The following is a 60,948-nucleotide window of genomic DNA, read 5'->3' on the forward strand; positions in this document are numbered from 1 at the left end:
AGTATCCCGTTTGTATATTGTTCATATTGTTATATGTAAGGAAATAATTGTATTTATATTTCTTTAATGTTTCGTAAGTTTTCATTGATACTAACATTAATTATTTGTGTAATAGTTTATATATGATAATTAAAAAAAATAGAAATGACATTTAAAAAAAGATTTGATGTTTTAAAAAAAATATTATTGAGTAAGTAAAGTGCTAAAGAATTGTGAGGAAAAACGGAACGGAACTTTAAATGTCGTTTCTTTGGATACAAAGCAACCTCAAGTTTATTTATTTCTAATCCTTAAAATAATAAAATAATATTAAAAATTTAGCTTATATATATATAAGCTATATGTATATATGATATTATGTTATTTTTGGTTTGGTTTTGCTAATATGCTGGGAAATGCTGCTAACATTCTGATCATTTTTATGATCTACATTATTAATTGAAAATTTCGATCTATATCTAAATAAATTAGTCCTTAATGTAAAGCAATATATGTTGAAAACAAATATTCCTTAAATAAAAATCGTGTTCAAATAAACAATACTATATTAATAGAAAGGACGCACCGACCTCACAAATAATTTTTCCTGCTATATTATACCTAAGACCTCGCCGTTGTTGGGTCATTAGAAGCGTCGATTAGTTTCGTAGACGCCTATTATAATTAGTCGATTTAGATAAAACCAATATAAACATAACTCGGCTCACTATTGGTGTAGTTAAAGGTAATTAACTTTTAACTACACCAATAGTGAGCCGACCCTAGATCGCCCAGCGTTAGAACACCTACATATTAATCGAATATTGATGTGCGAGCACCACTGAATTTTTAATTGTCAGATTTGTGTTTGTATTAATGCTTGGCAGTAAAGGATGGCATGGAAAGAAAACCTTTGATAAATGTTACATATGTATCCACCAATCCGCGTTGAAGCAGCGTGATGGAATAAACTCCTAACCTTCTTTTCAAATGGAATTGAAGCAGTGGGACATTTATAGGCTGTTACTTTGCTTTTTAATTTTTATACCAATATTTCAAGAATGAGATAAGACCGGTCACTATGTTCAAAAAACTATTCGTTTTACTTACGCATAATAGAATAGCGAGATGGCCTAGTAGTTAGAACGCGTGAATCTTAATTGATGAGCGTGGGTTCAAACCCGGGCACTGACTTTTCATGTGCTTAATTTGTGTTTATAATTCATATCGTGCTTGACGGTGAAGAAAAATATCGTGAGGAAACCTGCATGTGTCTAATTTCATTGAAATTCTGCCACATGTGTATTCTACCGAACCGCATTGGAGCAGCGTGGTGGAATAAGCTCCAAACCTTCTCCTCAAAAGGGACTCCTCTCCCCCAGCAGCAGCCCAGCCCAGCAGTGGGACATTAACAGGCTGTTACTGTAATAAAATTGTTTAATTTGCTTGGGTTGCTACTAACGGATCATAAGACTAGTATTGTTGTGTTCCAATTTGAAGGATGAGTGAGCCCATGTAAAACAGAAACAAGGGACAAGACATATTTGTTCCTAAGGTTGTTGGCGCATTCACGATATATGTCACTTACATAAGTGAATAATAATTATTACACTGCCACTGTCTATGGACAGTAGTGACAAATATCAGATAAACTATTTGCCAATCTGCCTTTCCATTCCAAAAAAATAAATGATTTTATTAAATACGAAAACAATGCGATGAACTCAAACAGTCGAATGAATACAACGTTATGAACGCGATTCGAATGTGATATTAATTCTACCCAGTCATGCTTATCAAGCATGAAATATTTATTATTTTTGCATAAGAATAGTTATTTATACTTTCATTGTTTATTAAAATATCGTATCGTGAACTGGTTTTATCTGCTGTGTGTTGTTTTTTTAATAATGGAATGAATGCAATATTTAATTCTGATAAATAATTACATTTTTTTTTATTTTATACTCTATCGAAATTATTTATAAATAGAATGGATAACATATATATATCGTCAGTTTAGGGTGTATAGTTCTTATATCATCCTCAGGGAGTGGATCCTGAAACTCGGTTTAAATACCACAACTTAAAACTAGAAACTAGTGGGTGGTACCTATCCAGACGAGCTTACACAAAGCCCTACCACCAGTAAATTCATAACCATAGACTATTTTGTTTTATTTTTTCTATTGTGCAAAAGTAATATTTATTACTATTGTACTATTAAGGAAATTCTTGTTTTACAGTGATTTTTCTGTTATCAAGTTAATGGAAATGTAAACACTGACTATTAATGAATAAAAATATAATGATATTTTGTTTTTCCTTTAAACTCGATTACAAGCTTTGTTTGATGACACATCAAATAACATAATATATTATTCTCCGTTGCCTAATAAGGGAAAATATACGTAATTTTACAATTCATCAACAACGTAAATAAAAGCAGCACTCACACTCATACACTCTTGACTTATAATGTTATATTTTATTTATTTATTACGTAGAATAATCTCGCTGACATAATTTTAGTAACAAATATTTCTACATATACAGTCTATCATAATGGACAGATTTTCAGTATATATTAGCGCAAAATTGATAACATATGAGAAAAAGTGAAGTAATGATATTATGACTGCAGTATGCATTTCTATATAAAGTAAGGATTTATTTATAAGATATGTATATACGATTTTATATAGATGGTATTGCTCGATGAGAAACAATGTAATATATTTTCTCCCAAATTAAATAATTGTTCGATTGAAATTATTGGACATTGGAGTTATAACGCAGAAACTTTTTAGATATAACAATATATTGAATCAATCAGTTGGGACGTTGTTTCGTATAAGGACACCTAGGGGACAAATCTACTAAGAAATTGACATTTTATCATATACATTATACAATCGAATCGAAGCGTGATCGTTGCCATTTATCCGTTTTCCTATTCTTTAATTTAATTATCGACTATTGGCATAAAAGTTACCAATTAAATTTGCTTTTTACACAACGATATATATTAACATCATATCGAATCGATTCCGATCCGAATAAATATAGAATAGTCAAAGTTGGATTGGAATTGAATCGGGAACGTATCGCAATCGTTATAGATTAGTAGAATCGTCCCCTGGTTTCCAAACAAAAATCAAACTTTCACGTACATAATATTAGAAAAGATGTTGGGAAACTGCCGGTATAAGGAAATGTTCTGGTTGTTGTTCTATAGAAGATAAAAAAGGTAATATAAATACATCAACGTTATAGTAACAAACAATCAATTAAATCGAAATTTAAGCTAACTGAATTATATACTTTAAGCATCAAAAAGTATTTCTCATAACAAAATAATGTTTTATTCGCTTTACTGTATATCGGCACTAAATCATTGCATTCGCTTTAGATTGGGATTTTTACTTCCGTACTCTATAAAAACAAACAAACATGTGTAAAATTGGAGAAAGTACGTGCTATGTTGATCATTTCTTCGATAATTGTTGACGCGTGCAATTCAGAGCGCAGTGGGTCGTCCGTTATTCACAAAGGGCACTGCCTACACTGGTTCTACTTGTAGACTGCGTCTAGAATGTTCGATTTACTTATTACGATGAAATACCTGTAATAATATAGCTTTTATAAAGGAAATTGCGAAGAGAACCAAATATTATTAAGTTCTTTTTTTAAATATATTATTATAACAACATGAAATCTTCTTTTATTTTACTATTTCTTGGCCTTGCGACTGACACTAATTAATACTGATAGATTTTATCTTGTTAAAGATCTAACTACACTTGGCCGGTTCCATAGCGGGAACATAAACATTGTCGGTTTAAGAGGGTAATTGCTATGGAATGTGCGTAGGGTGCATAATAAAAAGGCTCACCAACGGTCAGTAATTACAGTGCCTTAAAATAACCGTCATGTCATCGTGGATTCTGATATTATTAAACAGATACGACAGTTAACGATATAACGTTACTAAAAAGAGAACCTAAATAATAACTGCATTAATATGAAAATAATAGTAATATTTTTATGGGCTATCAACAAACTAATAATATATCTGAGTAACCAAAGGAAGCATCATTTAAGATGTAATAGAAATAACAATCTATGAATTATCTAAGTACTAGAGAGCAGAACGACAGTTAGAGCTTTGACCGGTCGTGCGTCATGCGCGGACGCACGGAAATAGCGCGCTCTGTGATACCCTGGCAAACCACACATCGACCTCTGCAGGAGACACGCTGCTAAATCTGTTAAGTGGGCATACGTAAATCACGTTTATGCGCTATGTAACAATTTCATTTCGATACATAGATCGACTAAAATTTATTAGATATCTGTTTATATAAATTAAAGCATATTTGGGTGTTAACAATTACCAATATACGAATTGATTTATAACTGATCTATATAAAAAATAATTAATTATCTAAATGTATCAAATACATAATGCTTATGATATAAAGAGTTGAGTGTAATATTTATAAGTAAAAATATTACCTACATTTAATTTTATATCCATGCGAACTAAATATTATTCTACGATATATTATACTGCATATACATCTAATTTGTCGATTTCCACTGTCTATTACAGAGTCGTTGATCCAATGGCTGTTTGCCAAATCTTTATGGTTCCCGGAGGTGGATTTCTCGCATCTTCGCCATTTCGTAAAATCTAATGTTACTTTTACATACGTAAATGCCAATTTGAGAATAAACTCACGACTTAGTGACAAACGTGTGTTTCATGACATCATTTCTTTGGAAATATAGCGTCTAATCGCTCTTCAAACCACGTCTACGCTCTCAGAATAATGCCAAAAAAAATTGACAGTGAAATGAATTTATTAAAGCTCTGTTGTTGTCACACTATTTTCCTTATTATCTAAGCATAAAATGAATTGAATATTTTAATATATTTACTGATATAATGTTTGGTTTAAAAAGAAAAAACAATTAAAAAGTCCCACTGGCAAGTCCTTATCTCCTCTTAAGGAAAAGTTTTTTAGATTTTATTCCACCACGCTACTTCCCATACAGGATACATATATAATATTTCGGAGTTTATTTCGACACATAGGCTTCCTCAAAATGCTAATGTAATACGCCATATAACATCATTCACTAAATCATTCATTCAATTCACTAACATATCAATATAGAATAGAATAATCAAAAACAAATCTGAATATCTTTACTTGGTTTCGAAAAAAATAATAAGGAAATAAAGAAATGGTAAACATTTTTTGTTTAAAATGAAATCTATGAAAACCAACCAATAAATCCTCCCAAATGACGTGGATCTGGAAAAATTCAAAATAATTTTCCTCTGATTTCGAGCGTAAAAACAATTTATTAATAGATATAGGATATTTCCGGTAAAAACAGGAAAAGTACATCGTAATCGTTTCGTTTGGCGTTGCTATTTACAATTTCTCCAAAATATATCTGTAATGTATTTAACTGAAATACTGTAGAAATAACTAATTTCTTGATTTTACAAATATTCCATTAATAATTAATCATTACGATTAAAATTATTACCATAATAAAATAAAATTACGTTATCAACATTCGCTGGCATTTGGCGTTATTTGAGGTTGGCGCAGTGAGTAAACTGCATGGATGGGATTCCACGGACTTTTACTTTCAGCAGCTATAAAAAATAAGTGTTCCTCGAGATCATGATTTCTACAGTAGCTATTATTAGCGTTAATATCTGGACCTACCAGTCTCTTCAGAAAAAATCATTTTTCATTTGAAAGCTCTATTCTTAGAGGCTTTAATACGCAAGTGAAACCGCGCGGTAGTACTAATATTTTAATTTTCATTCAAACGAATAAATTTCTTCCGTTGATATGTGATTGCCAAAAGTCTGTCGAGAAGCGAGATGACGATGCGTATATAACACGTGAATCTATATCAAGAGTCTGATGATAAAACTAGGTTAAAATCAATTGGCCTTTTTTTATTTAATCGACTTGTACAAGGCTAGACTGATGAAAGTAGTGCCATCATAATTTTATCATTAGTTATTCAGTTTAGGTACTGAAATGACTGAACACATATTAACTACCTCAGTGGTAGTGTACCAACGGGTAATGTGTACACTCCCGTCCCTCGGAAAGAACATGAAGCCGTTATTCCTGCGAATGAACCCTTTCCGGCGGTATAAGATGGGAAGGCATTCCTATCAGAGTATGAAAAAGTGAAGAAATACAGAGAAAAATTATTTTGATAATTATGTAATGATTATGAATTGACCCATATAGAGTTAAACTTAGAATCACATTCTATAAATTAACAACATAAAAATTTATTATATCATAATTTGTTCAATACGTAAAATTTACATTATAATTTAATTATAAGTTTATATTTTTTATAAATTTAGATTATATTTTTACATGGTAATATTTGCTTTTTATTTTTATCTATCAACCATACATATAACTCAAATGGTTTGACGCAAACGAAACATTTTGGGCACTCGGCCAAGCTCCTGGAAGCTCATACATGGTAACACGTTTTATAAAGAAGCGACTAATTTGAAATCATTACTGTTTAAAAATAACTGAAGGTTTTATATAAAAGTAAATAAAGTAACAGCCAGTAAAAAAGGAGGAGGATTGGAGGTTGTTTCAGCACGCTGTTATAGTGCGGTTTGGTGGACACATGTGACCGAAAATCATCTAACACAAACGGATTTCTTCAATATCTCTTCTTTCACAGCCGAGCACGAGATGAATTATAAAAGAAATAAAGAAAACATAAAAATTCAGTTGTACTTGCTCGAGATTCAAACTGTAATCATTGTTTAAGAGCCACGTGTTCGAGCCACAACTTTTTCTTTCGTATATATATTTTTGGTTGGATATAAAGACGGTTTACACTTATTACTATGTCAAAATTTTTCAGACACAGAAAAGAAAATAATAAAATAATGAAAAAGCTCAAAGATGCAAAACTAAGTTTCGATTTAAGCACTACACGTTCTAGAAGTATTAGAGAAATTTTATATCAAATTGCATCATTTTAAAAGCTATTACAATTAATCGCATTGAAACTAAATGATAATGAATGATTTCCAATCAATCAATCAATCAATCAACAGCCAATCGTTGTCCACTGCTGAACATAGGCCTCTCCCAAGGTGCGCCAAAGCTCCCTGTCCTCCGCCTTCCACATCCAGTTGGTGCCCGCCACCTTCTTAAGGTCGTCGGTCCACCTGGCTGGAGGGCGCCCTACGCTGCGCTTGCCGATTCGCGGTCTCCACTCTAGGACTCGTCTGCTCCAACGGCCATCGGTCCTACGACATACGTGACCAGCCCACTGCCACTTCAGCCTGCTAATTTTGCAAGCTATGTCGGTGACTCCGGTTCTTTTCCGGATAATCTCATTTCTGATCTTATCCTTCAAAGATACTCCGAGCATAGCTCGCTCCATAGCACGCTGAGCGACTTTGAATTTGTGGACTAGTCCCGCAGTTAGTGTCCACGTTTCGGCACCGTATGTCATGGCAGGTAAAGCTTGCCGGTAACTGGGGGCCTTTTTTTGGGCGCATCTGCCATTTAGGGAGGGGTTTGCCCATACTCGCCGCGCTGGGCAGGCGTGTTGGCGAGCGCAGTAGGGGGTAAGATGTTTATGGGAGGGGGGACGCTGCTGCCCATCCCCCCTTTTCCCCGTCCCTCAGTCGCCTCTTACGACACCCACGGGATGAGATTGGGGGAGTACTATTCTAAGCCGGTACTCCACGGCACGATTTCCAATAACAATGGCGAATTTCGATTATAATATTTTCATTAAATTATTCCTAACCTTCAAACATGAATATCGTAAATAGGATAATGTCGTTCTAGAATTGTACATATTTTATCATTATATAACTGCCATAATATATACTAGATCGCTACTTCACTTTATCGCTTAAAAAAAAACATTAGTACTACTTCAGTTACTATGTATTAAATAAATCTGAAAACTAATGCACTTCAAGCTATATTTAAACCGAAAGAAATAAGACAAAAAACACGATTATCGTCACAAGTATGGAACGTAATAATATTGAAATACTAAGAAATTTTATTTACCTCGTTCAATTACTTAACTAGATAGCCTTGTAATTCTACTAGTACATCGACATCTATTACTCTATTTACTTTACAAATTACTTTATAAATAACTAAGATCAGTCAATGAATATTGGTTTCATTTAAAATTTAAGTAACTTCTTGCAAAGACACCTCATGACTTTAGAATAATAATATCCAGACAGAGTACCAGCTACTTTATATCTACGCCTGCAGCCCACGTAATATCGTAGTGTGCATGAGTGTAATCTTTATCTCCTTACTCATATAATCAGATGAACCAACGCTACCGGAGATCTCAGATAACGGACCAACGGGCTTAGGAGCGATTACGGGCACTGTAACACTGCCGACCTCATAGTCTTATAATTAGACACTAAATCAACGAAAACGAAAATTATATACCAATATGAACTTCGACTTATATTAGTGCCATATAATAATTGGAGTGCTCAATATTTATTATTACGATGTTTGACATTGAGTGTCATACGGTGGTGGTAGGGCTTTGCGCAAGCTCGTCTGGGTAGGTACCACCCACTCATCAGATATTCTACATCAAAACAGCAGTACTTGGTATTGTTGTGTTCCAGTTTGAAGGATTAGTGATTGATTTGCAGGCACAAGAGACATAACATCTTTGTCCACAAGGTTAGTGGCGCATTGGCAAAGTAAGCGATGGTTAACATTTCTTACAATGCTAATGTATAGACATTAGTATTGTAAGAAGGGTGAGGGCGTTGGTGACAACTTATCATAAAAAAAGTGTCGATTAATTTGTCAAGCACACACACACACTTGTCAAGCACATCAATATGTGTACTTAAATTTCTTATCGAACTGGGTTTATTAATGGGATACAAATTACTCCCAATGACACTTAGCTCCAGGAAGGCATCACATTACCTACATCACCGACCCCATATAAAAGGCAAGTCCCGATACGGATATGACGCAGTTACGTCGCAAAAAATTAATTCACTATATACATCTTTAAAACGTTTGTTGAAAACAAATATTCGGATTTTTTTTCCAAATAGCTGTGTCACGGAAACGCTCAGAATTTCTTCTTAAGCTCGCAAGATTTCTTACGATGTTTTCCTTCACCGCCCACGAGTTCAATTTCAAAATTAAATAATCCACGTGTTTCACTATTCATTTTCACAAGCACAGCTTAAATAGTTCGAAATACTAGAAGTATTCTAGATGTACATGGGAGATGATCATTACTGTTTGTAAATATTTTACGTCGCACCCTCAACTCTGGCGAACTCATTTATATAGAAGTAGTGGCCTTCCACCTAAATAATGACCTTTGTAATAACGACTTGGTCGTAAATTTACAATTTACGTATCACAAGTACAGCAATACCAATAATTATTACTATGAATAATATCGTGTGAGACTAGATATCCTAGACCCTCCAGGAGACATGTGTACATTCAACAACAACAGCTATGTAATGATATATGATTAAAGTATTATGGAAATCTAAGGAAAAAACATCGAGTGAACGCCTCGTTGCACAAACATAGGTGTACACCTGAAGCACGTAAGGCACGTAAAGCCGTTGGTCCCGCGCCTGTACTCTTTCCGTTCGTGTCAAATTGCCGTCCCATCGGAATATGAGAGCTAGGAAATAGTGCACCTGTGTTAGCGCACATACTTGTGCACTATAATACGTCCTGCACAGTTGGCTAATCTGTCTATTAAAAATGAATCATTTAATTTTATTTTTACAGTACCTATTTTCGTATTGCAAAACTAACTAGTCACGAACGTTTTTCCTGTATATATAATACATTTTTGAAGAAAACTTATTTACAATATAAACTAACATTTCCTATCTATTTTATTAATTTACGCACAATTTATGTTTATTGTAAAAAAAAAATTACGATATGCGTAAAAATATAAACATTGCAAAAATTGAGCAAAGGCAGACTGCGCGCATGAACACGTAGATAAAAATCAAAATAGATTTGGCTAGGCGCCGCGTGCGCAGCTCTAAACAATGTCGGAAACTAGGTCGACAATCTGTTTACACTGGTAAAAATGCGAACGAGCACTTAGATACTTTACTAAAACACTTTTTGCTTGACAAAACCCTGTAATGCGTATCTGAACTAAACATTATAGATTTAGCAGAAATCGAAAATTAGTAAACATATTAAAATCATCAATTTCATTGATCACAAAATGCTTTAAATAAAAAGTTACACATTTTTTCCATACATTAAATGAATGTTGAAAAATTTAATCAGATATGCTATGCTAAAACTACTAACAATGATTGAAACGTATAATAGAATCACGTTAAACTATTTTATATACATACATTACTAAAAATATTAGTGGACCACAACCACATTCCCACCTAACTAACAACTAGCAAGTAGCGAGAGCTATTTACGGCAAATAATGGCGCTAAGAGACCAAATATAGATATGTCATCAGATACAATCTAAACTTTGTAGGAGCATACCTTAAATATCACATTCAATCTAAATACCACATAACATAACTAAAATAGGAGCATTGGCAAAAACAAAATTGAATTAATTACTAATGGATAAAGCATGACTTGAATGTTAAAATGTATTTACAATATTGTAATTTATTGGTCCACAATAGTGTTATTATATTTTGATCTTAATTATACATTATTTTTTAATTGACGACATCATTTATTTTTAAGCTGTGTACAGTCATTTTTACAATATATAAAATTAAAAAAAGAGAAAAAAAAACACAAATGCCAAATTACAATGCCACAGGACAATCTTTTAGACGTGTTTTTTCTATGAATTTGTAATGCGTATTTTTTGTTTTTTTAATCTATTATATTATAAAATGTAATAATAAATTATAATTATAATAATACATTATAAATGACTGTCCACAATTACAAAGATATAGCTAACAAATATTAACAATTGAAACTTAACATTACAAAGTCGTTCTCTTTAATAAAGCGTCCTTCATTACTGAAAATAATTGTGTAATGTGTGATATCGTTATACCCATTGTTATCGTGATATGTTAAAAAGTAATAACCGACTTACGTTGATATGCTATTATGATGCGTGTGTTTAAATGTTGTAATTAGTGTAGTTAAATGGTGCATATCACCTTCTGATATTTCAAGGTTCAGTTTTCAGTTTATTCTTACGGAATAACGCCACAGTATTTGCAGAAAGTAATAAACGTATTCAATAATACATAATCATCTATTTCCTTGACGTATAAAATTGACTAAAGCTGTAAACGATTAACGAATTCCTTAAAATTTTACATAAATATTTATTTTAAGTGTTTCTATTTATAATACAGTTTAACATTAACTATTATTTTTCGTCTTCCTCGTTATAAATCTGATGATACGAGGAATTTAATCGCCACGTGGTACATGCGTCGTGGCGTACATCGAAAATTATCACCAGCGCCCATTTCCGCGTAAATTAGGACACCACGTGGTCTAAATATTTCAGCAACTAGATCTAGTTACATTTGTATTGTTTTTTACATAGAACGATTTGAGCATTAAACACACTTATCAGATATTGTCTCGTAAACGTAACATATTTGGCAACGTTCATCCCTCAGATAAAATTGCCTTACATCATTGAATTTAATATTAACAAATCCCATTTTATTGTTATATTATTATACATTTTATTAACGCTTGGCACATTTTAAGTGGTTCCTAGTGCGATTCTGTACTTTAATATTCGCAACCAATATTAAAATATCTCTAAAATCTTTGAATCAAAAATGTTCCCGAATACTTATTTTAGAATTTGCACGTTACAAAAGTTATTGCGAAAAGTGTCGGAAGGATACACCAGAGTAGATTGACGTAGAATTTAAAACGTATTTTGCAAGTTCTACTAAAGTTTCATCATCAGTATGAATAAGTTGTTGTGACTTGAATTAACTGGATTAGACTATATGACGTAACAGCGCTCAAACATCCGCAACAACAATCATAGTAAATGTCATGTTTCCATAACCATAAATTAAACAAATGTTCGCAATTTAAAATCAAATAAATTCGATATTGAACACAAAGCTTTTACGATCAAGAATTGCTGGTGAATCAACTAAAATAAGACGTTTCATAGTGACACTTCTGACGCAATTTGCCCAGCAGTGGGACATGTAAGGTGTTTTATATGATAATATAAATGTGAGAAAAATAAAAGATTTTATTCATAGCCTAATCCATTAGTAAATGTAAATCACAGCTAGCTATTTGTTATATTCATGCCTACGTAGCGTCAGCCGGAAGGCGCCGCTCTCAATGTCAGTACGACTGGACATTATTTGAGTAAATTAAATAATATATACTATATTATAGACGTCAAATTGAATTTTGTAGTAATAATAATAATAACAATAATAATATCCTAGGACATTATTCACACACGGCCATATGATCCCAAACTAAGCAAAGCTTGTACTATGGAAACCAGAAAACTGATATACTACACATGCTATTTTTCTCTTATAAATACATACTTATATAATAATCACACCCAAACTTAGGACAAACAGATATGTTCATGCACACAAATGTCTGTCCTGTATGGGAATCGAAACCGCAACCTTCGGCGTGAAAGGCAAGTATCTACCAACCACGCCAACCGGCCCGTCAAGTGAAATATATTTACAAATGGTGCCACTGCACTTGCCACGAACGTATTTTGTACCGTGTGAATTTCTTTATCGAATAAATTTAAAATCCAATTAAATATTTAAATGCTAGAATATTGATTCGGTAGACTGTCGACATTTTTACCTCGTATATTTTTATTGCTCTAATAATTCAAACGTAATTACATACAATCAATGGAATAAAATAACATTTAATAAATCAAACTTTACTATGAAATAGTAACATAAAACGCTTTTATCATTGTCAATTTTTATAAGATTGTTGAGTCATTTGCACGGAAATTTGAAGTAAAAATTCCGAGATCATGAAGCACGTAATGATCCACTGTCTGACTGTAATTTCTAGCATTAGTTCACATTCCGTGGGAGTATGAATTTAACGCGTGCTATTTGATCGTTGACGTGACTCATATTATTGTCCCCACGCGAAAATACAACAAACGATATTGTTTAGCTATTTTTCATCATTTATCCCGAAGACTTAAAAATTTACATTCTTATAATAAAAAATCGAACGAACCTTTAAAGTAATTAATTCGTGTTAAATTCGGATTACGTAAATACTCTTTGGATTGAAAAACAAAAACCAGAAGTAGGAAAAGTGTATTGTCATGCTCTTGCATTGTAATTGGTCGCCTAACCGCTAGAGTATTAATATTAGCACGGCTGTTATTTATAATTATTAACAATACTTATATATATCACAGCTAGAACGGTTATGAGCATATCCTGCTTATCAGCGGTAACGCTGATATTAAACGCTGATATTAAATAGAAATGTCGTTGATATTTGACAGATTTAAACCGGCGATTTTTGCTTAAAATTCAAATGATCTGCAAATACAGTGCATCCTAAGCAAAATAAAGAAATGTAACTGGACAATACAAATTGGATAAAAACATTACATCACGAATATACTAAATATATTAAAAACAACTACATTTCAAGCAAATGAATTCAACTGGTCCTAATATTAAACAAATTCATATTATAGCGCACACTTGTGTACGCGAACACAGGTGCACTCTGAATTCATTCTCCCATAAACCGATAAGAAAGCAAACCATTTCGACAGATCCGATGGATTTACGTGCTTACCGAGGCACAGAAGAGTAGAGCATAGCTAACTTTGAAACTTCGAGCCATAATTTATTGGCATTAACTTTCACTGACCTGACTCGAGTTTTGGTCCTAGGACTTCGGGATCAGCAGATTTATAAGCTAGCTAGATTAACGAAACAGTTAATATCTGTATCTCTGACATTTTTGATATTACCGTCAATATATTCATTTAAACGTATTTGAATTTCGAATAACAGTCCCGAATGGCCGATTAACGTTGTGTATGTGTTAATCGTACGATGAGAGGCGTGCCGGAAACCATTCGGACAAACTACGCATTACGTATTAATTAATACAATTAACCAGTTTGCTAATAAAAACGTTGTTTTGATCGAGAATATAGTTCGACATAATATTTTGTTCCGAGTATTCATGACTGTGTTGTTTTCATATACTTAATGGGCTATATCTGTTTTTTTTTTATTATTTGGCGCATATATTTATAACGATAATGTAAAAGTGGAAACAGTTTACTCAAGGTTGTCTAGCATATATCTAGTTTACATAATAGTGTCGTGAATTCATGAATGCTAGCAGATTTTTAACCCGAGTGCCTTTAAAAGAAGTAATGTTTTCAGGGCTCATGTATATATGTATGTGAGTTTTTTTATTCCACCATAACTGTTAAATGCTTTAACAGATTTGGATGTATATCCACGGATATCCTTAAAATCATCATCATCATCCCGAGTGACTAATTCATTAATTCATTAATGAATATAATAATCAAAATTGTTTATTTGTTAATCATAATATGTGATTTTGTTATTTCACAATATGAAATTGTATGTAAAACCGGAGACTAAACCCAGTAATTCTCTGTTTCACACTTATATACTCAACATCAATATATAATTATAATATAATATTTATATAATTTAGACATCCTGTATGGAAATCAACGCAACATGTGTCCAAGTTTTTTGTCATCTTCATAATCTTGTATTGAATAATATGCCTTATTATTAATTATGACATAGACAATATTTTAATTTATATATGCATATATCTATCTATTCTATAATTAAATTATAATTAATATATATATTTTTTAAAAATATTTTTATACATGCAATAACAAATTTTTTTCTGAATATATAACGTTGACTTCCTATTTGATAAATAAATAAATAGTATATTTATATCGCAGAAAAAAAGCTAAATTATATATATATTATATATATAAGAAAAAAATTAATATTATATATATAAGAAAAAAAGGCTAATTGCCTTAAAAGTGATTAATATCGGCTACTATCTATAAGTATGACATGACACTATGCAAAAATTAAATAATAATAATAATTTTGTTCAATCGGACAAGGTTTCGGATATTCCGGATAATCTATGGTATGGGTAACGATAACAGAGCTCCATAACATCCCTCGTTTATATTATACTACAGCATCGTATGTAACGACGATATCTGACGAAACCATTTTAAATTTCCCATGATACTGCATGGAAATTAAACTATTAAACTCATTGAAAATAATACACGAAACGCACGAACAAACACGTCTGTTAAGATTTGATTGTTTAAATTGAAATGTGAAAGTGAGCCGAGATGGTCCAGAAGAAAACATTAGGTCTTGTAGAGTCGTGTTGCAAATTAAGGCTTCACATTATTTGAGTTTTAGTATTCAGAATTTTTATATATTTTTTATAAACAATTAGTTATAAAAAAAAAATTATAATCCAAAAAATGATAGTATAATAAAACCAAAGATAGCATTAAAAATATATATATTTACGTTTATATAGAATGCTCTCGAATGTAACCATACAAGATTTATTATGAGAATACTTGCCAATACCTACCGAGGTTCGACGCGTCACAGCGTTATGGGGTCAAGGAACAAGGTAGATTTAGAACGGTCCATGCCTGAATATTTTACGGGCAATTCTTATTTTAAAGTACTTGACATTTCTTTTAATTTATAAAAACATACCGAATTTAATATATTGCTTACTATTAGCAGAGATGAGATCTTTATTTAATTTGGGTGTTGTATTTTGACGTTCTCCTGACCGATTTTGGCCACGGCGGCCAATCTCAAGACAGATTAGCTAACTGCGTAGGACATATTATAGATAACAAGTGCTTGCGCAAACACAGGTGCACTCTCTATGCCCTTACTCTCATAATCCGATGGGATGGTAATCCGTCACGACCGGAAAGAGTTCAGGCGCAGGACCAACGGCTTTACGTGCTTTCCGAGGCACGGGAGAGTACATGCTTTTAACTTCAAGACTCCGGGCTGTTACTAAAAATCTTTGACAGAAAAACTCACTAACTTTTTATGGGATTTGAACCCAGGACTTTGGGATCTGAGGCATTATATCTAACCACAAGCCCAACGAAGCAGTCATTGTATTTTATCTCGTGCTCAGTAATGAAGTCTAACTCGCTGTCTCTATTTTTTTCTCAGTTTCATAATTCAATGGGACGGTAGTTAATTATTGATTGACGAAATATGTGGAGTAACAAGGACGAAAAAGTTAAATTTAAAAATGTATCATTTAATAATATTTAAAGTATTTACTTGAAATTAAAATATAGTATTTTTTTTTATAGAATAGGAAGGTGGACGAGCATATATGCCACCTGATGGTAAGTGGTCACCAAACGCCCTTAGCCATTGGCATTGTAAGAAATGTCAACCATCGCTTATAGCCAATGCGCCACCAACCTTGGGAACTAAGATTTTATGTCCCTTGTGCCTGTAATTACACTGGCTCACTCACCCTTCAAACCGGAACACAACAATATCAAGTATTGCTATTTTGCGGTAGAATATCTGATGAGTGGGTGGTACCTACCCAGACGAGCTTGCACAAAGCCCTACCACCAGTAAAAGTATGTTATAAAGACGTTAACGAGGAAATAGAATCGAAGCAAATATAAAAGCAAAGGTTACCGAAAAATTATGTAAATATTTTTAACTGTGGTAACATGATAAAAGACTTAAACTAGTAACATTTCTAAAAATTGTATAAACTTTTTTTTAATGTCACATTACATTTCAGTTTCTCGTTAAACTTATATTGAATAACCTTTCTAGTAACCGAACCGTAGAATCTGAAATCGAAATCTAGACGCATAAATATCACTAAAACTTTCATATAAATAACAGGAATAATAAAAAAACAATCGCACTTTAAAATCAGTATTAAAATTGATACAAAATGTAATGTGGGTCAATGCTATACCTATCGATTTCGAATATCGATTATAAATGTTGAATGCGATTGTAATACTTAATTTTGCGATACAAATACACGAACAATTTGTCAATGATATTGTATGAATTTATGTAGATAATTAAATAGTTAACTTCATTACAAACAACGGAGATACATATATAACGCATGATAAAAAAAACAACGTAATAAAAAGATAATTCATATAAACTATGTTTAGTTTATATACAAACTATAGTACATAAACCCAGCTTAAGCTATTATATCAAAAAATATACTATATATACAAGTATAAGCATTAAAACTCGACGTCTGTCTCCTACACTTTCACAGTAAAATTTAGTATAAAATAAGATTGAAGGAAGACCAGGAAAAGCAAGGAAGCACGTCTCCTCGCTCCTCCTTAAAACGAAGGCGAAAACTAGTAACTCATAAACCAGAGTGCAGTCTTTTACTAGCTATAATGTATGAGACATGCTGGTTCACGACGAGTAAACTGCAATAAATGTACATAAAGCAAAAATAAAATAACTCAATAAATATTCAGGAAACAGAAATAATGTTCATATTATTAATCCGCTGAGACAAAAATAGATACAACACCGAACTCAACATTAAAACTCTATAGGCCAAGGTTAGAAAAGATAAACGAATTTAAAATACATAAACATTATTGTTTAAAGATCAATTAATTCATTAATATATGACCTGTTAATGGCAATATTAACTCTCGTAGTTAATATTATTTGACAACCTTTTAACTTGCTTCAGGGCAAATTGCACATTAGGATAGTAACATTTTAAATTTAAAAAAAATATGCTAACAAATATAGAGAGAACTTAAACTGATAATTCTGGAAGAATTCAAATATATTCAAACAGCAGCCAGTATCAATATAATTTTTTTGTTATTTTGACATATAAATATCAATCTGTCAAATATCTACTATTGGACGAAGGCTTGTTACAAGTCAAAGTCAATTCAAATTCAAAACCTTTATTCAATTTAGAAGGTTACCCTTACTCGTTGATTGTCAAAAATCTACCACAGATTCGAAAATAAACACCTTAGACCTAAGGAGAATTGGAATAAGATTTTTTTTCAAACACGCGGTTCGGAGCTTTTTCCACTGCCATCCACTATGTATTGGATATTTAGCATAATTTCATCATCATAAACAACTAAGCACGTGTTGAGTATAACGAACACAAATTGAAAACCTTAAATTTCAGCGATGCTTGCCCTTCACATAATATAAGGGTGTTAATATTATTACATTTTATTTATATATATAAAATTGAAGTGTCTATCTGTAATAACAAATAACTACCTCGTCTTATGTTAATATAGCTTTTTACAAGTTGCCAAAACTAAAACAATCACTTTTTTGTAGGCTACTGCTGCAACCTAATAATTTAAATATTTTATATAATTCTAAAGGCATTATATAAAAATGATTAAGATTTTGTTGGATTTTCATCACAATTGAATTCCACGCTGGCGAAGCTGCGGATTTTGCTAGGTACTTAATATAATAAACACCGTTAATAATATTCAATATATATTATACTGTTTACTAATTTCAGCTTACGTACTTCTCTTACGTTAACAATAGCAAGCTTGTAAGAAGATTGCATCAGAATCCATATAGATAGACGATAGGTCACTCGCAATATACATTAATATGTCACAGTTATCTTAATAATTATCGGATTTGATAAAGGTGCTTCGTTTACTAATGATTGTGAATTGTACAATAAGTATTAATATTAACCAGACGATTGTTCCATTTTTTTTTAACGGCTCTGGATACAAGTCATTTACGGAGTTTTTTTACTATATTTTTATATTAACATTTTCAAATAAAATGGCGGTGCATATTAATTAGACATAAAATATAATAATAATAATTTATTATTATATAGCTACACCTTATGGTACCGTTACTTTTTAATTAATATATGGCGATCCTATTACGATTAGTATTAACATAATAAGTCGAGATGACACGATGGTTAAAACACGTGAGCAGCTCAATTTCAAGTGCTTAATTTTTTATTTTAAATTCATCTCGTACTCAGAGGTAAAGAAAAACATCCTGTGTATCCGTTAAATCTCATTGGAGTAGCGTGGTAGAATAAGCTCCTTCTCCTCAAAACGCCTTAGCCCAGCTGTGGGACATTTACAGGCTGTTTTACTTCGCATTCTCATCGTGATGTAAAACCAAATCTTCTTTTATTGAAATTTAAATTCCATTTTATAGCTTCTTTCGAACCCATCATTATACCATCGACAGAACTTCTTTAACAGATTACGTATCGTATAACACGACAATATCAATAGCACTTTTTTTATAAGAAGCCTATCGTCTTAGAAAGACTTTTTATTTTGTAGTCATAACATCTGTTTGCATGTCGCGGGAGCCGTTTGAATTTTAAACTAAGGGAATAGGTTAGTGCCCTAGTTACAAAGGTCGCTAGCTACCAATGCAGGTAGGTAACTAGTTACAGTCACGAGAGACCTTTGTCGTTTACTGAACGTTAAAGATGTGACTTTGCTTACAGTATAATTGTTAAATAATAATAAAAACATTCGCAGGAATTAAATACTACATTAATTGCTTAGTTATAATTAAGTCTAATATATTTATGTTATGCGATCGTAATCTGTCGATAAATTATGAATAGCGTTTATTATTTTTAATTATAAGCAAACTTATCTTACACTAACTCATACCTAACTTACTCTCTTGCTCCAAACTTTCTCTTTGAAAATGAGGGGAGGCCGAGCTGTAGGACACTTAAAAGTGGACTGCAAGTATATCCGAGTTATTTGTACTCAGCTGTAGTGAGATCTTGAGCTTTAATATCACCGAAGTTTACATTGAATCTTAATCTATACACGTCACTAGCTAATAGTTCCGTATCTTAGTTAAGATGAAAAATATATTTTATATAGGATTTGCGTAATATACGATCTTCGTGAGCGTCTACGTCGAAACTGTGACAAATTTCAAGTCAATCGGGCGGATAGTATAGAAGATCGTGAAGAATAAATCTACAACTCTCTCTCTCTATATATATATATATATATAGTTGTCCTATATATATATGTCGCGGATTAGTCAGTGCGCACGTCCGGCGCTGGCGCTGTCCTGAGAGCAAGAGACCAAGAGACCAAGGGGGTCGCTAGACAAACGATCACACGCGCTACTGACATACTCCTTTATATTTTATATTTACATCAGTCGGCTACATAACAAAATAGGCACCCGTCTTATAATTTTTACACTTGAAGTCTGACAACCGACCAACCTACATGACATACATCACGTTGTGTGGTGTTGCTATTCTAATAAGTGACGTATATATATATAAGCCTATCTATATATATATATACATATATATATATATATATATATATATATATATATATATATATAGGCTTTCACGAATTAATCTTGGCAATGATTTTGACTGAAAACTGAAGAATCTATTAAGAGCACTGCTTACAAATATTCATTGTCTTTTATGTATAGTTATGGCATCTGTTATTTTATTATTATTTCATCAATTTTTAACTAGCTGAAAGGCTTCAAATATGTTCATTGAGATAAAATAATGGTATATATAACTTTACGCTAAGGGGCGACCCTAAGGGGCGGAACAACCATAAACGTCATCCAATATGGCAAATTGCAATAAATTGGAATGTATAATGCAATCATAACATGCAATAGCTGTAATGGCCCAATTTTTAAACACTTGAAAGATTTTGTGCTGCCTCCCGATGCATTAAGCTATTATAGTCATTACCACTCCTAACATAGCTTAATTAGAGGGGTAAAAAATGGTTAATAATACCTTAAAAACGGGCATTACTAACATTCTTAAAAAAAAAAACAATTCAATTGCCTAGATAGTGGATATGAACTCGCGATTTTCAGTTAAAATTCACGTGATCTATCCACTCCGCCATCTCGGCTCTTTAATGATAATATTGACAAAACACATAACTGGCGCCAATAGTCTAACAACGAGTTCCGTTGATGAAATCCATACGCCTATTTTCAAAGCAATAAGTGCAAAATAATGTTATTTTAAGTTGAACGATAAATATTAATTAGGTAGGTAACACAGCAATGTACAATGTTTATATGCTTCGAGTGTTTATTTAATATATTTTTGTTTTGCAAATCGCCTTTGGTAGGTACTTAAACATCAACTACTAACATATTTCTCAACCAAAATAATTAATAGCATACTTAATATTTTTATGTCTGTCAACGTGTTAAATTATATCAATTAAATAAGTAATTTATGAACATACCTTGATAATATTCCTTAATATCATTTGTGTCAACAATTCTAATACATTGTAATAATAATATTCAATCGATCAAACGCTGTGTCAAATCAATTTAAAAATTATAAGATTTTACTGTAAAAAAATTTACATTAACATCCTGAAGTTCCGAATTTCCAATTGAGGGCCCGAGTTCGAAAAACCCAAAGTACTTAAAACACTTGGTCTAAAGTCTCTCTCCTCGTCGTGTCGGATTTCCGTCCCAGAACTGAGCAAGAGAATAGAGAGAGCTTGTTGTCGCAAACAATTATTCACTATAATAAGCAATAAGCTACGCAGTTGTTGAGTCAGTTGCGAATCTTACGTATCAAAAGGATTTTGTCTTGTAAATGGTATAAAATCTAAATCAATATTTAAAATACAACAATAAAATGACTGACACATCAGCGATGGTGGCTTAAGGGCCAAAGTAGAGCACTATTAGTCTGATCCACGTAGGTAATATTAAAAGCAACTCTAACTTTTAGAAAATGGAAACAATTGTAACAATGAGATAATGAATGACTTAATTATGTGATTTTAAATTATTTATCATTTTACAAAATATTTATAAGTATAGAAAAGCTATAAAAAAGCAATCACCGGCACTGCTTAATAGCCATCGTGCTTCTAATATTATATTTACTCGCTTACGTCCTATATAATAAAGAGGCGGAATGATTACGTTAAATATAAATAAGCAGGACAATTTGTTTACATTTTGTGTCAGCTAGAAGCCAGTACGTGTCTTGTTTGAAAATAAGGCAACCATTGTCCTGTTAGTTCAGAGAAAAGAGTGCATCGGAATATTAATTGTAAACAGGACATAAATCACTAACATATATTTTAGACAGATTTTTTAATAAAGATGAAATAAAAAATAATAATTAGAAACCTTCTCCTCAAAAAGGGAGGGGAGGGCTTAGCCCAGCAGTAGGACATTCACAGGCTGTTACTGTTACTGTATGTACTTTTCTTACTGATTAGATATTCTTTAAACATTGCTACTACTTTACAATATTTTTCTTAATGATCATAGAATTTATTCTAAGTTAATCACGTAATGTAAGTTTATGATTGCTCTGCCTCATATCGTATTAAATATAAACAGCTAACATAAATAAGATTAGGTCGTGAACGAGTTCACGGCTTCTCGAGAACAGGTGCACGCACAGGGCTGGCGACTCCAAGCAATTAATATAGAAACTCATGTATTATAATTGACCGTCGACACTGAGTTTTTTAAAAATATAACAACAATGAAAGATAAAGTTTTGAAAATCTCGACTGTTTCGTGCACGCATGCGTTCAAAGCGTATCGTTATTGTTAATGGAAAGGGTTGTATCTAAGAGTTGTTTACTTTAGAAAATAATATAAAACTGATTATTTTCTTACATTTACGTATAGTATTACAGTTTACAAAAGTATTAAATTCATAACTCAGTAACACCTTGAACGTAACGTATGTCTGAACAGTACTTAAAATACTATCAGTTGCGAGCACAGGCTTAAAATGTCTATGGCATCGTCTGACAATCATTACGAATGAAAATGCAGCACGGCTAAGCACTATGCTTGCAATTAGCATGTGACGCTTTTTTTGAGCATACACCGTAACGCACCACGCTCGTTGAAATTTTACGTTACGAATATACTTTAAATAAAGTCCCAGCCTTATATATATCGTTTAGGTTTCGTTATTATTATTTATACTAAAGCACAACCCTAGATGAATACGGAAGGTGAAAGGAGATCACCACCCCGCCATCTACAGCATACTAAGTATTGGAAATACTAGAACATTAATTAAATTTACGTGAGATAAAAACGCATTAATTAAGCCTTATACAAAATTTCTTGAAACAAATATTTAACTCACATTGAATTGGCATGAATGTTATTTTACGTTAGTTAAGTTAACATAATACAAATAGTACAAATATAAAGTATGCTTTAAATTTTACTTACACGAAGTCATTCTTAAAGTGTCGTGGTATTATTTTTTATCATATAATAATTAATGAACAAGGATTTTTTTACAATGATACTTACTTTACCACTAGAAAACCGATATTTGAAAAATATACAATGAAACAGATAAAATAAAACTAAATAGACAATTTCATATTATAGAACTCGGTGATGTTCTACAACCATAATTATTAAAATATAATTATTGTTAAATAACATCATTAAATACTTTTAAACTTACTTGACTTTTTTATAATAAGTGATTGAAATATACATTCCATTTGTTCCATAGAATAAATAACATTCCAACAAATTGTTGCTTGTGATACACTTATATTTTTTTTTATTTAAAAAGTGACAATGAGCCAACGTGTGAGCACATGAAAATTCAGTGGTGCTTGCCCGTGGGTTCAAACCCGGGCAAGCACCACTGAATTTTCATGTGCTTAATTTGTGATTATAATTCATCTCGTACTTTACGGTGAAGGAAAACATCGTGAGGAAACCTGCATGTGTCTAATTTCACTGAAATTCTGCCACATGTGAATTCTACCAACCCGCATTGGAGCAGCGTGGTGGAATAAGCTCCAAACCTTCTCCTCAAAAAGAGGAGAGGAGGCCTTTAGCCCAGCAGTGGGACATTCACAGGCTGTTACGGTACGGACAATGAGCCAACGTGTGAGGAATAAGGAAAATATATGTCATGCAATAAAAAAGGAGTAAATTCGGTGATATTTGCGATATTTTCGCATTATTTTCAAGGAAAACAATCAAGCGTCATACTCATAGCGAATAGTCTACGGTTCAAGGAAGTATGGTTTGCCAAATTTATTTTTACAACTGACCCGTTATCGGTTCCTCGTTGCGAAACATTTGACTGTGCCAATGAACAGAGCTTTTTCGTGTAAATTGTTTTTTTTTACATTAAAAAAGTCTTAGTCACATCGAAACGAAAGAGAATCGTCTATCGAAATAAAAAAATAAAAAATACCTATTTTATGAACTTAGATATCAGATAACATAGCTTTACTGACATTATAATGTTAAGTATAAATAAATATATTATATATAAATTATAATGTTATAAATGTTATATAGTACATTTATAACTATATTTAAAAACATATAATTTATATATATTGAGAAAGAAAGCGCGAACCTGCTACATTAAGATTAATGTTTTGACTACGTTTAAGATTTACATATTAAATGATGGTTAACATATTCATAATCTCAATTTTCTTTTAATTAATTTAATTCATATCTCTAAAAGCTAAGAATAAAATTAATTAAAAATATTTTTTAAAAACAAGCTTTTTTTCGACGGCAATATTTAACAAAGCATAAAATATTTCATCCACAAAATTTCAATCAGACAGTGATTGAAATTTTGTAAAACTAAGACGTGTGTTCGAAATTTTACCTCAACTGATTGCATGAAACAGGCTTAAAATTCAACTGTTTGATTTGACGAACACGCACTAACAGCATAAGTTAAATGAGCTTCAAAAAAGACTTATAATATGACCACGGTCACTTCAGATGAATAGATGTACTGCGCTTTAGATACCCTCCAAAAAGATAAATAAATAAAAAATATTACAAATGAAATGTATTTTTTTTTTAATTATAATATTTCTCGCTGCTCGATTCACTATAATATACTCGTAATAGTGTAACGCAATGCCATCTATCGAGGCATTCACGCATCTTCAGTAGCATGTGAACAAGATCGACGAAATGCTTCGCCACACTAAATTATAATATTACAAAATGAAAATAACGCCTATTTAAAAGCAGTAAATTATTATTAATTGGATATTGCGGTATTTAAGTGTCACGATTTAATTTCTTTATTATTCTGCAGTCGTCAATTTGAATTTATTATCTGCATGCCAAGAAAATAGCAATCTAATTACTTATTCTTATTGAGTTGTAGTCAGTGTAATAAATTTTGATTGAGTTGATAAATATTTCATTTTTAAATTAGACACTAACCATAAAAATTGTTTCTTTATATATATAACAAACCACTCATTTTACAACACTTAAATATCATGATATATTCAATGTGCCGAAGATATTATATATTTTCGCCTCTCATAACCCGATGGCAATTCGATATAACCTGGGGGCCAATTTTAACTATTGGCTTTATAGATGGATTCTATTCCGACCCATTTTCGACTGAAGCATAACTGGATTTTTTGATAAAAGAATAGGAAAACGGTTAACGACAACGATTACAATTTGATTCGATTGCTATAATGTGACAATTGGGCCCCTGACTCTACATGCTGTTCTCCTATAACTTTTTGTTAACCAACGGGGTTCTAATTTTTTTTATATAGAGATGGCCCAGTGGTAAGAACGCGTGAATCTTAACCGATGATCGTGGGTTCAAACCCGGGCAAGCACCACTGAATTTTCATGTGCTTAATTTGTGATTATAATTCATCTCGTGCTTTACGGTGAAGGAAAACATCGTGAGGAAACCTGCATGTGTCTAATTTCACTGAAATTCTGCCACATGTGAATTCTACCAACCCGCATTGGAGCAGCGTGGTGGAATAAGCTCCAAACCTTCTCATCAAAAAGAGGAGAGGAGGCCTTTAGCCCAGCAGTGGGACATTCACAGGCTGTTACGGAATAGGAAGGCGGACGAGCATATGGGCCACCTAATGGTAAGTGGTCACCAACGCCCATAGACATTGTAAGAATTGTTAAACATCGCTTACATCACCAATGCACCACCAACCTTGGGAACCAAGATGTTATTTCCCTTGTGCCTGTAATTACACTGGCTCACTCACCCTTCAAACCGGAACACAACAATATCAAGTATTGCTGTTTTGCGGTAGAATATCTGATGAGTGGGTGGTACCTACCCAGACGAGCTTGCACAAAGCTCTACCACCAATCTAATCCACGTCTTCCGAATCTGCAGCTTATATACTAGCCAACTAATTAGACTACGATACCCTCGGAAAAAATCAATCTGATTTATAAAATATACAAGTATAATTAACTGTTGTACATGTCATTTCTTCCTACAATTGTGATTAATATTATTCTTATTATTTTTGATACCATTCTTAATATGTTTTACTTCTTCATTTATTTATGGGTGTGGAAATGTTGAAATTAGATAAATAAATCGAGATTTTGCATGCCAAATAAAAAATAATATTATACTTAATATTACCAATACTAACTGTACTAATCCAAGTTAAGTAATCCAAGGACATTTAACAAGGTATAATTCTAGCAGTTCATAATTCTTATCAGCTAAAACAGACAAGGATAACAATAACAATAACTGTCATATTGTTAATAGTTTTAGGGCGAGCTAATTTTATATATGCCTGCGACATATCAAATGACGGTGCGTCAACCGGCCGTGACCGCGTTAGAAGTCGTGAACTCGTCAGTCGCCACCCATCACCGATGAACTGCAACGCACTGTTTACGATACTTGTTACATAATGGTGGTATGGCTTTGTGCAAGCCCGCTTGGGTAGGTACCACCCACTCATTAGATATTCTACCGCAAAACAGCAGTACTACGTATTGTTGTGTTCCGATTTGAAATTTGAATTAACCAGCCAACGTTAAAAAAGCTTAATTAAAAGAACAAGGAAGATACAAATCTTAACTCTTTAATATCTTTTATATTTCTCAGTACCAATGTCTTTGTAATGAATAATGAATTGAAATAAAAAATATACCTAGTAATAACATTATATTTCTATTAAGCAGTCAAATAAAGACCGCGATTTATGAATAATTTTTGCTTGTGACTGATGATTTAAACCACCTAGATCTTTTTATGTTGTTATGTGTTTGCATTTGTTAAGAAAGTCATGAACAATTTGACAATACTATATAATTTTTGTTGAAAACTTAAGTTAATTACCGAAACAGCTTAAGGTGACGATTTTATTTATACTAGAGTTAATATAACAAAACAACTTTCATTTTAATAAAGCTTTTCTGTAGCTTAAATTAAAACCTGATAACCTCTGACGACGTTAAGCACAAAGAGTATTTTTAAATACATATAAGTATCTATGTATTCTTTTCATCGAAACTGTCAATTTGATAAAAAATAAAACCAATTTGGGAACCTATATTTATAAAAAGAGATATTTCTAGACGAAATACAACACGTCGAAGGAAGTATAAAAGTAATCGATTATGATTATGGACGTGTTAGGCGGATGCCGGATGGAATAGATGTGATACTGGTGATATTACCATATACATGGATTATTGTAATTCCTTATTCCTTGAAGAGGGTCGAAAAAAAAAACAGAATAATAAGGGACCGGATCCAAAATATATGAAATTAAGGCAAGCCCATAATAACGATGTTACACGAAAAGCATTTGTATTACGAACTATACTGTAGAAATAAACACACGTAATGCACTTAGAATATGATCGGATAATGTCAGAATACATATATTGATAACAAAAATTATTATATTTAAAAGATATACTCGAAAAAGTTTTTTTAATTTTTTCCATTTTTTTCTATATAGGGAATCACTCAATTCTACGATCACAGTCACTGTTTTTTTATCAGTTCAATTTTGTTATTCAATGAGTTGACATTTGAAATACATAAAACCTCATATTATGGCCTCTATTGGTGACCGTAATACTGCTTTTTTAAGTGAATATTTTGTATTTTGATTGAACCAGTGTAATTACAGGCAAAAGGGATATAACATCTTAGTTCCCGAGGTTGGTGGCGCATTGGCGATGATGTAAGCGATGGTTTACATTTCTTACAATGCCAATGTCTATGGGCGTTGGTGACCACTTACCATCAGGTGAACCATATGCTCGTCCGCCTACTATTATATTACTATCCTACCTATTCTATAAAAAATGCAATATCTAAATAAGTTTTTTTTTTTTTGTATCTATCATAATATCAAAGTCCCTAACAATCGGCTTATCAAGATTAAACAAACGAAACCTGTCCATAATATTAATATGATGTATAAATCAGTTGCTTAACCGCATTGCAGCCAATTAGTCGATTTAAGATACCAATTTATAGGCGGCAGGTTAAAGGTTCAACAATTTGTCTTGAAGAACACTGTATAGATCATGTGTGTACACCAATATCTCATGTATACTAGCGGTAATTAATATGGCTATATATCATATAATACTAACGTGTCTTATAAATATATGACGATAATTATTTTATGTCAAAGAATTCCAGTGACGTTATTTTGGTAACGATAAAACAGTTTACTGTTCAAAACAAACGAATTGGTAGTAATAATTAAAAAATGAGTGAGCCAATGTAATTACAGGCGCAAGGGTTCCCAAGTTCCCAAGGTTAAGAAATGGTTATTATTTCTTACATCGCAATGTCTATGAGCACTTACCATCAGGTGTCTCATATGCTCGTCCACCTGCATATAACATTAAAAAAAAGAAATGTTAACCATCGCTTACATCGCCAATGCTCCACCAACCTTGGGAACTAAGATATTATGTCCCTTGTACTTCGATCCCTTCTACTTGTACTTAATCGAAGCTTGTGCCTGCAATTACACTTTCAAACCGGAACACAAAAATACCAAGTACTACTGTTTTGCGGTAGAATAATATCTGATGAGTGGATGGTACCTATCAGGGCGAGCTTGCACAAAGCCCTACCACCAAAAGGCATTCACCATCTATACCAGCATCTGGCATTAAGTCCGCCTTTTGTACCAACTACATAATTTGATCAATTATTTGTTTAGTAAATAAATAATATAAATAATATTTATACGTGAAATAGATTTTATAGAGTAACATGGAATTAACATGGAAATATTGGATCCATTAACCCTATCATCGCTAGGTGAATAAACGCAAGCTAAGGCGTATTGAATTTAAGGAAATCTTTACGATTGCCGTCTTTTTTCAAATGTCAAATTGGTTTTTCAACCTATGAAATCACACTATACCTACTGGAGCGGGGATAGGAAACATATTAACATAAAATGTCTACTAAAATCGTGGCCTGATTGCTACAAAGTATTCTTTTAATCATTGCAGAGAGCAACTTAATGGCACAAGAGTATTGAAACGAAATAAAGAAATTAATTTTTAAGAAATTAATAAGCTTTATTTGCTAGTTTTCATTATGAAATCAGAAAATTAAAATATTATCATTATATTTTTAATTTGTGATTTCTTTCTACATAGGTACTATAATTGTAAGAATATTTTACTGTATATAAGGAAGAAGTATAGAAAATACAACTACGATTTGTTAAGCAAGTGGGTGGATTATAAGTAGGTATAGGTATATCTTTAACTTCTTATAACATAAATAACTAATATTAAATATACTTTAGATATAATTAATGTATAAACACAATTAGAATCTACAGCAACCAAAATCAATTTATCTAACTCAGTCGAGTGCCATCGAAAATGCGTCATGACCTTCGAAGTAAATATTTAAAGAAACCGAGTATCAATTTTATAATATAATATTAAATTGCACCTTAAAAATTGTTAAGTGTTTCAATTACTTCCGTAAATATTAATTATACTGAAATATTTCGATTAGGTAACCTCTCTAAGCTTGGAATTTCATAATATGTATGACATAAGTTTGAAAGAGGTTCCATAATAAATATATTAAAAAAACAAATTACTTCGGAGGCGACGTCATTTACAGAAGTTCAAGAGAAAAGGGATGAGTTTATCATCAGTATTTTTCTCCACTACCCACATACAAAGGATTAGTGTGTTTTGTGGAACAATTTATACGCTTCTACAAATCCCAGAAAACGCTCAAAGATTTTGAATTTTAAAATTAACCGTAACCGTAACCGTAACAGCCTGTGAATGTCCCACTGCTGGGCTAAAGGCCTCCTCTCCTCTTTTTGAGGAGAAGGTTTGGAGCTTATTCCACCACGCTGCTCCAATGCGGGTTGGTAAAATACACATGTGGCAGAATTTCAGTGAAATTAAACACATGCAGGTTTCCTCACGATGTTTTCCTTCACCGTAAAGCACGAGATGAATTATAATCACAAATTAAGCACATGAAAATTCAGTGTTGTTTGCCCGGGTTTGAACCCACGATCATCGGTTAAGATTAATTAAAATTATATTAATACGATAACACGTTCGGTATTAATATTTTTAATTCAGCAGTGGAATCAACTTTTATAATTATATTATTTTGTTTGCTGTAAATAAATATTTCGTTTTTATTTGGTTTATTGTCTATTTATAAATATATACCATAATAAACAAATAACACTTACCGTAGATTACTGTTCTTAATGAGAAACACAAACATAAAAACACCTATACGTACATGAACATGTAGAATTGCAAGGAAAAATATGAAAAGCAAAACGAAAAAAATATTTTATAAAATATTTGAATGCACCTAATTTCTATTTTCTAGTGACATAAGACATTGACAAATTAGTCAAGTGTGACATCCGTCATAAAAATGGCTGCGCTTAGAGTATTTAGTCGTAATATACCTTATTTACGACAACAATTTTCAGCATTACTAGGAAACACATCGCCTTCAGTCAAATTTATTTGTGTTGTAGTTGTAATAGGTTATATTTTATCGTTTTCTGAAGATGTTGTGGACGTTCTTAGTGTTACACCAGGATATCTGTTACCTCCTTCTTTTCAATTATGGTCTACTTTCACATTCTGGTTTCTCGAAATACATTTGTGGGAGGTGATCATTGATATCGTAACAGTCGGTTTATGTGGAAAATTAATAGAGCCCCTATGGGGCCAAATGGAGATGATGAAGTTCTTTTTTCTAACGAACATTGGGGTTGCATTTTTGACAACATTTTATTATTTAGTTATATATTCTTGGACTCAAGATACATCATTACTATTTGATATACATGTGCATGGCCTTGCGGGCTATCTGGCGGCTGTGAGTGTGGCTGTGAAACAGATAATGCCGGATCACCTTTTAATAAAAACACCATTGGGTATGAATTACAAAGTATAAATAACGTTAATGTATTTTTAATATTGTATAACATGTAGCTCAAATATCATTTACATTTAAAAAAGGTTTACCAAACTTGACTTAATATTTTGTTTGGTTTATTTTTAGGAAAACTTACAAATAGATCCTTACCACTGCTAATTCTAATAGCAGCCATATTACTCTGGGCTGTTGGCGCTTTAGAAGGTACATATCCTTGTATGTGGGGCAGTGGGACTCTACTATCATGGATTTATCTTAGATTTTTACAACGTCACAGCAGTGGTACAAGAGGAGATATGGCTGAAAATTTTAGTTTTGATAAGTATGTACAATTTACAAAAAAGTTAAAATAGTTACACTGTTTAAGAAATGATTCTTAATGTTGTGCGATTATGTATTAAGCCAGTAGTTTACAGTACTAACACTTTCTATGGTCTTATAAATCCGAAACTACTATATTTACTTTAAGCCTGACACTTCTGCACATAAACCAGTATGTCCCCAGTCAATTGGTATAATAATTTTGAATCATTATAAAAAAAAAATTTTTTTTGCAGTTTCTTTCCAACAGTTCTACAACCCATAGTGCGAGGTATACTTCGTCCAGGTCATCGTTGCTGTGTTCGTATAGGACTGTGCTCACCAAGCCCACGACGAGTGCATCTTGCACTGAGTAATCGTGGTGTCACCATGACAATGCCAGGTGTTGAACAGCAGGATATGGAGCGGCGACGGTAACATTATATTAATTTGTAACAAGACATAAAATAATGTCTTAATAGATAAGCATTGGAACAACCAATTTGTTTAAATATTTATGACAAAAAAAAAGATTATGAAGATAAGCTTGTTTAGCGTCAATATTTAATTAAATAATTTTAATTAAATAAATAATTTTTTTAAATGAAGTATCTAAATTTAACAAAAAAAAATTTCTTCTTTTGTGCTCACCTTGGATAAACATCAGGTGTGATCAATTTTCATTTTTGTAAAAAATTTAATTTCTTTGGTCTCCTTCAGTATAATAACATATATATATAATCTGAAATTTTTTGCAGCCAAATTGCACTTAAAGCGTTAAGTGAGAGATTATCCAAGACATCAGAACAGACTCGACAAAAAAACTTATCGACAAAAGTTAACATGGAGGCAGTAAGAAAAATGCAGTCCTCTCATGTGATTCCACAGTTCCCAACTGAAACAGAGACTAGCCAGCCAGCAGCACCAGCCGAGGTGACTCTAATTGACATAAGTACGGACCCTTCACCCCCCACAACGAAAACATCATGATTATAGTCATTTGTACTGTTAAGACTGTTCACAATTCAGTGTAGGAACCTAAGATGTGTGATCTTTACAATACATGTATATTTTAAGATTACATTACAAATTGTAATATCTAAGTATGGAAACTTTTCATTGATTTTCTTATGATTGATTTTGTTGTTTGCATGGTAGATAGATTAAATTTGTTAATCAATTCTATAAATTCCTGTTCAAATTACAGCGAAGAACAATGTTATTAACTTTCAATTTTATAAAATCCAATGTGATTGATTGATGCTTAATTCAATATTGACATGATGAGTGATTTGACGTTTAATTAAACAAAAATACTGTGTTTCAATAATATTTACAATTTTATACACCTAATTGAACCACTTATTCATGAATATTACATGATTGTAATAAAGTTAAGATATTTGAAAGTGATAAAAGTAAATTAATTAGATTTTATGTGCAATTATTAGAATACTGCCTTGTAAAATATTGAATCACAAAGGCTGATAATAATATATATAACCTATTTTATTTATGCATTTAAATTTTGTCTTATCTTTGGCATTCCTATACTGATAATGTGGATGCATATAAAGTATTTTCCATTACTTTTCATTAAATCATTTCAATAGGCTATTTAGAGTATATAGTATGTACATCCATGTTTTTATACTTTTAACAGTTGTTGTATGGTGCAAAGGGAAATAATTTTCAATGTTATGAATTTGTTACTATGCCCACATTGGCATAGAGTGATCAGAAGTGTAAATAATAATTATTAAATACTTTTTAGTGTTAATAAATAATTACCCCCATCATAAGCTAACATATTTTATTTATTTTCTCATTATATAAATATTGCTTTTTTTCATATCAAGTTTTAAGTTGAAGTGATTTAAAACCTTTATTAAATTTTGTCAGATGTGTTTTTTATTTTTTTCATGCTATGTACGAAAAGGTTATAAAATATCTATATATGAACAGAACCCTCTTTCCCACTGCACAGGCACATGCCCCGTGATCTATAGGGGCCTCCTGCCAGAACACTAAACAATAACGTATACTCATTACCGAAAAAAATATTTTAATGTCACGGTCATAGGAGGGGTGGGGTTTGTAGTATCCTAATGTTCCCGAGGTCTCCAATAGGTTAAAGATGGCCCTGTATATAAATACGCAAAGACAAAACTGTTAATAATACCTTTCGAAAAATTTCTCGAAACATTTAAATTTATATGATTTCCTCATATTTTTAATACATAATTATTTATGTTCAAATTTCGACCATGGACAAATCTAATCTACATTAAAGGTAGAACTTGTATTTAAAAAATACATATTGAATATGCATCAAAACATCTGCTTTAAACATAATTAATAGTCGACATCGTTTCTTTGCTACTGGATAGCAGTATTACATAAGTAACCGAAAATATTACTCTGCAAATATTGTATAATAAACAACCGTATTTAAATAAACCTCTAAGATCAATACAAAATATATGTTTTAAGGGAACATTTTCGAATAATAACACAGAATAAAAAATATTACATCTATAACTTGCATATTACCGAAGTAACAGTTTAAGAGAGAATCAATTTTCACTGAGTGGTTCATTTATATGATCACTTATTGCAAAAACTAACTTTATTTCAACAAATTAATGTTTTTGATTTTCTCATAGTTCCTCCACTACCGCCGAAGGTGCAGGTGCTACCTATAGTAGTGATGTTGGTTTTGCGGTGGCCACTGTTGTACTGGAACGCTAGACTGTTGGTAGCTAGCTTCAGGCCAGCGACTCGTCTCTGGCATTGGATTAACGGGTGCTATCGGAACGGCAGACGCCATGGGCGAGACGCCTGCTACATTTGTTGTCATAGTTCCACCTGAAATTAAATTAAACATGCTATTACATTGTCAGAACATCAGTATTATTATAGGACAATACTTTGTGAGCTACATGACGGCAATGTGCAGTCTTATTGACTTTTTCGTGTCAGGTATGTTTCTCTATGAAAGTGCCTGTTTTTATCCACTGACCAAATTATAGGTAATTCCATTGTGTGGTTTGCGCGAGAATATCTCAATTCGTGATTATATTTAATATGCAACTAATGAAGGAAAAACTAATGAAAAAGAGCAAAGGGTTAAACATATTAATTACTACCATCATCACTATCACTAATAACTTTAATAACCCACATACATGGTGGCGGCAAACCAATCCACAAACAAAACGCAATCTCCAGGAGATGAGCCGTCTTTTCAACCCCAAATAAATCGGTGATATGACTAACCGGGTTGCACGTAGGGCGAGGGCGGTGCGGAGTAGGGCGGTGCGGGGTAGTAGGGCGGCGGCACGGACAATGCGTGTGCGTGCGCGTGCGGCAATACCGCCACCGACGTGGCCGGCAGCGCAGGCGGCGGCACGGGCTGCGGGCTCTGCTGAGGGAGAGAATTTGTTTTACGTTTACGGTTGGCTTATTGTATCTAACCGAAATAGAATATTTATACTTGTAAATATGAGTTGTAAGACTCATATACATAAATACGTACCTGGTAATAGTTGTAGTAGTTGTGAGACTCGGATTGATCATGTATGGGCACGGTTATGAGATTAGTGCGCGCTCCACGAGGTCGCTCTGCTGTGGCGTGCGCCAGAGAATGTGCACGGGGATCACCACTGCCTCCGGAGACCTGTAATAGAGTAATTTAATACCGCCTTATACATATAAGCATAACAACTATTCCTTAAAATGTTAATGATCTGGCTAACATAAGAAGTAAGATATTTCTTGTGCCTGTAGTTACTAGTTCACTGACTTGGTTACCTTTTAAGCCGCAGACGCAGAAATACTTTGTACCCCAACAAAACAATTAAAGTGGTCTTGCCTACAAGAGATTGCTAAGAAAAATTTGGTATCCCAATACCAAATATTTCTTAGATCTTAAATCTTTTTATGTCACAGTTTAAATTTGAACTTGTGTAATATAGCATACATTATATTTGATTTAAAAAAAATACTATTTTTAATTTTTAAGACATAAAATATTTAAGATATGGATTTAAAAGTATTTACCGATAGCGGTTTGACAATTGCAACAGATGGTGGTGGCGGGTCTGGTTCCTGCTTGCTTTCAGCACCACCTGACGACACGTGCCTATGGTTGATATGGGCTTGAAGATCTCTCTGAAAATTATAACCCATTGGTACAGAGAATTTAAACATTCGACATAATACAATATATACGATTTAAGATAGTTTAGGTATTTCGTAAGAAATATTTAGAAACAACTCTGTAAAAAAAAAAATGTTATTGAGTTATTTCGTATAGTTCATAGTTATATTGTCACTGTAGTCAATCTCAAGGGGGACTACCCAACTGCATTCGATATATTTTTAGTGTACAAGTGTATGTGCAAACACAGTTGCACTCTCTATTCCCTATAATCCAATGGGACAGCAAGCCAGCCCGATTGGAGAGCATTCAGACGCAGGACAGCTTTACATGTTCTCAGAGGCATGAGAGTGTACACACTACTTCAAAACTGTGTGCTATTACTGTTACCGTCCTCAGTTTAAATTAATATACATTATTACATGAAAATTAATGAATATATATATACATATGTATAATTACATTTTATTTCTAAAACACAAACATACCTGTGACAAATAAGTCCTCCTACAGCCTGTGTTGCCATATCTTGTTCCTGAATGAGTACACATAAAAACAGTCCCAAGACCTGTTTGTTCCACTCTTAGTACCTAAAATGTGATATTAATTTTTAGAATGAGTGAAAATTACAAATGTAAATATATAAGTTATTATAAACAATACTCCAAGGAACCATTTAGTCTTTATTTCACCAAAATCGGTTGAATCTATCAAAAGCTATAAGTACATATTTGTTTTAGTGGAAAACAAAATGTGTTAAGCATATAAGTAGGTGATGATAGAAAAAAAAATTATAACAAATAATATTTTACCGAAAAAGTGACTAAGTGTACAGATAGATGCCACACTCTCACCAATAATCCTACTGTTAAACAGCAATTAGTTATGTTGACAAATTCATGAATAAAAATTAACTGAACTGGTTTAATTACAGGAATAATAAACTATGACTATTAACCTCCGAAGATCAAATAGATTTTTATATTAAATACCTTTTCTCTGCAGCGTGGACAGTGTGTGTGATCCGATCTAGCACATGATAAGCAGAAAACATGCTTACATGGTATCTAAAACAGAATTTATAAACATAAATTGCCATAAAGCAGTTTTACAACACAAGATTCTTCATTTTGACTACCATTTAAATCATAAGTGTGCATAATTAATTGCAGTATCACATTATCTGTTTAACAAATAATGAAAATATACATCTGATAGACTATGGTTCTAATTATCATGACTCAAATACATTGAGACTATGTTGTTACGACTCCACAAAACATGTTGAACATTGTATAATAAAAAATAATTTAAATTAAACCAGATAAGTTTATAAAAATACATTATATATTAGTCTATGAATCATAATCTCTTAATAATTCTTCCTATTGGATTATTGATATGGATATAAATAATGAATGTGTTAAATTACTGCTACTAATGTGTTAAAAAACTGCTAAAAATAATAATTATTATTGTTATTGATAAAAAAAAACAGAATATCACACACCATTCTTCCATAAATAAGGATAGGTTTTGAGCAAATATCACAACAATATATCATAGGATTTAGGACTTTCTCTCCAATGAGTGTTGCTCTGTGACTCCAATCCAATCTTAGCATTGGCTCTGGAGGTCCTCGTTGAAGTGTTGTAAATACCGGCGCTTCTAATTGAGATATGTCTGAGGGAACTTCCACTAAAAAAAAAAAATTAAGATAAGTTACTGGGTTTTTTCAAAAGAATTTAAAATTACCAAGACTGGAAAGATTTACATGTAGTAAACAATTATATAATAATTTGTCTTTAGCCAAGATAGCCAAGGTGTCTAATTTCATTGAAATTCTGCCACATGTGTATTCTACCAACCCGCATTGAAACAGCACCATTATAACCTTTTCCTAAAAAAAAGAAGAGGAGTCCTTAGCCCAGCAGTGGGACAATTACAGGCTATTACTTTAAATATTATAAATTTACTATAATACATTTTTTATTGGATTTTTAACAGTTTTATTTAAAATCAAATATAATATAATATAAATATTTGAGTATTAATTTCTTTATAAAATCATAAGTCAATCATATTGTTATTTTTTTAATAATTAACAAAACACGAGTTTATTATAATAAGCAAAAAGTAACTTACATTTGACTGGATCGGCCGGCTCAGGTTCTTCTTTAATTTCTTCAGGCACGGTGTCTTCTGGGTCTTGAGTAGTTTCCTCCACTGAGCATTCTTCTTCATCAGACGACATTACTTTTGGTACCTTTTTACCTCTACCTCGACCTCTGCCTCGTCCTCTTCCTCGGCCACGTCCCCGACCTCTTCCACGAGCATTTCGCTTTTCACCGTTCATTGAAAACCTTAGTTAAAAACTATTTAACTAAAATTTTAAATGGAAATGATTTACACATAACATAGACACTTTGACAGATTGACAACTTGTCGGCTGTATATTGTAAGGTAATTCTTAATACCTATTTATAAAAGTTACATATACCTTAATTCAACGTCTCTATTACTTAATCGTAATCAAATGACTAAACCATTAAATTAAGTTTCATTCAATATTTATCAAACCAGAAATACTTTCCTAACAAAATCTTTACTATAAATCGTTGAAATGTCATAAAATTCACACACACTTTTTAGTCTATGGTTACAACATGCATTTCAAGGTTTGTATGTGTTGCGTTATTGTTTTTATGCTAAGCTTTATGTTTCCTGTTTTTGCCATAGAAAGCAAAACTTTTGTATTATTTTTCACTGACTCACTTAAATTTTTAGATTAATTTCATACTGTAATCGTGATTGAAGATTACACATTATAATTGTAATTGTTAATCGTTAATCTAGTTACATTTTGCCCAAGTCTTGTCTTTTCATGTACAAAATAGTTTTTTTTTAAATAGTTATCTAATATAATTAATATTTCAATTTTATTATGTTAACATTACGATATTAAGATTTGCGATGCAGTGCTTTGTGCAGCGAATGAATCAAGCGAAGTAATAGTGCGATATTTTTTCTAGTAGTCGTGTTTGCTAATTGTTGAGTTTGTCAAATCTAGAGAAATATTTACCACTATAACTAATAGTAGGTATGTATGAATAGGTACCAACTATTATCTAGTTATCGAATTAACATCTTTCCTTAAGGTTCGGTCTGGTGCGGGGGATTCAAGTAAAACATATTATGATTTTCAATTATGTTTAATATATATATATATATTTTTATCGTATATATTGTTTATGATATGTATAATTTGTTCAAAATAAATAAATAAAAAGTGTGTGACGTATGTGTACTGTGTACTTGTGTAGTGTGGACTTTAACTTAAATGTCAAATATCTATAGTCGTAAACAATTTGATAAGGAACTTACAATTTAGAATTTAGCACAGGCATATAAAAAAAATAATAAATGTTAATTTATATTGGAATTAATTAACTACTTAAAGTAAATAATAATTTAAGTGTAAATGTTAATTAAAAGGCTTTTAGGAGGCGCTTTATTGGTGCGTATATAAACATTTGACCTTAAAAAGCTTATATTTACATTATAAAATATATTGAATACATAACGATTATTGTTTCTTACATTTAGTTGCGACTAGCTACTATTGGTTGTAGATCTGTAATGGCGTGTGAAAGAAATCAATGTCATTATAATATAACAAAGAAAACCAGCTATTTATCTCAGGCTGAAGCAGCGGCTCTAGATCAGGAATTATTCAATGAGTATAAATTCAGTGTAGATCAGCTTATGGAGCTGGCCGGTTTGAGTGTAGCAACAGCAGTTGCTCGCACATTCCCACCATCTACGTAAGTATATAATGTAATTTAAAATTACTTATATAATTTAACTTCCTTGAACATTTATAAAAAATATAGCTTAATCTGTTGTTAGTAAGAACGATTCCTACTTTTAATTAATTTAATTATATAAATAACTTTATTGTTGCTTGAACAATATAAAATTTATATTTACAGACATAAGTCAGCTTTAATTATATGTGGACCTGGCAACAATGGTGGTGATGGTCTGGTGGCGGCTCGACATATGACACACTTTGGTTACAATGTAGGTGTATATTATCCGAAGCGTACCCCAAAACCTCTGTATGAAAATCTTTTACTACAATGTGAAAAGTTTGGAGTAAATATTCTGAATGAATTACCACCAATGGAAGAAATTAAAAAAGAATACCAAGTCCTAGTCGATGCCTTATTTGGTTTTAGTTTTAAACCACCAGTACGGGAAGGCTTGAAACCTGCCTTAGATGCATTAGTTAATGCTGGATTACCTGTATGTAGGTGAGTAGTAAATGTGTTTCATAAAAAGTTAATAATTGATAAAAAAACTTAAAAATAATAAACAACCTGCATTAAAACAGTGTGGTAGATTAAGCTTCAAACATTCTCTTAAAAAGAAGAGGAGGCCTAAGCCCAACAGTGGAACATTTACAGACTTACTTTTAATTATGTATGTATGGCCAAAACAATTATATATTGCCGAGTTACTTTATTATTGGATGTTATTTTGCCAGTAATCTTATCATGCATTTTCAGTTAACTTGTACAATTGTACCCTCAAATTATTTTTATAAACTTATTTTCTTTTGTTTCAGTGTGGATATTCCCAGTGGTTGGGATGTAGAGAATGGACCAGTCTTAGAAAATTCTCTCACACCAGCACTGCTAATATCTCTTTCAGCTCCTAAATTATGTGCTAAACCAGAAATACTCAAAGAAACCAAACACTATTTAGGTGGAAGATTTTTACCTCCTGGTATCATAGACAAATACAAACTCAAATTACCATCCTACCCTGATCAAAGTCAAGTTGTTGAGTTATAATTATGTATATATTATTTTCTGTTAAAAAGTTATTGTTAATAAAACATAAAAATGTGTTCCTTTTTTTCATGTAATCACCCTTGTAATAAATATACTTCAGAAATTTCGCTCTGACATTTGTACTGATTTATATATTATAATAATTTTTGACCAAAAATTATAAAAACCACTATTTAAAAAAAAAACTGACTTTCAAATATTGCTTATTTCTTAATTACTATTCATATTAGCTAAGTTCCAATGAATATACCGGGTATCAGTGATTAAATCGTAACAAAAATAAATGGCGAAATTTACTTGCTAACAATTACTTAGTATTGTTGTGAAATTGTTTTTGTTTGATAACATATAATTTCAAGGGATATTACATCTTAGTTCCCTAGGTTGGTGGCATATTGACAACGTAAGGAATACTTAATATGTCTTAGAATGTCAAATACTACAGAATATTGCTAGGACCAATTTCAAATTTCCCTAAATATCGATTAAGAACCCCTACATTTTATGTTATAGCCACTCTTAGAGTTTATATTTAGTTTAGTTTGTTGGTTGCGTTCGAGGCTTAATATAAATTGTATAATCGTATGGTATTTTAAGGAAAAAAAACTTGAATAAATATAAATAAATTTACCCCCTAAAAAACCCCTGGACATCTTGATTGGACATCTTGAAACCCCCAAGTGATCATTTACTATCACATGGCCCATTTTATTTACGCCGCCTACCGATTTTATTTTAAAAAAAATATTCGTAGGCAAGTATCCAATTGACTTTATATAATAAGCACATTCGTTTGGAATCTGGAATTCGTTTGGAGTCTGGAAAACGATATTAATATTTCTTTTTCATGTATTAAAAATAACAAATTCATGTTATTTCAATTTTGGTTTGGAACTTGATATTTTGCTTATTAATTACTAAACGGATAATATCAATCTGACGTCTAATGCTTTCGCGCTACTTTTTCCCGCTTGTAACCGGCTTGTCTGTCAAATTTCGAAGCGGTCAGCGACATCAACGTTTGCTTGCTACATATTAAACGTAAATTGCTGTCGTTATACAATATAAAGGACTATTCAAATAATTTTGTAAGTAACTAAGTTAGAAGAATAGGCATAAGTCTGAACCTAATTTTAATTCGTGACCACTTTAGCAGTTTCTGAATTACTAGTTTTCGACATGTTCACAGACTTGTTTGACGCTTGTTAATATTTAACTTTTACATTTCTACCATTAAAGCCTCAACACAACACTTTGTTTGTGAGTAAATTAAGTTGTTTGACATTGATAATATCATCATCATTATTATTATAGGCTAAGATGTTTGAAGCACGCCTACTCCGTAGTTCAATCCTGAAGAAAGTTCTGGAGGCTATTAAAGATCTTCTGACACAAGCAACGTTCGATTGCGATGATAATGGAATCCAATTGCAGGTATCTAAATAAATAGCTTAATCGTTATTAATGTTTTAGTGAATGTGAAAGTAATTCACGTTCTTTTAAGTGTTAATGTGTTGAAATCAAATATAGTAAATATGTCCAATATGTCAAATAGTTTATTATTATAGTAGCAAAATTTTCAACAGTATAAAACTTTATAAATTGACAATGTTGTTGTTGTTATTCACAATATAATACAATATTTTTGTGATTAGGTGAAAGGTATGAAAATATATTTTTTAACAAATTCTAACATTGTAACTAATTGGTTTCAGGCTATGGATAACTCGCACGTATCCCTCGTGTCCCTGACTCTCCGAGCAGATGGTTTTGACAAATATAGATGTGATAGAAATATTTCAATGGGCATGAATTTAGGAAGGTATGACATTATATACATTATATTTCTTATTGTTTATACTGTATTTTTCATTTTATGTTAGTAAAGCTATACATCTGTTTACATGTTTGTAGATTTTTTTTTTTTATAGAATAGGAAGGTGGACGAGCATATGGGCCACCTGATAGTTAGTGGGCACCAAACACCCTAAGACATTGGCATTGTAAGAAATGTCAACCATCGCTTACATAGCCAATGCGCCACCAACCTTGGGAACTAAGATTTTATGTCCCTTGTGCCTGTAATTACACTGGCTCACTCATCCTTCAAACCGGAACACAACAATATCAAGTATTGCTGTTTTGCGGTAGAATATCTGATGAGTGGGTGGTACCTACCCAGAGGAGCTTGCACAAAGCCCTACCACCATAAGTTTGGAAAATACTAGCTTATAGGTAAATTGTCACATTCTGCTTTGAAGTGGATATAATTGTTCATTATTGTTTTGTAGTGAATAGTATACAGTGGAAGAATATATAAATTCGTAGTAAAGTAGGAAAAAATTAAATACTATTGGTATCGGTTTTCATATTTTTTTATGCAAGTAGGATTAGCTTTAATAGATTACATTTACCTTTTTCTTGATTCAATTAATTTTTTTTATACCTATATAGAATACATAATTTATATAATTTAAAAACCTTATCAGGATAATTAGTAATATTTTGATTTAATTATTTGTAATTTATAGTATGTCAAAAATCCTGAAATGTGCTGGGGAAAAGGACACGGTGACCATGAAGGCACAGGATAACGCTGATACAGTCACATTTGTGTTTGAGAGCCCCAATCAAGAGAAAGTGTCTGATTATGAGATGAAGCTCATGAATTTAGATCTAGAGCACTTAGGTAAGAATGAATTTACTCATTCATCAACAATATAAGTGCCTTTACCTCTCATATGGTGGTACCAAACTATGTAAAAAAAAAGTTTATCTTCAAGGACTTGGCAGAGAGGAATATAACCAGTCAGATCACATAATAAGGGCAAATCAGTGATGAGGATGGTATATATTTCTTATTAATAAAGTATTATATATATTTTAAATAACATACAAATTTCTGTTTTAACTAGGTATCCCTGAAACAGAGTACAGTTGCACAATCCGTATGCCAAGTGCAGAGTTTGCGAGAATCTGTCGTGATCTATCACAGTTTGGAGAGTCAATGGTCATATCTTGTACAAAAGAAGGTAACTAGTGAATAAGTTATCTCATTATGAATCTCAGTGAATAAAATATTTATTCAAATGAATTTTTTGTTTACTCAGTTTGATAACATAATACTTAGTGGTTAACTATAGCGAATTGATCTTTTAACAGATTTAGGTATTATCACGTTCTCTATGTTTAAATGTCTATTTTATAGGTGTAAAGTTCTCTGCAAGTGGTGATATTGGATCTGCTAATATTAAGTTGGCACAGACAGCATCCATAGATAAGGAGGACGAAGCAGTTGTCATTGAGATGGATGAGCCTGTCACATTAACTTTTGCCTGCCAGTATCTTAACTATTTCACAAAAGCTACATCGTTAAGTCAACAGGTATGATTGATTTCCTATTTGACTTTTCAAAAATTACCATTTTAATCCTTAAAGTCAAAAATTGTCGGCAATGTAAGGTTTTTTTTTTAAGATCGTTTTTCTCTCTTTTTACTTGTATATAATAATCTATTATATATGTGTAATAATCTATTTAAATATTTGTTTTTATATAAAATATTTAAAATGATTATGTGAAAGAATGGTATGAATGAATATGAAGTGCAAAATAATCTGCAAAGAACGTTTGTATCGTCGCACATAACCTTCCTCAATTTTTAATAAGTAAAATAAGTTTATAAAGAAACGTGCAAATAGTCAATTACCAGATGACATTTCTATCATTTATCGAATTGCATGTGTTTTTTATTTAAAATTTATATTATTTTTCCAGGTTCAGCTCTCAATGTCAGCGGATGTACCATTGGTTGTTGAATACCGCATTCCCGATATCGGCCATATCCGTTATTACTTAGCGCCTAAGATTGAAGAGGATGACAGTTAGATTTAAAATAATTTTAAAATAAATGTATGTTTTGCTATCATGTTGTAAAGTTAGATACAATGTGTATTACAATAAATTTTTGATAATATCTTGGGAACACAAAGTATTTACTAACAGTCAATTTTCTAATAAAACAACAATAAATAATCTTTTAAGTTTTGTTTATTTCGACATACTATCATATAAAATAGCTATAACTTGAATGTCACTTCCATGTTACACATGAGTATTGAAATAATACATAAAACACAAAATATTTACTTCTAACATTTGGAATGGTGATCATTAAGTAAAAATGTTATATTATGATTACAACACATTCTTTGCTCATCCGTCGTAAGAATAGAATAGTGCGTGTTTATAATACTAAAGAAAAATACAATCTGTTCGGACATAGTGTCCACGACTAAACTTAATCTAAAGGATAACTTAAATGTTACTTATAAATAAAACTGACCAGAAATATTCAAAGATCACATGAAATACTTAAAACTATGCTAAACTATTGAACTTAAATATTAAGGATCAATAAAAATTAATCGTAGGGATAAAATTCAATTAAATATAAGATTAAAATTTATAAGGAGGGTGGGCAGGATACGAAAGTGAACGCCGAGCCCGCTGCCATGACTTCTATAGTAGTTTGCATAACTCTTCATTAACATCAGCCATCTTCATAATCTGTCGGTACCATAGGAACTAAGTCAGCGACACGTCTTATAATCGTGTAACTTGATAAAGTCGTACGCAAACTTGTTCGATATAATAGCGCATGCAGAAATTCTCCAATCATTATGATGATCGCTGATTAAAGTAACATAAGGATTATTGTTTTTTTACTCTGTTCATAATAGTATAAACAATCAAACTGTGTAAGAACCAACGGAGGCGGTAGATCGAATTAAATTAATCGACATGATGAGATCATTTCAGAAGAAATTAAGTCACTCGCTCACGTTTTCATTCTTCACATTAACACATAACCAAATGCTGCTCGAATGTGTATTTTATACACCTGATTTGAATGTCTATTTATGTTACTTTCTGAACTGCGTGTGTCGATTTAAAGAAATAATATTAGACGTCGCATTTGTTTTCAATAATTAAATAACAAATTGACAATATTAAAAATAAAAAAAAGATTAAATTTTGAATCAATGTATCGCTATATCCACTCGATAAGTACGTATGAAATGCGACGTCTAACAACCGAGACGCTCAATATATTAGAGGTGTCCTCCAGTCGTAGCTCGGCAATCGCTCACACGTGAGTTCGTGGCAGCGGGTAAGGCGCTACTATTTCCACTTCTTGGCGGAGAAGAGCACGGCGCGCTGCTTGAGGAACAGCGAGTAGCTCTGCTTGCGCAGAGCGGAGTCGCTGGACAACGCCGACACGAGCGCCGCTCGGCGGCCGCGACCTCTGCCTGCAACACGCACCGCTTGCATCACTACACTGCATCAGACAGCCGAGACTGCCTTTGAGCTTTTTACCCGGGTAAAAGCCCGGACCAGAAAAATGAAAATAAAAAAAGCAGTTACAGTAAAGAATTAAGTTGTTAATCACGCGAAATAATTCTGATATGTATACATACATTCAAACACTAACATAATCACCTACATATGTGTGCTACGTATCTCTCTCTCTATCTCGTTTTGGCTTTGCTTTGATCAGAATGTCCTTCGAGGACCGTCATTTTAGATTTACTTTGACAAAGTTCCATCCCGCTTAGCAAACGTGTTAAATAGAATAATTTATTGGATAGCAAATTTCCGTATCCTACAAAGTGTGTACTAACCATATAAAACGGGTTTTTTTTTTATATACATTAAATAAAAATAATATTTTAAAATCAGTCTTGTGCTATATGTTGCGCCTTATGCAACTTGTACTAACATATTTTTGTATATTTTATAAAGAATATGCAATTGAGGTCCAGAATGCTGTGTCGTTTTTTATTCGATGTTCTATTAATCAAAATAAATAATTACTTCCAACGGCTTCATTGACCGAATTCCCATTATATTGAAAGATTTTTTACCAAAAATACATAACATATTATAGGTATATATATGTACATAATTTACATAAGTTGTAAACAGTGTAGATTTGACTGATACAAAATTGTAGAAATAAAAAGTCATTTTTATCGTATTTTTAGGTATCATACATAGTATTCACTGGTGGTAGGGCTTTGTGCAAGCTCGTCTGGGTAGGTACCACCCACTCATCAGATATTCTATGGCAAAACAGCAATACTTGATATTGTTGTGTTCCGGTTTGAAGGGTGAGTGAGCCAGTGTAATTACAGGCACAAGGGACATAAAATCTTAGTTCCCAAGGTTGGTGGCGCATTGGCTATAAGCGATGGTTGACATTTCTTAGAATGCCAATGTCTAAGGGCGTTTGGTGACCACCTACCATCAGGTGGCCCATATGCTCGTCCACCTTCCTATTCTATAAAAAAAAAAAAAAAAGTATTACTATCAAAATAGTTAAACTCGATGGTATCAAAATAACATTAACTTTGAACCTATCTGTTTTATAGTTAGTATTTGTTTCTCATAAAAGTATGCAGTTTAAATGGTGGATTTATTTTTTCTGTATCCATATTATTTATATTCCCTCTTACTTGATATGCCACATATTACTCTTAAAATACATACACAGTATTTTATAATCCTCGAATATGTACCTCAAAATGTAGACTTTGGTTTTTTTACGCGATACGTGTTAATGGTTCACCGAACTCTATATTATGAGTGATGAATTTTAATTTTTCGTCCAGTACATTCGGAGAAAAAAAGGGTGTGACTAACGGATAGACCGTTACAAAAATTATCCTATAAGAATTTGTTTCATAGGATGTATGTACTAAAACCTAGAAATACGGCGCAAAACAAACTCAGGCACGGACTGACCTGCCCCCCCTCCTCGCCCTCAAGACTCGCGCTTGGGCTCGCTGGTGCCGGGCGCGTCGTCGTCGGGCGCGCAGTCGTCGTCGTCGAGGCGCGCGGGGCTGATGACCTGGTCGTGCAGCGTGCGCAGGTGCCGCAGCAGGTTCGACTTCACGTTGAACCCCTTGTTGCAGAGACCGCAGACGAAAGGACGCTCTCCTAACATTATTCGGAATCAAACTTGTTAACCGAAAAATAAGCCTCAAATTACGAATTCAACTTTATATTATAAAAATATATTTGTAAATTATTTATTAAAATATGTATTAGTATAATTTAACATTTCATTTATCATTAAACTTTTATATGTTCAAATAATAAGATGATATCAGTATTGAAGCTGATTTATAACTTTTTACTTGATTAGCAATGAATAAAGATATGGTAGATCACTAAGAAAACAGTCGAAATGTATCTGAGTCATACTGACCTGTGTGAGTACGCATATGTATGAGCATAGAGGCGTGCGACGGGAATGTCTTCTTGCAGAACGAGCAAGTTTTGTTTTGCGCGCCCTCTGTGAAACGATTGTGACGTTTTGGTGGGGCACTGTTGTTTGATATGGCCAATTCTGGACAACCGACATCGAACCAACATTTAGACAACGATTTCAATCACAACAGCATAAGGATTTAATGCAATGCTTTGTTTTAATAAATAAATAATATATATATTTTATTATTGCAGCAAAACAGTGATAGATAACAGTTCAAAAGCAGATACGAAGCATTCCAAGGTTACTAAAATATCATAGAACATAACTGAAGTGATTATCATGACTGTAGCGGGTTGGTGAGAGAAAATAAATAAAAAAATGCTTTAAAAAAAAACAATATGCAATAATTCGACTGTGTTAGAAAGGATACAGCGATAGTGATACTATAAAATCTTAAAATTATGTTGCCATTGTCGAGAATTAGCCACATACATAACAATCAATTTTCAGCTATGTTAATTTTACTACTGCTCATTGTAATTCAAATAATCTCATACTAATTACTTTTTTATGAAATAAAAAATATTCTTATATCTATAATAAAATTCAAAAAGTAATTTTTGTACAACACATTAAAACCTTATTTTAAATAAACTATATTTCACTAATTCTAGAGTATAAAAACTAAACTATCTTAATTAAGAAATATAAACGTAATTTTTTGTTAGTTTGTGTACTGACCTGATTCGGTGTGTGTGCTCTGGATGTGTCTGACCCATTCAGCTGGGTTTGGGAAGTGTTTCTGGCATAGATCACATCTTAGCAATGCCATTGTCTCTTCTGTGTCATCGCTCTAGAAAAAAATAATTATAATTAATGCTTACATGGGCATACTGTTTATTATTATTACAAGCCACCTACCATGGGTACCGCATTAGAATTAGTTGCCTAAGTGAAGGCCGACCAAGACTTACGCGTTTGTTTGTTCATATAAAATTTTATATAATAAATTACTTAATAAATTTATAGAGACTTCATATTTCTTGGCATTAAATATTTTATCCTTTACCTAATATTTTTGTTTTCGGTAAAACATCAATAAAAAAAAAATTTTTGAACTTAACCGACGTCATTACAATTTCGTTTTGCTTAATACGACCAAACTTATCTTTTAAGTCTTTTTTATTTAGTCGTATAATACTGTTCCTACTTCCACAGTATGGTACATCACACACATGTATGTGTGCGTGTTATCGAATGTGATAATCATGAGCTGCTTATGAACATTTTGATGACTTCCACCTATGAACGGAAATTTAAATGAAACCATCACACTATTTAATATGTCAGCCGAGATGGCCTAGTGGTTAGAACGCGTGAATCTTATCCGATGATCGTGGGCTCAAACCCGGGCAAGCACCACTGTATTTACATGTGCTTAATTTGTGATTATGATTCAGTGAAGGAAAACATCGTGAGGAAACCTGCATGTGTCTAATTTCATTGAAATTCTGCCACATGTGTATTCTACCAACCCGCATTGGAGCAGCGTGGTGGAATAAGCTCCACAACCTTCTCCTCAAAAGGGAGAGGAGGCCTTAGCCCAGCAGTGGGACATTAACAGGCTGTTACTGTTACTGTACATCACACTAAATGTCATATGTTCGAAGGGTATTGTTATAAGTGGTTACTTAACTAATTAATTTTAATTTTTCAGTATGAATCGTAAATAGTTGTATAATCATGAAGTTATACGATTCGTCTTTTATAAAATTATGAAAAATATATTTTCAAATATACTTCTTCCCTACGTTTATAAAATACGTAAAATACTTTTCATCACCCCAGCATTTTTATACCAATCGTTTTATATACAGCACGAGATCGTGAACTGATATGGGGAGGTGTGGTGTTGTGTACTTACAGCTGAGCGATGCTTGCGGCGCCTGGGGTGGTGGTGGTGGTCGCGCGCGTGGTTCTGCACGTGGCGCACCCAGGCCGCCGGCACGGTGAACACCTCCGCGCACAGCTCGCACGCCAGCGGACTGTACAGCTGTACGGACAAAACTAACATTATACATCTGGACAAACGCGCTGTATGGACCTACTTCCTTTGGGAATGCTTGTACTTGTAGATTTAATTGCCCAAATCGTTCAAGTTCTTTTCTATTGTGATTTTTTTTTTAAATTTCATAAGTAAGCTTACTGAAAGTTTATATATTTTATGATCATAATCATATCAGACGGAAAACGTCCACTGCTGGACAAATAATAATTTAATAATAATATGTTGGGACATTTTTCATACACGGCCATCTGATCCCAAATTAAGCTTGTACTATGGAAATCAGACAACTGATATACTACATATACTATTTTTCTTTTGTAAAAACATACTTATATAGATAATTACACCCAGACTCAGGACAAACAGACATGTTCATGCACACAAATATCTGTCCTGGGTGGGAATCGAACCCACAACCTTCGGCGTGAAAGGCAAGCACGCCAACCACGCCAACCGACTCGTAACAAAGGCATATAATTATATATTTTATAAAGGATTTCAAATTGAACATTTCAAATGAGTTATGAATTCTACTCCTCCCAAAACCACACATAGCAAGACGCACACATATGTTATCAGATTATAACACAATATTTACCAAACTTTCTTCCTCGATGTCCATGTCGTCAATCGGTTCGGACTTAACGCTCATCTCCGCTTGGAACATCTCCGCGATAGACCGCTCCTCTTCCTCTATACTGCTAGCGTCCCACTCCGGTTCGTCTTTGACGTGCACTTCGGTGTTTATCTCTGAAAAGATCGGGTTGGATTTCTCTGCAACAGAAATATGTACCTATAAGAGTTAGGTAGTAAATGTAATACCGATTCGTATGCCGCGACGGCAAACGGCACGACGCTCTCCCAACTCTTCAAGTACTTTGTGATTGAGTGACGCGTACTAAATATTATTATAATAATAAGTAAGAAAATATAATATTCCCGAAACTATGTTTTTATTTATATTAATCCATATGTTTTATTGGTTTTATTTAATTATAAATTCTTTCAATAACCAAAGGTTTTAAACGATATATACACCGTAGCATTTTGTTCATTGTATTTTAATCCTAATTGGAAAAATTTTAGTTGCTGGCCAACTTGAATGGTTAGTACGATTCGCATCATATAACTTTGCCGTTCAAAGTGTCAGACGTGCCTGAAGGCCACGTAGTATCCGTATAGTAGTCCGTATTGCCCATTTACGATTTGAAATAAGTAAAGCAGCTACACTTTTCAATGGTAGGTAAAAATAATTATTAACATTTAAAGCCTATGTAAAGCTTACATCATATGAATACACATATAAGGCGGCAAAGTTGCGTGACGCAAATGTTTCTATTCTAGATAACGAAACTTTATCGTTAATAAAACATCATAATCGCTTCCATTTTGTCAGGCGGTCTTCGGTTCCCGATTAAGGGAATCCTTGTTAGGCGCGATTATTAATACCAGCGAGCATTTAAGCGCAATTCAAGCAAAATCCAATTCTATGCAGCGCTAGAAGAAACAGACCGCTTAATTGGTGTAATAAAATGTGAACAAAAATGATGACTTACTTGAACTAACCGACGCGTTGTCTTGTTCCTCAGGCTCTTTCTCTTTTGTCTCTTTCTCCGTATTATCAGTCTTTTGCCTCTTCCCGTACTTGCGTTCGGCCGCATGACGTCTCAATATACGCGGAGGTGGCGTGTCATCCGACGAGTCTTCTGTCGTATTAGATACGGTGGCCGTTGTCGTCGCCGTAGGTGTGGTGACCGTCGCGGTGGTCACTTCGGTGTTGGCTGCGGGTGCGACCAGAATAGTTTGCCCCTTTGGTGCGCCCGGACGAAGTGCCGCTTGCGTCCCGCCATCCGCTGTCTTAATAAAGACAAGCTTCGGTGGACCGATGAACATTGGTCTGTGTAGTATATATTTTGAGATAATAAGTGTATCTGGATACGTGTAAATAATTATATGTGTAGATGCTTCGAATATAAGCCATATATATATATAAAAGTATAACTGACTGATTGCAAATCCATGTCATCATCAATCATAAATTACATAACAATGTATGCGTGTCACAGTATAAACTACTGGGGCAAAATCCATGAAAATTTACTAAGCATGTATTTTTATATTTGCGCTAGTCACTCTGAAAAAAGGTCACCCGGAGCTAAGCTTTACTGGTGGTAGGGCTTTGTGCAAGCTCGTCTGGGTAGGTACCACCCACTCATCAGAGGTTTGAAGGGTGAGTGAGCCAGTGTAATTACAGGCACAAGGGACATAAAATCTTAGTTCCCAAGGTTGGTGGCGCATTGGCTATAAGCGATGGTTGACATTTCTTAGAATGCCAATGTCTAAGGGCGTTTGGTGACCACTTACCATCAGGTGGCCCATATGCTCGTCCACCTTCCTATTTTATAAAAAAAAAAAAAAAAACGTGTCTGCGAAAGCGACTTTTGATATTTTGTATTCAGCACAATCTATTAAATCCGTTATTGAAAGGCTGAGAGCTATTTATGTGACGTTTATAAGTATAATCCTTTTGGTGCAATTCAGTGATGTGAAAAGTTAAAAAAAAAAACGTAATGCTAAATTTTCTTATACTGTTAGCGCTTGTCCATAACATAGCATCAGTATATTCAAACAGTCGTCGAGGAAAACTCGAACTTCTAGTTAAAAATTTGCAGCTCATTGATACATGCGCGCGCCTAGAGATAAGCGAAGCGACCGGCATGAAAGATGATCCCAAGATATGATTTGGCTAATGAAGGTCAACCCTATTAACAATTTACCGCACAAGGGCAATTTCCTTTGAGAGCTTTAACGAGGGACGCCGATGGTACAATTCATAAATATATTAAATACTCTCATTTTACCTTAAAATTCAATAGGTGATATTTAAAGAGATTAATAACAATGTTTTTTTTGTATTTAATTAAAATGGATGAGTAAAAAATATGAACCCGGATTGATCCAATATTTGGTTATATTTTTTTTCACACATATACAAAATATTTAATAGAATTATGTAGAATTTTTTTCTTACATTTAATATTTATTAAAATATACTTTATTGGTAATTTCAATATAAAGGTTGAATTAAAAATATATAGTAATAATACACAGGTTTTATTTGTATATCAGAAATTAGTATAAGGCTTATAATCAAATCAAATTCCTGTTCTAAGACCAATAGTCTGCAATGAATAAAGAATAATAATTTGAATTTAAATAAAATAAATATGATAATATTTTTGAAAAGAATATTTTATTTATTCATTCAGAACAATTCTTATATAGTTAAGAAATTACAAATACATGTACAATATTAAAAACATGTGAAAAAGGAAAACTATGATCTCATTTGGCACATTGAATGTATTGTTGCTATTTATACAATATTAGTATTTTTCTTATTTATTGTTCTAATTTCAATAAATATATTGTTTATGCATTTTACTATTAATAATATTTATTTTAAAAATTATTATAATTAAACTGTAATAGGCTTTAATAAATAATACGGATATGTTATACTACTGGAACAAGCTCAACCCTTATCCTCAAAAAGGGAGAGGCCTTAGCCCAGCAGTGGGACATTAACAGGCTGTTACTGTATGTTATATTAATGTTAAAATGAAATATGAAAATGAAATTTGTTTTGTGTGAACAGCTTTAATAACTATAATAGCTTTCAAACTTTATAGCGTAATAAGTTGCTTCTTTAATTACTAATTCTTTAATTAATATATTGTTTATTTATTTATTTATTTTTATATAGATCACCAACAAAATACACACTAAAAACCATTCCAGATACATGAATAAAAAATAAGACTAGTGGTAACTTACTTATAGGTGATAACAGCATGCACAAAATAAGAGTTAAGCGACAACAAACAGAAGGTAAAAAAAGCTAATTAAAAACCGTTATATAACAACAATAAATTAGAATAAAGACAAGAACACAAGTAAACTATCTAAACTAAACAATTTTGAGTATTTTTAATTAATATTTTATTTTTAAATTTTTTCATATTACCGAATTGTTGCTTTTATTATATAATTATAATATTTTATTTCTTATAGGTATTGTTTCTTTCTTTTTTTTTTGTATTGTACTATGTTGTTTGTATTTAATTGATATGTATTTTTCGCTTGTCAAGTATTTTTATATATACCACTAAAATAATAAGCATTTAAGGATTCTAGCATTGTAATTTTATATAATTACTTATGTAAAATTACACAATGCTGTATCAAATTTAATATAAATTCAAAAGTTGCTAATTCTCACACAACAATTTCAAAATAAAAGAAATACATACCTCGTGACACCCTGAGGTTGAACCGGGTTGAAAGATTTGAGGAGTTTGTCATCTTTCTTAACCGTAATCTTTGGTTGTTCCTCTGATTTCTTTGTTTGTTTATTAACAGATTGAGTGCTTGTTTTTTCAGCTGGTGTGTCACCTCCTGGGTCATCAGTCTGCCTCCAGAGGCCCCTAATTTTTAGAACCTCTCCAGCCTTTAAAACTGTATCTAATACTTCATTAGATACTGTTGTTTCTCCTAAAAGTATTTGTGAACTTGAGTATATTTTTAATATGAAGCATTTATAATAAAAGAAAAGAACAATCAATATTTAAAAAACAAGTTATATGAACTTATGCTTTTAACAATCGTGTTGATCAAATTAAATAGAAAATGCTTGCTCTATATACCCAATATAGATAGCTTTACTTTGATAATCTATAAAAAAAAAATATTAAAAAAAAACATGAATAAATTCTTATTATTATAACAATAATAATTATTTATACTATTCTAAATTTATAACAAACATATCAAAAACAAACCTTTGTACATATATTCCACTAGAATCTTTAGCGCTTTTGTAGATATTTCCGAAGGTAATACTACATATAACATTCCGCCCATGCGCGTTACAGAGCGTTGTCCTTCGAACAAAGTGCTCAAGTACACGCTGCATGAGCTCAATATAAACTTGTGAGCTGGAATTTGTGATCCGTCCATTGTACAGAGTACCACATCTGTGAATCGCTCCGAACGTAGCAAAGCGGCTACGGAACCGTTTAAATGCGAACTGTGCGAGTGCCATTTTAATTGATAGGTATCAGTCGATGTCATCTTACACCATTTTTAATTTTACTTTCACTGTGGAAATCGTAATAATAGTTAAAAATCACTTTGTTTACATTGTAATGTAATGACAAAACAAATCTGAGGTACCACGCGTCTTTATCTCATCGATTACTCGCTCCCACACTCGACAGAACTTCACTTTCGTATATAATAATTGTGATAAACTTTTGTTTACTGTTTTGAAATTCCTTTGCGAAAGATACAGTTAACACTTGCACAAAAATACTTATAAAATATTTTTAAAAGCTGAATATTTTATCATCCTTTTATTTGTTTTGTAGTAGTGGATAATTAGAACCAAAAAGGAAACATGCGAGTAACTATTATTTGTCAAACATTTCACAAATCATACATTAATTAAAACAAATATTATTCAATAAATGTTACAATAAATATTTAATATTTATTTAAAAAAAAAAAAATTAATTTTACCTTAAGCAAACAATGATTCATGACTTCTATTTGAAAAAAGGCAGAACATTTTGATAAAAATTTTCACAATCACATTAATTTACACATTTCAATTGAACAATATAATGCGCGCAACCACCGCGTGCGATCCTCGAATACGGTGTGCGGCGGCTGCGGCTCCGAAAATCGATAAAATTCGTATTGATTTAACGCGAAAAGCGGGGTTGCGCGTTTATCTCATCGATCCATGAGTTGGGCGCGTCGCGTCGCGCGTCGGGTGGGTAGCGTCGGTGCGCGCGCGTGCGCGTAGCAACCGGCGCCCGCCCTGCCGCCTGCAATGCCCTATGCCACCCTGTTCACGCGCAAATTTCTATAAGAATACGTATTGTTGTTATATTGCATGAATGAATTAAGAAGGTCACTTTTCTTATATAAATATAAATTCACAATCCATTTAATCATTTATATTATTTACTTTTTAATTTTAAAAAAATCTTATTAAAAAAACATCTAATAAAAAAAAAAGTATGAACTGTTTTTAGTATATAAATGTATATCATGACTTTATCAAAAAAAATATACAAATATGTAAACACTTCTTTTATGTATAAATACGTAACTACCTATCTATAATTTAATGAATAGAAAAAAAAACTATATTTTTTTTAGGAAATCTATTTTATGCATATAACATTTCTTTATGGTTTTATTAATGAAGGCATAAATCACATTTGCCTACAATATACCTTTATAGTGTTTCTTTAAACACTTCTACAACTATTTCTAAAAATATATTTTTATTAAATTATATTTTTAAATTTATTTTCTAATTATTAAATTATTAATACAATTATATTTTTTAATAATATTAGTAAATATTAAGAGCAGTTGTGGACACTATGCAGCATGTGTTTAGCGATGTAATCGCCCCTCCATTCGCTTCAATAAAGCTCCTCGGTTGCCTCTAGGTCTCTACTTTAATAATAAATATTAATCCGTTTACTAAACTAAAACAATTTACTGGATACCAGACCTGTTTTCCTCTTATATTTATGTCTTTTAAAATACATTTCAATATAACTATAAATACTGACCTAATAATTATAATATTATACGGATGTATATAAAATCAGTAAGACTGGCCCATTTTAAAACAACCAATACGATATTACTACAAAACTTCCAAAATAAAAAAATTTCTTATAATTAATATGTTATTAACTTTAAAAATGATTAGTACGTACTAAGAGATACCTATGACTATTTTTTTGCATTTGAACTAAAGTTATTGGGAAGCGGATGAACGCTTATAAGTGAACGAGTTAATGTTAGCTGCATTAAATAACGATAAGAAGTTTCTGAACCGATTTCGATAAAACAAATACATGATTTCTCCCAAATCTCTTTAATATTAAGCAGCTTATAATAATATCAATCGTCATCAAAATCTGTCTTAAGAATATGATTAAACACGATTGAAAAACAGTACTTTTCGCTACGTTATAATTACGAAAAAATTATCAGGCCGCCTCATTAGAATAAAGTTTAAATCATCTAAATTGATCGTGCCGTTTTCGAGTACCTAGTCAATGAATAAACTTTAAAAACGCGAGATAAAAGCACCAACTTATGTCTACTGCTCTTTTCTCTACATATTTTTTTCAAATATCAAAAATCAACTTACAAGACGAGAAATAAACAATACGAATATTAATATTGTATATTTTTATTTATATTAAGTTGTATTATTTAAAACAATTATAGTGTATATTGTATGTAAATTCAGAGACGGAAAGGCACTCAACATAAACCGTCGTGATTTTTGTAGAGCCACAATTTTTTTTGTGTTGTTCAATAAATAATTTAGAAAAGTGAAGTGTGGAATTACAATAAATATTTAATACAAGGGTATAAATATATGTATTATACAAAGGTATAAAAATTTAAAGTATAGTATAAAATATTGTATGCTAATGTGTTTGTAAATTGTGATCTGTGATAATTCTAATCAACATAAAGAGCAAATCCTTACCTAAAGTCGAGGCTTTTGCGATAATATAAAAATAACAAAATTTACTATTAAATCACCAACAGCGTCCCTTTTAGGATCTTAGCAACATCGTCTAAAAGTGAACATAAAATATTAAACCAATGGTTCAATATAACATTTTTGCCCGAGTTTGAACTCGCAATTTTCGGCCAAGATTCACGAGTTCTAATCACTGGGCCATTAGAGCTCTGTAATATTGGTTGTACTCATTACAAAGGTATGTAGGTAGATAGGTATTTTTGTATAATTATTCAATAATTTATCCACCCGTGCTTACCAAAGCATCTCACTGCAATCACTATGTTCGTTTTTAAAATAAACATTATTTCAACCACTATCCGAAAGTATCGTCCAACTTTGTAAATGACAATCTTATTTGCAAAATATTCTTGAAATTAGTTAAAAGGCATTGCCTTTTAACTATGCCTATATTTTTAAAGATTTATTTTAATTACTATGTAACAAATAAAGAACTAAAGTTACTGTGTTTTTTAATAAAATTATATAAAATACTAGTTTTCGCCCGCGGCTTCGCACGCATATTAAAAGGGGGAGAGGCAAGTATTGTTTATAAAAAGTAGCCTATGTCCTGCCTTGGGGTCTGGCTTGTCTCATACCAAATTTCATCAAAATCAGTTCAGTGGCTTAGCCGTGAAAGCGTAAAAGACAGACAGAGTTACTTTCGCATAATATTAGTAGGTATGGATAGAGATGTATATTTTATGTTGTCGGAAATGTTGAAGTTCTTTAAATAGTCGAACTATTATAGTTTCGCAGCGATCGCACTTCGCCTAAAGGGCGCCCGTTAGCATTGATATAGGTAATAATGAATAAGCCAATAAGCTGTTGTACTTATGAAAAAAAAACTACTAAACAAATCGTATAACTAACGGACGTTCTGAACCAAGCTTTATAATAATAATAATAACTTGGGACATTATTCACACATGGCCCTCTGATCTCAAACTAAGCAGAGCTTGTACTATGGAGACCAGAAAACTGATATACTACATATAGTACTTTTCTTTTGTAAATATATACTTATATAGATAATTACACTCAGACTCAGGACGGACAGACATGTTCATGCACACAAATTTCTGTCCTGGGCGGGAATCGAACCCACAACCTTCGGCGTGAAAGGCAAGTATCTACCAACTACGCCAACGGCCCGTCAATCGTTATATTAATAGTGGTAGTTTTTATGTAAATAATAAACGAAAAAGATAAACGCAACTTTCGTATTTATATTTTAAGAACCGGTTTTTTATTACCAATGAACTAAATATATATATTTTTTATAATATATAAAAATTGACAAAATGTCAATTGAATTATATAAGTTAACTGGCACTTGAAACATCGATCCTAGGTCGAAATTCATTGTTGGAATTGAATTGCTAATTTAATCACTAAGTTTATAATTAAATAAAAATGCTTGTTGTCATGCATTTGTGAAATTTAGAAATTGGATATTGATACTGTGCTTAGTAATATTATAATGGTGTAAATATATAGATTACACGTGATTGTTATAAAAATATTATTATAATTTTAATATATCAGAAGAAATTGTTAATAGATTAATCTGATTGGTTCAAGATTTTATACCTGGTGATAACAATTACAGAGATTAAATGGAGAGGTCAACTTTGTCTTCGACGTAGAGTACTAAAATGATATACATTATATTATTAGACCTTACGTATATAATTATAGTCTGTATTGATTTTTTTATGGAATGTTTAGGCGGACGAGTATACGGGCCACCGGATGGTTAGTAGTCACCAATGCCTATAGACATTGGCAATTGTAAGAAACTTTTGAATTGAATTGTAAGAAGCATCGCTTAAATCGCCAATGCCTTGTGCCTGTAATTACACTGGCTCACTCGCCCTTTAAGCCGGCACACAACAATACCGAGTACTGTTATTTTGCGGTAGAATATCTGGTGGTGGTAGTTGGTGGTACCTACACAGGCGAGATTGCACGAAGCTCTACTACCGGTATAAATTAAATATTTGTATCACGAATTAATAGTTTAATTGTATTTTTTGTATGTATGTATGATTCCGTATTTTGTGGAGTTTTTTTTAAACATTGTACATTCCTAATGTTTAAAAAAACATCTAGACAAACTCTAACACTCTTTATGAAGTAATAGTTTGTATTTCAAAAGTTGTACCAAATATTTTTAGTACAACTTTTGAAATACAAAAATTACCTTTTTATCGCTTAGAGAAAAAATTGTATGAACGTTTAATAATAGTTACATTAGAATTAAACAGTTTTATTATAACGAAAATAACTACGTTATTATGTTATTAGAATATGATGCAAACAAAAACTCATTACATAATATACACGGATAGCCAGCGCGGGGAGTGTGTCGCGGTCCACGGATCGCGTGCGCAGTCGTTATTGATTTCTGCGACCCTTCTACCCTACGCATTTCAACCCCAGCTCTATGTATGCATAGATATAGTTATCGATCTTTGAACCGGCGGACGTAATAGTTTGAGTCGCTAATACTACAAACACGTACATACGGAGATTTACGGATAATTCATTATAATAAACTATAAATAAGAAAAAATCCTTAAAGACAAAAAATAATACGTACAAAAGTATGTTAGGCTTACATAAATATATTCTGTACTAACATAGTTAATTAGGATTCAGAACGACATTAAAAATAAGTATATTTTAAATGTCATTACAATGCTACACATGTATATCAAATATGAAGTTATTTAATGTTCGGTATAGTTAGTAAGACATTTATTAAAAATTACATTTATCAATACTAATATTGTAAATGCTAAAGTTAACCTGTCTGATTACGATTTCACGGCTAAGTCACTGGACCGATATTTTTAACGAAATAACTCGCGGGTGAAACGGCAGGCGAAAACTTGGTTATGGATGAATATATTGTACATTATACAAGCGGTCCATCCCGGCTTCGTACAGGTGAAATAAAAAGTTTATTAATTTTCTAATTTTGGTAATTAAAAATGTGGAACCCGATTGCAGCGGGTCCAATCTAAGCCAACGAGGGACCCACTCAAACACACATACACGTAGGAGTGTGTAAATGAATGATAAAATGTTTTAATCGGCAGTTTCTATGTACATAAAAGTTGTTTCAATATCCGTTTCCAATTTATTTATTATCCATATTTAACACAAAATAACGCACGAACAAAATCATCTTATTCAAACTTACAGTTTAAGGACGAACATGGTTATTTATATA

The 60,948-nt window shown here is 32.2% G+C and overlaps 5 protein-coding genes across 12 annotated transcripts; 3 read left to right on the plus strand and 2 right to left on the minus strand.

Annotated features, from left to right (window-relative positions):
* The first annotated feature begins 30,876 nt into the window (after nucleotides 1–30,876).
* LOC126768527 (transmembrane protein 115) lies at nucleotides 30,877–33,516 on the plus strand. The gene is made up of 4 exons (XM_050486702.1): nucleotides 30,877–31,412; nucleotides 31,541–31,736; nucleotides 31,972–32,148; nucleotides 32,473–33,516. The coding sequence occupies exons 1-4, from the start codon at nucleotides 30,902–30,904 to the stop codon at nucleotides 32,702–32,704; spliced, it is 1,116 nt and encodes a 371-aa protein (XP_050342659.1). The 5' UTR covers nucleotides 30,877–30,901; the 3' UTR covers nucleotides 32,705–33,516.
* Nucleotides 33,517–33,614: 98 nt separating this feature from the next.
* LOC126768525 (E3 ubiquitin-protein ligase Hakai) lies at nucleotides 33,615–38,486 on the minus strand. 3 transcript variants are annotated; one of them, XM_050486697.1, is made up of 9 exons: nucleotides 38,377–38,483; nucleotides 38,022–38,239; nucleotides 37,387–37,574; nucleotides 36,869–36,943; nucleotides 36,365–36,466; nucleotides 35,777–35,887; nucleotides 35,253–35,393; nucleotides 34,994–35,141; nucleotides 33,615–34,582 (listed from the first exon to the last, which is right to left on the minus strand). In XM_050486697.1, exons 2-9 carry the CDS (start codon nucleotides 38,230–38,232, stop codon nucleotides 34,410–34,412), a joined length of 1,149 nt encoding a protein of 382 aa, XP_050342654.1. In that variant the 5' UTR covers nucleotides 38,233–38,239; nucleotides 38,377–38,483; the 3' UTR covers nucleotides 33,615–34,409. The 3 variants fall into 3 exon arrangements, with proteins under 3 accessions (XP_050342654.1, XP_050342656.1, XP_050342655.1); XM_050486699.1 differs by having other exon boundaries at nucleotides 38,022–38,217; nucleotides 38,377–38,482; XM_050486698.1 differs by having other exon boundaries at nucleotides 34,994–35,138; nucleotides 38,022–38,486.
* Nucleotides 38,487–39,130: 644 nt separating this feature from the next.
* Nucleotides 39,131–40,791, plus strand: LOC126768555 (NAD(P)H-hydrate epimerase). Of its 2 annotated transcripts, none has more exons than XM_050486736.1 (4): nucleotides 39,131–39,393; nucleotides 39,483–39,700; nucleotides 39,869–40,192; nucleotides 40,507–40,791. In XM_050486736.1, the coding sequence occupies exons 1-4, from the start codon at nucleotides 39,358–39,360 to the stop codon at nucleotides 40,733–40,735; spliced, it is 807 nt and encodes a 268-aa protein (XP_050342693.1). In that variant the 5' UTR covers nucleotides 39,131–39,357; the 3' UTR covers nucleotides 40,736–40,791. The 2 variants fall into 2 exon arrangements, with proteins under 2 accessions (XP_050342693.1, XP_050342694.1); XM_050486737.1 differs by having other exon boundaries at nucleotides 39,133–39,393; nucleotides 39,509–39,700.
* Nucleotides 40,792–41,685: 894 nt separating this feature from the next.
* On the plus strand, nucleotides 41,686–44,776 carry LOC126768559 (proliferating cell nuclear antigen). Of its 2 annotated transcripts, none has more exons than XM_050486742.1 (7): nucleotides 41,686–41,823; nucleotides 42,050–42,169; nucleotides 42,451–42,557; nucleotides 43,267–43,424; nucleotides 43,651–43,767; nucleotides 43,944–44,119; nucleotides 44,511–44,776. In XM_050486742.1, the coding sequence occupies exons 2-7, from the start codon at nucleotides 42,056–42,058 to the stop codon at nucleotides 44,619–44,621; spliced, it is 783 nt and encodes a 260-aa protein (XP_050342699.1). In that variant the 5' UTR covers nucleotides 41,686–41,823; nucleotides 42,050–42,055; the 3' UTR covers nucleotides 44,622–44,776. The 2 variants fall into 2 exon arrangements, with proteins under 2 accessions (XP_050342699.1, XP_050342700.1); XM_050486743.1 differs by having other exon boundaries at nucleotides 41,711–41,776.
* Nucleotides 44,766–55,794, minus strand: LOC126768495 (Krueppel homolog 1). 4 transcript variants are annotated; one of them, XM_050486649.1, is made up of 10 exons: nucleotides 55,661–55,794; nucleotides 54,922–55,240; nucleotides 54,394–54,634; nucleotides 51,637–51,977; nucleotides 50,679–50,854; nucleotides 49,937–50,065; nucleotides 48,754–48,865; nucleotides 48,007–48,093; nucleotides 47,541–47,735; nucleotides 44,766–46,045 (listed from the first exon to the last, which is right to left on the minus strand). In XM_050486649.1, exons 2-9 carry the CDS (start codon nucleotides 55,211–55,213, stop codon nucleotides 47,560–47,562), a joined length of 1,554 nt encoding a protein of 517 aa, XP_050342606.1. In that variant the 5' UTR covers nucleotides 55,214–55,240; nucleotides 55,661–55,794; the 3' UTR covers nucleotides 44,766–46,045; nucleotides 47,541–47,559. The 4 variants fall into 4 exon arrangements, with proteins under 4 accessions (XP_050342606.1, XP_050342602.1, XP_050342605.1 ...); XM_050486645.1 differs by having other exon boundaries at nucleotides 48,007–48,147; XM_050486648.1 differs by lacking the exon at nucleotides 55,661–55,794 and adding an exon at nucleotides 55,316–55,396 and having other exon boundaries at nucleotides 48,007–48,147.
* Between the last annotated feature and the right edge of the window lie 5,154 nt (nucleotides 55,795–60,948).

This window comes from Nymphalis io, chromosome 5, assembly GCF_905147045.1.
Source record: "Nymphalis io chromosome 5, ilAglIoxx1.1, whole genome shotgun sequence".
Taxonomy (NCBI): Eukaryota; Metazoa; Arthropoda; class Insecta; order Lepidoptera; family Nymphalidae; genus Nymphalis; species Nymphalis io.

Excerpts from the sequence above, each read along its gene's own strand:
- LOC126768527 (XM_050486702.1), top strand. The coding sequence starts at position 30,902 with ATGGCTGCGCTTAGAGTATTTAGTCGTAATATACCTTATTTACGACAA. Across the intron at positions 31,737-31,971 it reads GAAAATTTTAGTTTTGATAA|TTTCTTTCCAACAGTTCTAC; the intron begins GTATGTACAATT and ends TTTTTTTTGCAG. Across the intron at positions 32,149-32,472 it reads CAGGATATGGAGCGGCGACG|CCAAATTGCACTTAAAGCGT; the intron begins GTAACATTATAT and ends AATTTTTTGCAG.
- LOC126768525 (XM_050486697.1), bottom strand. The coding sequence starts at position 38,232 with ATGAACGGTGAAAAGCGAAATGCTCGTGGAAGAGGTCGGGGACGTGGC. Across the intron at positions 37,575-38,021 it reads GCCGGCCGATCCAGTCAAAT|TGGAAGTTCCCTCAGACATA; the intron begins GTAAGTTACTTT and ends TTTTTTTTTTAG. Across the intron at positions 35,394-35,776 it reads CAATTGTCAAACCGCTATCG|GTCTCCGGAGGCAGTGGTGA; the intron begins GTAAATACTTTT and ends ACTCTATTACAG.
- LOC126768555 (XM_050486736.1), top strand. The coding sequence starts at position 39,358 with ATGTTAATTAAAAGGCTTTTAGGAGGCGCTTTATTG. Across the intron at positions 39,701-39,868 it reads CGCACATTCCCACCATCTAC|ACATAAGTCAGCTTTAATTA; the intron begins GTAAGTATATAA and ends TTATATTTACAG. Across the intron at positions 40,193-40,506 it reads GCTGGATTACCTGTATGTAG|TGTGGATATTCCCAGTGGTT; the intron begins GTGAGTAGTAAA and ends CTTTTGTTTCAG.
- LOC126768559 (XM_050486742.1), top strand. The coding sequence starts at position 42,056 with ATGTTTGAAGCACGCCTACTCCGTAGTTCAATCCTGAAGAAAGTTCTG. Across the intron at positions 42,170-42,450 it reads ATAATGGAATCCAATTGCAG|GCTATGGATAACTCGCACGT; the intron begins GTATCTAAATAA and ends AATTGGTTTCAG. Across the intron at positions 44,120-44,510 it reads CTACATCGTTAAGTCAACAG|GTTCAGCTCTCAATGTCAGC; the intron begins GTATGATTGATT and ends TTATTTTTCCAG.
- LOC126768495 (XM_050486645.1), bottom strand. The coding sequence starts at position 55,213 with ATGACATCGACTGATACCTATCAATTAAAATGGCACTCGCACAGTTCG. Across the intron at positions 50,066-50,678 it reads ACATCGAGGAAGAAAGTTTG|CTGTACAGTCCGCTGGCGTG; the intron begins GTAAATATTGTG and ends TTGTCCGTACAG. Across the intron at positions 48,866-49,936 it reads GCCGCAAGCATCGCTCAGCT|AGCGATGACACAGAAGAGAC; the intron begins GTAAGTACACAA and ends ATTTTTTTCTAG.